The sequence below is a fragment of the Pelecanus crispus genome, chromosome 7, assembly GCF_030463565.1.
Source record: "Pelecanus crispus isolate bPelCri1 chromosome 7, bPelCri1.pri, whole genome shotgun sequence".
Classification (NCBI taxonomy): Eukaryota; Metazoa; Chordata; class Aves; order Pelecaniformes; family Pelecanidae; genus Pelecanus; species Pelecanus crispus.
In genome coordinates, this window is record NC_134649.1 from 33417668 (window position 1) to 33471343 (window position 53676).

General features: G+C 39.4%; 2 protein-coding genes across 3 annotated transcripts; one reads left to right on the plus strand and one right to left on the minus strand.

Annotated features, from left to right (window-relative positions):
* Positions 1-4044: 4044 nt before the first annotated feature.
* Positions 4045-33321, minus strand: LOC104026482 (inter-alpha-trypsin inhibitor heavy chain H3). 2 transcript variants are annotated; one of them, XM_075713598.1, is made up of 21 exons: positions 33232-33321; positions 29342-29365; positions 28017-28183; positions 26873-26977; positions 26290-26452; positions 25241-25351; positions 24460-24585; positions 23783-23899; positions 22834-23002; positions 22392-22517; positions 21898-22079; positions 20752-20937; positions 19641-19780; positions 19085-19239; positions 16457-16483; positions 15492-15545; positions 14777-14890; positions 13991-14195; positions 12693-12865; positions 4275-4386; positions 4045-4174 (listed from the first exon to the last, which is right to left on the minus strand). In XM_075713598.1, the coding sequence occupies exons 1-21, from the start codon at positions 33319-33321 to the stop codon at positions 4045-4047; spliced, it is 2676 nt and encodes an 891-aa protein (XP_075569713.1). The 2 variants fall into 2 exon arrangements, with proteins under 2 accessions (XP_075569713.1, XP_075569714.1); XM_075713599.1 differs by lacking the exon at positions 16457-16483 and adding an exon at positions 16863-16903 and having other exon boundaries at positions 15492-15534.
* Positions 33322-34732: 1411 nt separating this feature from the next.
* Positions 34733-53244, plus strand: NEK4 (NIMA related kinase 4). Its single transcript, XM_075713653.1, has 16 exons — positions 34733-34825; positions 39321-39587; positions 40624-40821; positions 41720-41827; positions 42440-42594; positions 43276-43417; positions 44283-44708; positions 45135-45188; positions 45414-45557; positions 46470-46610; positions 46997-47063; positions 47453-47559; positions 48887-48975; positions 49632-49837; positions 51402-51535; positions 52262-53244. Exons 1-16 carry the CDS (start codon positions 34733-34735, stop codon positions 52352-52354), a joined length of 2424 nt encoding a protein of 807 aa, XP_075569768.1. The 3' UTR covers positions 52355-53244.
* Positions 53245-53676: the final 432 nt, after the last annotated feature.

Consider the following 53676-nt stretch of genomic DNA (forward strand, 5'->3'; position numbering starts at 1 on the left):
CCAACCCAGCAAATGTGTCATGCAAACAGTAATTGATTTCTAAAATCTATACCCTCTATCCAGTTACGAATTACAGTGTTCTTGAACTATGTATTTTGTAAAAAGGGTATGAAGTTTAAAGCAGTATTAGTTTACTGTTTCTCTCATGTTTTATTTTATGGAGGGGAAAAAAAAACCAAACCATTCTTACTGTATTAGGGCTCTTTTGGTGATCGTTCTGTAACGATGTTCAAAGCTGATGAAATTAGCAATCAGAGCACGAGTGAGGGTGGCAGCCCACACTGGCTGCAGTCCCGTTCATTGTTGCAAAGTTTCTGAGGCTTTGTTTTAAAAAAACTCTGCAAAACAGACATTGACTTGTTCCGAAACAGACCTCTGACTTGTTGCAAAAGACAGTGCTTCAACCCTAATTTAGCAGCTGTTTTGGCACCTTTTCATACAGCATTTTGCAAACATTGGAAGAAGTTTTACAAATAATGAACAACTCAAAACAACATGTGGTGCATGGAGGTAACATTTTGGAGGAAATGTACACACAGAAGCCTCTGCCCGTGGTATGAAAGTTCTAGTTTTAGTCTTCAGGTTTTTTTTCATAAATTTGAATTCCAAAATTATTTTGTGTTAGAATTTCAGTTCCTATGTATCTTTGAACCCATAAACATGCCAGCATTGTAGAAGGTTTAACAAAAGTTGCTTTCTATCCTGCCAATAATACATAACTAGAAAAAGCTTATTATTTTACAGCAATGTACTGAAAGAGAAGCAATTTCTTGCCAAAGTCAGTAAGGTAAAGCAAACTCAGTAATCAGAAGTCTGTTTTTAAAAAGAACTGCGTAGACATGATGCCAAGATATGTTTGTGTGAATTGCTTGTACTTCCAAGATGCAGATTTGGCTGGACAAATTACATGACAGACAATGTGGAATTTGGAAACTGGAAACACCAGATTGCTTGCTTTACCACATCATAAACAGGCTTACCAATTTGAAAAGCAGATTATTTCCTTTATAAATGAACTTGGTCTTTGAATTACATGCTGTTGATGCTGGGTTTTGTCAGTGGACTTACCGCAAATTAAAAATTCCCTGCTTTCAGTTATAGGGTGTCTACGCATTGCCTCCTCCACCTGCCTGCTAACTGCAGGGATAGCAAATAGCGCTGAGATAGGGAGCAGCGAGGCGTGGCTGGAGGGCGTCTTTTACCCGGTCCCCTCTGCTTTAAGCTTGCTTTTGGGTTTGGGTTTTTTTTTTTTTTTTTAATGCTTTGGGTTGGAAGGGACCTTTAGAGGTCATCTAGCCCAACCCCCCTGCAGTGAGCAGGGACATCTCTAACCAGATCAGGTTGCTCAGAGCCCCATCCAACCTGACCTTGAATGTTTCCAGGGATAGGGCATCTACAGCCTCTCTGGGCAACCTGTTCCAGTGCTTGACCCCCCTTATTGTAAAAAATTTCTTTCTTATGTCTAGTCTATATCTATTCTTCTTTAGTTTAAATCCATTATTCCTTGTCCTGTCACAACAGGCCTTGCTAAAAAGATTGCCCCCATCCTTCCTGTAGGCCCCCTTTAAGTACTGGAAGGCCACAATAAGGTCTCCCCACAGCCTTCTCTTCTCCAGGCTGAACAACCCCAACTCTCTCAGCCTGGCCTCACAGGAGAGGTGCTCCAGCCCTCGGATGATTTTTGCGGCCCTCCTCTGGACCCGCTCCAGCAGGTCCATGTCCTTCTTGTGCCGAGGGCCCCAGAGCTGGACGCAGCACTCCAGGTGGGGTCTCACCAGAGCAGAGCAGAGGGGGCAGAATCACCTCCCTCGAGCTGCTGGCCACGCTCCCTTCCCTTGCTCAAGAAGCTGAAGGCAGACACAGTAATGAGTATTTTGCATTCTATAATTTCTAATTCCAATGCAGAACACACAGTCTCTCTCACAGTCTTATCTTTTAACCAGCATTGTACCAGTCGGCAGTGGGAGTAAGATTTTTATCTAACTGTAGGCATCTGTCTGCTACTTCTCTCTCTCTCCTTATTGCCACCTTTAGCTACATTTGCAGTTATCTCCTACGTTGCAGGAAATCTTGGAAGAGCTACGTATTAAAAAGGGGATTTTTTTCTATCTCCACCAGCGTAAGTGGGAGTTTCTCAGGCTGCCACTGAAGCCATGCAAAAGCAGAGCCCCTGAGGTCAGCTTCTGGCTGCCAATTCCATCACAGCCGACAAGACTCTTGCCACCTCCGGAGATCTGCCTCATCCCCATAAATTAAACAGGAAAGTTCTGGCTCAGGCTGTGGCCAGTGTTGCCTTTTGCCTAAACTTTGCCAGCCAGATAGGTCAAGATCTGCTGTCCACTGCTATGTTTTTTTTTTTTATTTTAGTGGAGCAAGTGAGTATGGGACCAGCCCTGATGGGCAGTCCCACAGCTCCTATCTCAGGATCCAAAATGGATCGTTGCTATTTTATATTATTTTATGTTATATCATTTTATTTTATATCATTTTATTTTATATCATTTTATTTTATATCATTTTATTTTATATCTTTTTATTTTATATCTTTTTATTTTATTCCATCTAATTCATTATCTTCGATAAAAATTCAGAACTATGTAAACTTAACCTTACTATTTCTGGGTCTTCTCGCACTCCTTCCTGTTTCTCTCCCTGCCTTCCTCATTTTTCAGAGCAACTTATTACCTTCTGCAGAAACTACTGTTTTCTTTCATCATTTTTGTCTGAATTTAGCAGGCAGAGATACCTAGCCACTGTGACACACCCTCCCCCCCATGCAAGAGTTGATCCGCCCGCCCCCCCCCCCCCTTTTACAAAACTTCTGCTTTTAGTAAAGGATTTTGTTCCTGGAGAAGGCCTGTCTCTCCCATAAATTTAACAGTAAGTACATTTTTCCTCTATTTTTTTTCATCCTCGATTTTTCTGTTGCATTTTTGTTCACCTCTACCTTTGCTCTTTCAATTTAACTCATCACATCTCACGTCATCTCTGTTTTCCCCGCTACATTTCTCTTTCCTCGTGTGTGTGTGCATTCTAGTTTCCCACAGACTGACTTTCTCTCTTTGTTGTATAACAGTAGGGAAATTTTCTGCTTTGCCATGTGAGACCATAATTACCTTGCTATGGCCAATTTGATTAAAAGAAAACTCAAAGAAAGAAAGAAATCTGCTTATTTTTTGCTTTAGAACTAATAGCTTACAATTCCTTCCAGTACAAAATGAATATATAAATAAATAGGACATTTCTTGCCCTGAAATATGTACATAAATTCTGTTATGGGAACAGAGGGAGAATTTTTACTGGAAGACGGTAAGGCTCTTGCACAAAAATGATACTGTCCAAAAGACAGCTGCTATTATTTAAATCTGAGTGCTGTTTAGAACTGTGATATTTCATTAATTTGTAAAGATACGGGCATTCAAAAGTTAAGTTCAAATTAAAATACTAAAATACAGAAGTCCTGGATGCTACCAGTTATCTTGAGTGACGGCACTGCACCAGCCCTCAGCACTCCACAGTCAAGTGGTCAGATGGTTTTAAGTACTACTGCATTATCCTGAAATACGCGCTGGTCTGTCAGCTGTCCTCCTGTGTGGAATTTCAAAATGCATCTGGCATCTTGGGCTTTGTGAAACCAGAATGAAAACATTGATAGCTGTTGGAATAACAGAACAAGGCATTAAGTACTGGTGCTTTTATTTAAATCACTGCTGACACGCGGTTATTGATTTAAAAATGGATAGAGTGCTTCTGTTATGTTGTACAAAGTCACACTATGTCAAAATTTTAAAACTAGTAAATTAATTCAGTAAAACAAGGATATTTCAGGGGATGAGTGATATCTGTGCACACAAGCAGAACAGCTGTTTAGCACTTAAGATTTGATCAAATATGCAGTAAAACTCTCTGTGAGAATCCGTCATATCTTGGCATTGCCAAACATGGTAAGCTTATGTATTTTTAATACTTCTTAAACATTGAAAAATACTATTCTTTCAGACAAATACTCTGTATACCCATGAATTTGGAGGAACTTGTAGTTGTTTAAAACAGACTGGAAACAATATAGTCCGTATGAACACCATCTATCAGCCCAGCTCCATTGTTATGAACGAACCAGCAAGGAATATCAACGCCGCGCTTCGGATCGTTTCTGTAATCCTTCTGCCAGCTCCTGAAAGGGAAAATACAGTCATGGGAGTATCAAAGCAGAAACTGCACTTTGACAAGGTAATCTTTCCAAAGTCTTTGCTAAGGACTTAATTATTTCTTACCTTGTTACTGTCAGTTCATTGTTTTTAACAATCATTGTGGCATCTGGTTTCTTGGGATCAGACCCAGGATGAACTTCAAGTATGGTGAAGTCAATGGGGCGGAAAAACTGTCCTAAAAATAGAAGCCAAAATTACCATTTCAGGCATGTTGCACACATTAAACCAGAAACCCCAGAATTTCTACATTCCCATGCTGTTTTCCCTGTCCTTGCAGGGTTTTTAATGGATAAGCAAGCACCAAGTTTCGTGTGCCTATGGTACTATTTTCTTTTATAAACCAGAATTCTATGCATATCACCTGGATGCAAGTTCCAACTTCTGAGTGCACAGTAAAATCAGCCTTTTCTAGATATCCTTCAAGATATCCTCACTTTGTGTCTTGTCTATTCAGTCGTATTTATGACGTACTCTCCAAGTCTTTAGCATTTTTTTAATCAAATAATGCATGTGTTGATCTCTGAAATTTTTGGATGTGATTATGCTCAGAACAAGGCTGACATCTAAGGAATTTTTGCGCTCCTGCCAGGATTAGCTTTCACACACTTCTGCCCTGTCTGGGCTGGTGCAGGATGCTGCTGGTGCTTTGAGTGCTATAATGAGCACAGATTTTAGCTTACTTAGTGGAGCGTGGAGGCAAAGTCAAAGATGATGAAAATAGCAATGAGATGTGTAAGTCAGTGAACCATAGCATGGTGTACCCACATCACGTGGGCTTTTGCAATTTTCTTGCTACTTGCAATTCATACTATAGCAGAATAACTTCTGTGTGGAGAAGTCCTTTAGCCTGAGGAGACTGAAGCAGGAAAGCGTAAGTAACATTCCAACCTTATTCTGCTCTTTTTCTGTTTTGTTACAGCATTTCCCATGACGCATGGACCTAACGTGTACTACTGCTGATACCTTGGCTCACTCTCCTCAGGCCTCAAAGTGCATACCAAGACTTCTTGAGAAGAGTAAGTTCGCAGCAGTTCATTGTTTTCCACAGTGAGTAAACTTGTTGACCCAAAATGAATGTTTGCTGCCCTTATCTGATTTTGTAAGTGAAAATTGGAAAGCAAGGGAAAATGGCTGCTATCTGTGTATTTTCCAACAGAGAAGGCACACCACCAAACCCACTACACTGGCAGAAAACAGGATGTAATGGGGTCAAAATTTTGATCCCTGAATTACCAACTTCAACTTCTACTAGAATAAAGAATGTTAGCTAACGTGAGGAAAATCTTAAGACAACACACGGCATTCTGTGATTTTAATATATGCTAGTAAATCAAGATATACCTTTGTCCTGGTTTCGGCTGGGATAGAGTTAATTTTCTTCCTAGTAGCTGACATAGTGCTGTCTTTTGGATTTAGTAGGAGAAGGATGTTGATAACACGCTGATGGTTTAGTTGTTGCTAAGTACTGCTTATGCTAGTCAAGGACTTTTCAGCTTCCCATGCTCTGCCAGGTGCACAAGAAACTGTGAGGGGGCACAGCCAAGATAGTTGATCCAAACTGACCAAAAGGCTATTCCATACCATATGACAGCATGCTCAGCGTATAAAGTGGGGGGAGTTGGCTGGGGGGCAGCAATTGCTGCTCAGGGACTGGCTGGGTGCTGGTCAGTGGGTGGTAAGCAGTTGCATCACTTGTTTTCCTGGGTTTTGTTTCTCTTTCTCATTGTTCTCCTTTTCATTGCTACTATTATGATTATTTTATTTCAGTTATTAAACTGTTCTTATCTCAACGCACGAGTTTTCTTATTTTTGCCCTTCTGATCCTGTCCTCCATTCCACCGGGGGGGGAGGGTGAGCGAGTGGCAGCATGGTGCTTGGTTGCCAACAGGGGCTAAACCACAACAGTCCTTTTTGGCACCAAACATGGGGCACGAAGGGTTTGAGATAATAACAGCTTAACCAGAGCTTATTGAGGAATTTGTATCTGTTAACAGTTGCAGGTCACGATACTGATTCATCTGTTCTCAATCTTAGTTTACCTGGTCTGCACCATGCACCTTTTTTTGCTGTACATGTTAAAGATGGTGGTTTTTGCAGTTTGCTGGGCTCTGCAGTGATTAGTGATGTCTTGCCTGGGAGATTTGTTATTAAAACACTGACCATGAGTTTTATCTGATATTTAAGCTTTGTACTGAAACCATTGATGTACTTCAGGTACCATCTCGTGGAGACAACTAGCAATTATACTTCTTTTTTGGAGGGCTTTTTTTATGGAGGAAATACAGAATGGCATCTTTGCTACCTTCTTCTATGATGTTTCCTCCTTCATTACAATAGCTTTTCAGTATTTTGAACATCCCTGGGCAGTCAAGATACTTCTATTGGTAGGAATATTGTTTTGGTTTTGTCTAAGGTTAACAGCCAACTTAAGAATATCATCCAGAGATCTACCCCAAGGCTGGATAGTTATGAGTGGCAGGGTGTGTGGGATAGCATGGGCAAATGCCTAGGACAGTGGGCACCTCCAGTGTTTTGGAACTTCATCCCTGAACAAGTGCAGAATCCTGAAAAATTAGTAGAATAAGTGGAAAAAGCATGCTGTCACCCTGGCAACTCCAGAGAGACACAAATCATTGCAACGTGCTGGGGGCTTGCCCGTGCCTACCGGGCCCTGTTCAGCACTATTCAGTACCCTCAAGGGGAAGAGAAGGTCTCTGGATCTGGCGACAAAGCAACAGGCACTGCGGGCACTCCAACCCCGGCCACAGGCACTGCACCTACTCCAGGGAACCAACCCATGCCAGTATCAGTCGCCCCTATGCACAAGAAAAAATCTTGGAAGCGAAAGTCAGCTTGCTTAGAAAGGGATCATGAAAAAGCAGGGCCATCACAAGGAGAGGAGGAGGAAGAGGAAGAACTTATAAACGAGACAGAAACCACCCAATCCCTATCCTTAAGTGAGCTGCAAGATATGCAAAAAGATTTCAGCCGTCATCCAGGTGAGCACATCATCACCTGGCAGCTCTGATGCTGGGATAATGGGGCCAGTAGCCTGGAATTAGAGGGTAAGGAAGCCAAACAGCTGGGATCCCTTTCTAGGGAAGGGAGCATTGATGAAGCGATTGGAAAAGGAGCACAAGCCCTTAGCTTCTGGAGGCAACAACTGTCAGGTATGAAGGAAAGATATCCCTTCAAGGAAGATGTTATATATCACACAGGCAAATGGACATCCATGGAGAGAGGTATCCAGTACCTGAGGGAATGAGCCATGCTGGAGGTGATTTATAGTGACCCGAACAACAAGCAGTTATCCAAAGATCCAGATGAAGTCCAGAGCACATGACCCATGTGGTGGAATTTGGTACGGAGTGCACCAGCGTCATATGCCAACTCATTGGCAATACTGACCTGGAAAGATGACGAGGCACCAACAGTGGATGAAGTGGCTAGCCGACTCCCGGAATATGAAGAAAGTATCTCTTCCTTCCTCATCTTGGCTGTGGAGAAACTGTCCCGGGAGGTCCAGCAACTCAAAGAGGATATGTCCTACTCTCCACCTGTACAGACCAGTATCTCAGCTATGAGGAGTCAGCGTTCTGCTGCTCAAGAGAGAGGATATAGAGGATACACACCACGGGGCACCCTGTGGTTTTACCTGCGTGACCATGGAGAGGACATGAGGAAGTGGGATGGAAAATCTACCCCAACCCTGGAGGCACGGCTATGTGAGTTGCAAGGAAAAACAATCACACAAGGGAGTTCTTCCAGGGAAACTGCTACTCCAGTTTCCAGTGGGCAGTTCCCCAGACAGAGTAGAAGGGCTGATCTTACTTCTGATCTTAATGAAGTAACTCCTGACTCGTATTTACAAGAAGTGAGTAATGAATACAACGACCAGGATTAGAAAGGCTCTGCCTCCAGCCAGGTGGAAGAAAGGGACAACCGGGTTTACTGGACCGCGTGGATTCGATGGCCTGGAACATCAGACCCACAGGAGTATAAGTCTCTAGTGGACACCGGTGCACAGTGTACCCTAATGCCATCAAGCTATAGAGGGGCAGAACCCATCTGTATTTTGGAGTGACAGGGGGATCCCAACAGCTGACTGTATTGGAGGCTGAAGTGAGTCTAACTGGGAATAAGAGGCAAAAGCACCCTATTGTGACTGGCCCAGAGGCTCCGTGCATCCTTGGCATAGACTACCTCAGGAGAGGGTATTTCAAGGACCCAAAAGGGTACCAGTGGGCTTTTGGTATAGTTGCCTTGGAGATGGAGGAAATTAAACAGTTGTCCACCCTGCCCAGTCTCTCAGAGGACCCTTCTATTATGGGGTTGCTGAGGGTTGATGAACAGCAGGTGCTGATTGCTACCACGACAGTGCACCGGTGGCAATATCGCACCAACCGAGACTCCCCGATTCCCATCCAATCCAGAAGCCAGTTCATCGACTGGAGAGCCAAGGATGATCAGCAAGACTCGCTCACCCTTTAACAGTCCCATATGGCCAGAGTGAAAGTTGAACAGAGAGTGGACACTAACAGTAGACTATCAGCCTGAATGAAGTCACGCTGCTGCTGAGTGCTGCTGTGCCAGAACTTCAATACAACTGGAGTCAAAGGCAGCCATGTGGTATGCCACAACTGATATCACTGAGGCATTCTTCTCAATCGCTTTGGCAGCAGAGTGTAGGCCACAGTTTGTTTTCATTTGGAGGGGCATCCAGTACACTTGGAATCGACTGCCCCAGGGGTGGAAACACAGCACCACCATTTGCCATGGACTGATCCAGACTGCGCTGGAACAGGGTGAAGCTCCAGAACACCTGCAATATATTGATGACATCATTGTGTGGGGCAATACAGCAGAAGAAGTTTTTGAGAAAGGGAAGAAAATAGTCCAAATCCTTCTGAAGGCTGGTTTTGCCATCAAAATCAAGTCAAGGGACCTGCACAGGAGATCCAGTTTTTAGGAATAAAATGACAAGATGGATGCCATCAGATCCCAATGGATGTGATCAACAAAATAACAGACATGTCTCCACCAACCAGCAAAAAGGAAACACAAGCTTTCTTAGGTGTTGTGGGTTTTTGGAGAATGCATATTCCAAATCACAGCCTGATCGTAAACCTTCTCTATCAAGTGACACAGAAGAAGAATGATTTCAAATGGGGCCCTGAGCAACAACAAGCATTTGAACAAATTAAACAGGAGACAATTCATGCAGTAGCCCTTGGGGCTAGTCCAGGCAGGGCAAAATATAAAAAATATGCTCTACGCCACAGCCAGGGAGAATGGCCCTACCTGGAGCCTCTGGCAGAAAGCACCAGGGGAGACTCAAGGTCGACCCCTAGGGTTTTGGAGTCAGGGATACAGAGGATCTGAGGCCCGCTATACTCCAACTGAGGAAGAGATATTGGCAGCATATGAAGGGGTTCGAGCTGCTTTGGAAGTGGTGGGTACTGAAGCACAGCTCCTGCTGGCACCCCGATTGCCAGTGCTGGGCTGGATGTTCAAAGGGAGGGTCCCCGCTACACATCGTGCAACTGATGCTACGTGAAGTGGGTTGCACTAATCACACAATGAGCTCGAATAGGAAACCCCAGTCGCCCAGGAATCTTGGAAGTGATCATGGACTGGCCAGAAGGCAAAGATTTTGGAATACCGCCAGAAGAGGAGGTGATGCATGCTGAAGAGGCCCCACTGTATAATAAACTACCAGAAAAATGAGAAGCAGTATGCCCTGTTCACTGATGGGTCCTGTTGTCTTGTGGGAAAGCATCGGAGGTGGAAGGCTGCTGTATAGAGTCCTATACAACAACTTGCAGAAACTGCTGAAGGAGAAGGGGAGTCGAGTCAGTTTGCAGAGGTGAAAGCCATCCAGCTGGCTTTAGATATTGCTAAACAAGAAAAGTGGCCAGTCCTTTATCTCTATACTGACTCATGGATGGTGGCAAATGCCCTGTGGGGGTGGTTGCAGCAATGGAAGCAGAGCAACTGGCAGCGCAGAGGCAAACCCATCTGGGCTGCTGCATTGTGGCAAGATATTGCTGCCCGGGTAGAGAACCTGGTTGCAAAAGTACGTCACGAAGATGCTTATGTACCCGAGGGTCAGGCCACTGAAGAACACCAAAACAACCATCAGGTGGATCAGGCTTCTAAGATTGAAGTGGCTCAGGTGGATCTGGACTGGCAACATAAGGGTGAACTATTTATAGCTCGGTGGGCCCATGACACCTGAGGCCATCAAGGAAGAGATGCAACATATAGATGGGCTCACGATCAAGGGGTGGACTTGACCATGGACAGTATTGCACAGGTTATCCGTAAATGTGAAACGTGCTGCAATCAAGCAAGCCAAGTGGTTAAAGCCTCTCTGGTATGGAGGGCAATGGCTGAAATATAAATATGGGGAGGCCTGGCAGATTGATTATATCACAATCCCACAAACCTGCCAAGGCAAGTGCTATGTGCTCACCATGGAGTAAGCAACCACTGGATGGCTGGAAACATATCCTGTGCCCCACGCCACCACCTGGAACACTATCGTGCGCCCTGAAAGCAAGTGCTATGGCAACATGGCACCCCAGAAAAAACTGAGTCAGACAACGGGACTCATTTCTGAAATAACCTCATAGACACCTGGGCCAAAGAGCATGGCATTGAGTGGGTGTATCACATCCTCTATCATGCACCAGCCTGCGGGAAAATCGAATGATACACTGTTAAAGACTACCCTGAGAGCAATGGGTGGTGGGACATTCAAACATTGGGATACACATTTAGTGAAGGCCACCTGGTTAGTCAACACTAGGGGATCTGCCAATAGGGCTGGCCCTGCCCATCAAAACTCTTATGTACTGTAGAGGGGGATAAAGTCCCTGTAGTGCACGTAAAAAATATACTGGGGAAGACAATCTGGGTTATTCCTGCCTTGGGCAAAGGCAAACCCATTCATGGGATTGCTTTTGCTCAAGGACCTGGGTGTACTTGGTGGGTGATGTGAAAAGATGGGGAAGTTGGATGTGTACCTCAAGGGGATTTGATTTTGGGTGAAAATAGCCAATGAACTGAATGGTATGATGTTAACTGCTATATAATACTGTATGTCATCTCTTTTATGGTTGCTATATGCCACATCAATGGTATTACAGTAAGAATCGCCCAGCTTAATGAAGAATGAACTTTGATGAAACCAAGCAAAGTGCAGCGGTGATGGAACTAGAACTGGCTTCGGCATGCAACAATCCAACACCATACCATCTCTCCTGCCCTGAAAGACTGTGATGGAGCCCAAAGTCATGGACTAAATGTAACTCAATGGACATTTCAGAGGGATGGCCCACAGACTAAGGGAATGGTATCTCTGTGTATATATCAAGACATGGAAAGCGGTGGTGATTAATTGGAATGTATTGGAAAGGGTAGGACCTGAGCATGACGCAGATGGTATAGAATAAGGGGTGGTTACTGTCCTGGTTTTGGCTGGGATAGAGTTAATTTTCTTCCTAGTAGCTGGCATAGTGCTGTGTTTCGGATTTAGTAGGAGAAAAACATTAGTGTGTTATCAATATTATAGTTGTTGCTAAGTAGTGCTTACACTAGTCAAGGACTTTTCAGCTTCTCACGCCCTGCCAGCGAAGCTGGGAGAGGGCATAGCCAGGATAGTTGACCCAAACTGGCCAAAGGGCTATTCCATACCATATGACGTCACGCTCAGTATATAAACTGGGGGGAGCTGGCTGGGGGGCAGCGATCGCTGCTCAGGGACTGGCTGGGCATCCATCGGCAGGTGGTGAGCAATTGCATCACTTGTTTTTTCCCTGGGTTTTGTTTCTCTCGTTGTTCTCCTTTTCATTACAATTTTTATTACTATTATTATTATAATTATTATTTTATTTCAATTATTAAACTGTTCTTATCTCAACCCACAAGTTTTCTTACTTTTGCTCTTCCGATCCTCTCCCCCATCTCACTGGGGGAGGGGAGCGCAAGCGAGCGGCTGTGTGGTGCCTGGTTGCCAACAGTGGCTAAACCACAACAACCTTAACGCCTTCTTTTCTTACAAGGATGCACTAATTGAGGTTTGGCAAATTTTGATCGAGCGAACACATGTATTTTCTCAGAGTCCTTGTACTTAGGAGAAAGGTGATAAGAAGAAAGGAGAGATCCAAGAGACTGGATGAATAGTGTAGTAAGAAAAAACAATATCTGTAGGTGGGATTTAGCAAGATAAAGACGTTTAAAGATGCCAGTGAGGACAATGCATGCTAGTGATTTCAGCAGCAACAGAGGAATTTATGAAAAAATAATGCATAAAGTCTGAGCCAAGAATATTTTGTCAGAAATCTTAATATGGCCAATCAATGTCATCTCAGTTTCCTCCACTACCTCAGTTAAGAAAGCCTAAGTACAAGATTGTGTCTACAAATTATGTAACCTCATAAGGAAAGACAAGCATGAAAACACTAAATTAAGTCATACCTAATAATCCATGGGTCTGTTCAGACAGTTTATCACTTTCCAATGTATACAGTCCTAGGAAGTCTTGGTGGAGAGGATGTTTCTTCCATACTTGGTGCAAAACAATAACAAATGAGGCACTGCTGGCCATTGAGAGCACCAGATTTTTCTTCCTGTTAATTATCAAAGTTAAACTGAGGAAAAAAGAAAAACTTGACTTTAGGGCATTGCATTTTCCAGAGTTAACAGCAATAAGAAGAAACCTGAGAAGAAACATGTCCAACAAACAAACAAACATGGCTTTGTAAATTGCTCAGTGTTTTTTAAAATAGAGGTTTTGCTGCCTAATTTGGTCCATGTGAATCTCTGTGCATTCACAGACAGTCCAAGACTCATACTAAATTACACTGTAAAAGGCTACCTAGCCTTTAAACTTGTCAGCAAGATGTTTCTACCAAAACTCGTCCTGTAACAGCACAATTCATCACAGATAGGTCAGTGATATGTAGGTACAGCACCTCATGCTCAGTAATAGAAATGTTACTGATAAAACCATCACTTCCTTGGCTGGATGCTACCTGACACCTTTTCCTTTTGTTTTTCAGAAATGACAACTCCTGAACTGTCTAGGGTAGTGCTAGGATAAAGAAGATTTCCTTCTGATTGTGTTAGTGATATGATCAATGCAGCTATCATAATAAAAAAATAAGCATGCTGTACGAATAACAGTTTTGCTCCGGTGCGCTCTCTGTTGCAGTGCCATGCTTTGAGAAGGCAGTAATTTTGTTCCAGGTACACAATGAAAATGTAAATGAGGAGGAGCTGCTGCCCATTGCTTTTCTAAAACTTCATTTTGCACAGGTATAAATGATTCCATAATAGATAAATCTCATGAAAAATATACCCACTGACAGGGCAAAATGTACCTATTCTATAAATATCACAATTTCCATTTCTTAAAGTGGAGATTGTTTTCAGCACATTATTACATCTTTGTTTGAAAGATTACACACTGTGTCTAAAGCTACTCTTTAAGTATTTGCAAGACACTGTTGCATTAAGCACAATACCAAATCTAGTTTTACCTTAGTTATAGTAATAGAAAATCAGGGAAAATTCTTCACTTACTTATTCCAAGCAGAGGAATTTATGAATAATCATTCAGCAGTTACCCAACAAAGTAGAGAGCAGAATCCAGCAGGACTTGAATCAGTTTCTTTCATATATTCAGACAACAAATCTTAAGTGTATTATTGATCAACACTAAAAGAAGTGTAGATATTAATACAGGAGCCCGATACTCTTTCTGTAAGCCTTACCCTTCTTGTTTCAAGGTGACAGAGTCAAGCCAGGTGAAACCTGTTTTTTCATTGCCATTCTGAATTGTGATCTTCTCAGGAGTTACTGTCAATTTTAAATCCAGGTCCTTATTTGTAATGGCAAGTTTTCCAAAATATGTGTTTTGGATCTTTGCATCACTATTTGCTCTCTTATCACCAATGAGTTCTCCATTGACTGTGATGCCTAATATCAAAAGGAAACATCAAGTATTGTTTTATAGATAGGACCCGATCAACTAATGTCAAGGACTGTCATGGAAATTTAATAACTCAAGGAAACAAATACAAGTTGAAAATGAGATCAGAATTACTTGTGCCTGTTTGTGCCAAAGTAGAATAAAGCTCTGGGGGCTGTTCAGTGGATTTTCACAAAGACAACAATCACTTCATTGAGAAAAGTTTAGTATTTCCTAGAGCACAAAGAGTCTGTGATGGGCACAAGTAGCCTGTGTGACACTGGTCTCTCTTTCCCAGGTATTCCATGAAATGACAACCTAAGGATTATTTTATGGCTTGTACTACCACTCACTAAGACAAATTATGTGTCTCAGCTCTCACAGTAGTTTTCAAGCGAAGTTTAAAAGTTAATTTTGCTCCAGGTGAAAACACAGTCATGGTAATGGTACCCTATCACAGCTACAGGAACTCCTACTAACTTCGCTGGGGAAAAAGCTTATGCGGTATGAGAGAGAGCTAGTCTTTAAACATAAGACATTTTGTTCTAAGTATCCTGGTTCACTGCATTTAAAAAAATTAAAAACTCACCTGTAACTGGGTCATTTATTAAATTTAACACAGCACCCGGGGTTTCATTGATATTGAAACAAATGGCATCTTCTTTTTGTGGCACCGATATAATGAAGTGTGGATCTCCATCAACTGTAAAGGCAAATCACTGGTATTTGTATAGTGATACACAGGTTCAAAGTTCCGCATGAACATTTAATGTTGTGGCAGGAACTGGTCCCTGTACAAGCTGCACGCCCAGCTTAGTCCAAGCCATCCTCCAAAGGAGTGGTGGGGTCCCAAGGAAGATGCTACCATCTCCCCAAAGTGAACTACATCCTTTTCCCCTCATCTTTCCCAGGTACATGACATATATCCTGTGCCTCTTGACCACTGCAAAATTTGGCACGTGGATTGTAGGTTTAGGATGGCTGCCTCTAAGTGCTTATCTCTGAGGGCCATGAAAGTATTACTGAGAGCAGGAAGTTCATCTGAATAGAGAGTAGGCAGTTAACTAACTCAAAGCCTAGCAATGGGAAGGAGGACTAAGAAAACGACAATATATAATCTCAGCGACTTGATTTTTAAAAAACATTTAGAGATGTTTAAAGTAAATTAAAATACTAGCCCCTTGGAACTAAAAAATGGCTGGTTTTGTGGAAGGGAGTTATCTAAAAGACACATAAGAATTGTGCAATTTAGTCTTAAATGCCCTCTTCTGTTCTTCTAAGCAGACACTACTCAAGCTACTCACCGCTAGTATACCATGTGGGGTGTGACGTATATTGGTAATACGGCTGTGGAGCTGCTGCAGAGAGTAAAGAAAAAAAAATGTTAGAAAAGTGCACATCAAAATGGAATATTTACACACTACCGGCACAATACATGTAAGATATCAGGAAGTTAATATGCTAGGTAAATTGTTAATTCCATCCTAGTTTTTAAAGCATATGGTCCATGGAATGACAGTTTGTGCCCCTTTTGAATCAAGCAAAGCTTCAGGATAGAGACAGATTTCACTTGTAGTCTAAATCGCTTTGAGGGTTTCCACGAGGCCCAAGGACACAAATGCCTCAGACATAAGGATTAAGCTGTCTATCAGCAAAGAAATGCAACACCATCCATTGAAAATTTTTGAGGTTTTGACATTTGTTTTTTTCCAGAATGAACTGAAGTCTTTTCAATGCAGACTTGAGAAAACAGGCAGAGAAAAAGACTGAGACTAATCTCCAGAGCAAAAACTTAGCAAAAGCTAACTCTCCCATTTCCAGGATGGCCCAACCAGCAATGTGAAGGGTCAGTTGCTGTCTTTCTTGAATAAAACAGTTTCTTTTTGTATAAGTAACTGAACATATTAATTTAGCCAGAGATGCTGACATCATAGTCCCTTGCTTTATATAATTCCAAAGGAGATGCAAATTCAAGTCCATCCTCTGTTCTTGGGAAACAGCTTTCAGGAAAAAATGGTGGTTTGATGAGCTGGCATTTATTCCTTAAAAGCTAGTTAGCTGGAACTTTTTCATGTGGTATTGTTCAACCTTTAAGTGTGCTTTTAGCAGTGAGCCACATTTTAGCAGTGAGCAGAATTTGGTAGTATTTGTTAAAATACAGTTGTAAACCCAGAAAAGGCAGTTTCTATCTCTCTGGTAATTTCAGTTGCCTGAATCAATTTCCTTTGACAGATGCTGCTTCGTTTAGAAACTTAAACTAATGACTTACCCAGCGTGACAGCTGTGACAGCCTGTGCTGTGAATGAAACAAAATGTTATTTTAGAGGCTAGAAAGAATAAAAAGCAATCTCTCCCACTTCCTTCCTTCCACCAAAACCAACTCCAAAATCTTGTAATTATGTATAAATTTCTAAATATTTAAAAAAGAAACACTTAGTCAAACCAGTTTATTTAGTACTGCAACAAAGCAAATGTCATGAACAGGCAGAAAGCATGCCCTACTTTTCAGCAAAAATGTTACTTCTCCAAAGGCATGGGGTTTGCTCTGTGAGGGGCTGGGACAACCTGCTCTTCTCTGATTCCTCTGCGCCATCTTGTTCTAAACTGTACTCCTTGGAAGTCAGTAAGATTTATTCACCTGCTCCCACATTTTCCTAATCTTCTATTCTTTTTACATCTGAAGCTATGGAGGGGTGTCTGAAGACAGGGCTTTGGGCTGAAGAAGTAGCAATCACAGCATCAATGAAGACATCTCTGTATGAGAGACTGCTACAGACAAGCATCCGGGATTCAAGTGTTAGCCCTGGAAAGCAACTTAGTTGTACTGGCCTGAATTTTGTGATGGTGGGATGCTGCAATTATCAGATAGGGGGAACCGCACTGAAAATGATATTTACCAACTTTTCCAGCTGAAAAGTTTTTAACCTATTTACAGCACAGTCTTGATTTATTCACCAAGAATTTTATGAAAATATTGCATCCTAGATCAAGTAAGTGATGCAGGAAATCCATCTCTAACAGTTAAAAATATTAAGTAAATTTAATAAGAAATGTACATACCTTCAGCTGTTACCATGGGCAGGTAAGAAGTAAAAGGAAGAAAAAGAGAAATTTACAGTTTCAGTTGTATGATTAAGCAGGAAGGATTCTGACCCTGTTAAAACATATTCTAAGAAAAAAAATGTAAAACTGACAATTCAACAAGGTATCTTCTGTATTTTACAACTCCATTTCTTCCCAATGATAGAACTCAATATTTGTAGATCAAACAGAAACATACTGAAAGCAAAAAGCTCTTATGTGGGGCAGCAAAACTGTAATTAATCATGCATATGACAAGAGCACTATTAGTAATTGTTTTATTGTTATGCCATTTCCATGTTACAAAACGTTCCTTACTGGTTTTACTCTTTTGTGGTTTTTCAAGGCATTTGCATCATTCTATTAATACTGACTGGATGATTCAGCAATCCTATTTGTGAATCCAGACTCTAGGGTGTGTAAAAATTATTTTCTTTTCTTATACAGCAGCAGTGTTTTAAGTATTTTCTCCTATTACTTCTCTACGCTTTCTATACACAAAGAGGATTTACTTGGAAAGAGGTTCAGAAAAGGGCCTTTGTACTACAAGCACCTGGAAAGGGAAAGCAAAGAGCTGAAGATCACTGAGTGGATGCCACTTCTGTCAGATGTTTGGGTAAGTTTTTCCATCTTATGGAGTCCAGCTGTAAACTTTAAAGTTGTTACACTGCATAGTGACTTGAATGTTAAATTAAACATGAACTGTTTTTATGTCAGTATCCCATTATGATAGTTATGAAAAATAATGCAAAAATTTTATCAGCACAATGCCTGAAGAATTATTCAAAATTGAAGGGCAATTAGCAATTAATTGGTTTCAGGACTTAATCCAGTTGAAAGAAAAACCCACTAACCTCCAGTAAGCATCTCTGTTATGCTAAAATGCCTTAAGTTACCATGCCAAATTCAGGACATGAGAAAGTTTTTCATCCAGAAGCCAGCAGAGAGCCCACACAGAGCCTGGGAAGAACTTTTAGGAGCAATAAGCAAACGTTTGGGGAAAAAATAATGGATGCTAATAGAAGAGACTGAAAAGCCTCAGGAGAAGTTTGTCAGACCTGTTGAATGAAGGAGAGATGAGGATGGCCCAAACAACAGATATAGATGAGGGTAGGGTGGCTTTGGGGTGCACTGAGCAGATAGCATTTGCCTTACTTCGCTAAAGAGGAACAGAGTCATTTTGTTTCACACAGGTTAAACAAAGAAGCTGAACTGTATGAAAGCACAGTGTTTTACTGAGCAAGGAGTTAATAATTAGCCAAAGTATGAGAGGAGTTGAGAACAAATTGTGCATTTTCAATATAATTGCTTCTCTTTCTGCAATATATATGAATATTATGTTTTACAGGTATAACCTCCGTCTCTTTACAACCTGATATATCTTGCACAAGGAAAATCTCATGCAAATTTTCCCCTTTCATGTAGAAAATGTTACTACATCTATCCCTAAGCTGAAGTATGTAGAAAAATAAAGGAGAAAGTGATGTGAACTAAACTGAATATAGCTGGATTATTAGATTAGAAATGCTTCTTGGTTTTAATTTTTTTTATGTAATGTTTTATATATTTAGCTTAAAATACACTTGTTTTGAATTTATAGTATTTTGCCTGTATGATTTAGTAGTGAAGGATGGTTTGATGGAAATGAGCTTTACAATGAAAAGTAATTTTGCATAAAACATACGCGTGCGAGGCTTGGAAAGTAGATTTTTCAGATACATGTTTAAAACTGTGCCCACACAAAAGCCTTTCTTTAGGGGAACATCAAAGAACACTTGGCTTCTCAAATAAAGTAAAACTGTGAAAATGTCTATACCTTCAATGGGTTTATCGGCAATCCCATCTTGATTGTCAAGGTCTTCTGGCTTTGTTACCACCATGGATGTCAGTGGTGTTACAAACTTGTATTTTAGTGAGAGATCCAGGGCTTCTGCTGTAAGATTCTCCTTTTCTTCTCCTGTAGCTGCAATACTGAATACAGGTAGAGACTCCTAGCATCAATGGTTGTTAAATTACTCACTGAACTCTGGATTAAATATTTTTCTTTAAAGTGAAGTTGTTTCACTGCAGCTAATTTATCAATAAGGAATATTTTTTACAGTCTAAGAGCACTTCTGATTCCACTGGCTATCCAAGAAAAAGGCAAAACTGTGCTTTATATTTGCAATAGTTTAAAATTGTTTAATTTGCAACCTGAAACACGAATACTGAGGTTGAGGAGGAGAACAGGTTGGGGGATTTTCCTTACTTTTTTTTATGCTTTTCCACTGGCACCTTAGTGTGATGTGAATTTCAGCTTCACATCCTAGAAGTTGAACCAGCCAGATGGCTTAATGGGTTCATAGCTAAGATGTTGTTCTAGATATAATTACCGTTTTTCCAGGAGTTGTTCAATGGTGAGATAAGCCCAGAGCCTTTCAATGTAATCTCCAAATATGTATTCTTGTTCTTGGAAAGCTTTAGCTGTTTGCTCAGCATCTTGTTGTGTAGTATATGACAGGGCATCATTAGCCTGTTAGGAATAAGGGAACTTCTCTGTATCATAAGTAGCCAGGGACTTCCAGACTCAAAAAATCCCCAAATCAAGACCTTTACATCTGAGAATATTATTAAATTGACAAACAGTCTGGTCTTACACAGCACTTGCCCAGGAAATGGTCCATGTTGTATCAGAATCTTTGTTCCCTTGCTTCTGTGAAGGTTAGTAGTGTACACTACAGGACATAATGCAGTTTCCAAATTCACATGGCATTTTTGTTCATTAGAATTTGGCTACTCAGGATTTAAAGAACTTTGATTATGATGCCGATTTCATATAGGAACATGTTCAAGCAGATATGCTTACTAATAATACATTATTTGTATTTGAAATACATCTAATTTCATATAATATATTTAATACAACACAGTGCATGGGGCATACATACAGTTCACAGTATTTATGATAACATGATCTATAATATGTTTGTATTGTGTTTCTTGAATATCAGGGGCAAATATTTTTACAGAATCCAGATGTGGAGAGGTATTTAGACCACTTGGTTTGTATTAGAAGTAGACTTCTCTTTTAAGAGGAAGGCATTTCAAATATTCAGCTGTCTTATCCCTCAGTTTTCTTCACCCAGTGAAGACTAGTGTCTGTGAACACTGAACATTTGGCTCCTGAAAGAACCAGGTAGGGTATTTAGAGATTAAATTTAAAAAAAAAAAAAAAAAAAATCTGTTAGCAAAGCTAATCCAGTCACCCTGAACAAAGTTGTTCCAGACTGACCCTAATATACCTGACTGAGTTAGGGAAGTAAATTGCAGTTTTAAAAGCAATGACTTTGGCGCATTTAGTTTCTCACATATGCAGTAACAACACATCCTGTCACTGAGGTAAAGAAATACCAGTAAATATTTGAAGTATTGCCAGCTTTGAACATTCAGACATTTTGTGTAGCAAGGAAATACCTTACTTAAGTCAAAGAAATCCATACTTACGCCTTCACCTCTCACATCTACAGTCAAACTGTTTTGGTTGCTATCTATAAAGCGCCCAGCCACCACAATCTCAGACCCATCATAGAAATGCTTAAAACTGTTTTTAGTTAGGTCTGATATTTCATTTTCTGGGTAGTTTAACTCCACATCAGTGAGCATGGGATTCGACACCTCATCATAAAACCCCTATAGGATAAAAAAAAAGGAAAACATGTAACTATTATTGTTTCTCTAATTTGTAGCTAGATCTGTACCCAGAAATATCCTGCTATTTCAGCAAAGAAAACTAAAAGTGTATTTTAGAAGAAATATTTAAATATTCAGTTAAATCTCAAGAGTACAAGGCCTAAAAATCTACAAATAAGGGAAATGAGGAAGGACATACAAACACTTCAGTCTCACTAAGAGAGAGGGAAAATATCTGGGAACAACATGCTGTGGATGATGTGTTCCTTCAATGTTAATCAAGAGGGATCCCAAGCTCCCCCCCATTTGATAGAAATAAGTTTCTAGATCCCTGCAGAGACTGAAATGACAACATGAGCCAAAGGAGACTAGGAATTTGATTTTGGCAGAGCTTGCAATGAAATCCAGTATCTAAATTCTTTGGTGAATTTTTCAAATGGCTGCTATTGGAATGTGAGAAGTAAAAAAGGTCAACTCTGTACTGCCTATACCTGTTCCCATGCCTTACACAACTACAGAATGCTTCAGAACTATGGTAAGATACACCTGCTTGCAGTAAATTCCTAAAGACAGACTATCTAGAACCTTTATGCTCTGTCATCCTTCTCTTCGCTTGACATGACGTTAACTACACCATCTGTGAGGTATCGGAGATATAGTGACTGCAGCAATTTTGCTGCACACCGAAGTGTCCTTCAGAACCATGACTTGTGTCACCTTATGCCAAGTTTTGAACCCTCTTCCATAGCCCACAGTATCTCCCTTTTACTGTCCTTCAACTTTCTTCTTATATAAGGGAAGGGTAAAATTAAATGCAACCAATATTCTGATCACAGCAGACTCTTGAGTATCTCAGTACCAGATTACACTTTGGGATTTTGATTACTTCAAAATAAGAATGTCTGTATGGTTATCTGAATTAATGTATCTCTCACCTGAGTTAAGTGGTGATTACTGTACCTGAAGCTGTAAAGCTGCATCAGAGTCAGGATAAATCCGACGGGCCAATCCTTTATTCTCCAGTGCCATCTTCTCCAAGAAGCTGTAGTCAACACCATAGCCAAAACCAAGATTGTATAAGGGATATTTTCCTTCAATGGCTTTTTTTACATGTGCCTGAATGTCCTGAGTATTTGATACGCCTGCATCAAACCAGAAAAAGTTTGAGTTTTCTTCATAAATAGATAAAATTATCACAAAATGAAATGTGGCTAGTCATGTTTGGATTTCTTAGGAGGCATTATCAAAAACTTGTTTTAGTATATGCTGGTATAGCAGCATTTTTTATATATATATATATATAATTTATATATATAGTAGCGTATATACATGCTGGTATAGTAGCATTCGAATCATGAAAATGTCCAGAAGTCAAAGATGGAGGCCAATTTTAACTGAAAGGTTTTTTGTTAGTTAATTCACTCTCTTTATTATTCCATCCAACACAAACTTACCTACATTTGGTTGGCCATCTGTTAACATGATAATTATAGAAGCACTTCTCTTGGGCACAAGGCTTCCTTCATGAGCAGCATTCAGCATATCAATTCCCCTCATTATACCACCATGTAAATTTGTCACTGCGAGGTAGACACAGAAATTTGGTTTCAGCACAGACAGTCAAAATAAAGGCCCATTTTTCATTGGAATCTGATGAGATCTCATTACAGTATGAAAATGAAAGATTTGGGTTTGCAAGCAGGGGGATGTTTAGATAGAAAAGTACCTGGACTTTGGAAACATAAGGAAAAAGATGTAATTTTCTGAGTAATTTTCAACTTTAGGCATGTCTCATCAGTAAGTAAAAAAAAAAAAAAGCTGTAGCATTGTGTTCACAGACTGAATTGACAAATTAACTTCACAATGAGCTATTGGCAAGTCCAGTAAAGTACTTACTGCCTTCAGTGTCAATGCTCCGAACAAACTTCCTTGCTTCATCCAAATTCTCAGGAGTGGCCTTGATTAACGTTTCTTTCCAGGTGTGTACTTCACTACCAAACAGTATGAAATTGAAGAAGTCATCTTCTTTAATGTCATCCAAGATTTTCAGAAGTGCTTCTCTTGTCTATAAGACAAAGAGATATAAATGTATGGTTCAACATTTAATGAAATAGGTGCTTACTGATTTTACATGATTAATCTCTCAGCATTTGGGTATTTTTAACTTTTACACAGTATGTCGTGCAAAAATTCTGAGCTCGTTCTGTCCTTGCCAGTCCCTGTGTCTACTTCAATGTCACTCTAGTGAAGTCAGCCACTTGCAGTTACATCTGGTAAATCTTTGTAGCTGAGAGGAAAAATCAGGTCTCACATCATGGATCGTTGCTTACACTGAGGTAAGCGGGCATGGCAAACTGAAAGTGATGGGAAACGGGTAGCTATAGATTGGTGGAGAAGCTCATATGCAAGCAAGCATGGATATTTTGATGCAGCACCAAAACCTGAAAATTCTGAGCATTAGCTTAGAATGAGGAGTCCTAACTATGAAAAGAGCTGCTGCTTCCCAGAGGAGACAAAATGAACAACATAAATAACGCACATAACACTGTATGAACATTTTAATTTTGGAACTGTCCAGTACACATGACAGAGCTCTCTGGAAATGTTGATATTGAGAGTTTTGAACTAATAACATGTATAAGTAAGTAAATATAGCCTAAATGTACAGAATTTTGTTCTACAGTAACGCTTCAAACTAGTACTTATGGTACTGAGAATTAGAGAGGTCACAGCATAAAACCACTTGGTATAGCTTAAGCAGCGCATATGCACTATAAGCCACCATTTCCCTTCCATCACAACAGAGGCTCTTCCATTCGGACTTTATAGTAATGTAATAACTTACCTGTACTATTTCTCTTCCAGACATTGAGCCACTAATATCTATTACAAAAATAACATTCTTGGGCAAGTTTGGAAGATTTGTTGGTGCAAAGAAGTGCACAAAGTAGCCATTGACAATCTGAAAAATAAAATGTAAAAAAAAAAAAAGGAAAAAAAAAGACTTTTGTATATTATAAAGATAAAATGGATAAAGAAGAAATTACTTTCATTTAGTGTCTAGCCCCTGAGTGGACTAATAGGCTTTAATAGCACTGACTAGTCTCACCTCTGTCCATGGGCCCAGGAGCTTCATTTAAGCGCAAGCCTGGGCCTTTAGTCTCTGCCTGAGCTACACTGTAAGAATACCCATCTCCAGCTGTGTCACAGGCATACCTGTTCCTGTCCATGGACTTCACTGATCTGGATCCCACCCTGCAGACTGATTTCCCACCTTGACCTTAGGCTGCCTTGTCACCACAAACTTGCCTGATGACCTGGACTCTCAGTTGAATTTGACTACCATCTCTGGGTCTGCCTTGCTCAGGTACTGTGGGGAGTGGGCTCTTGGCTGGCGAAGTCCCTGTGCTGTGTTGTCACACTCAGCTCCTTGTCCTTTAGGGAACAGCTGGCCCTCACTGCTCTCTGACCTATGCAAGCTAAGCCGTTCAACAGTTCAAAATTTCCAGCTGTCAGATTTACCTGCAAATTATCTGGACTTGTTCTCTTCACATCATATTTTACAGTAAAATCCCCATCCAAGACAGACTGTGAGCAATTTGCACAGGTTCGCTGCTGATCAAGAGTTGGCTTGAAAAAGATATGCCCCTGAAAAGAAAAGCCTTCATTAGATCTGAACCTTAATAGCTGAAAATTTTCTACAGAACACAAAGAAGTCTGCATTTTCATAAAACTAGTATATTTATATTCAGAGACATGAGAACAACCTGTTCTATCAGGTTAGGTATCAGTTTGTATCCATACCTATTTATATATTTATTGATGGCTAACTGATATGTGAAGGCTGCTATCTAGAGCTTTCTTCATATGTTTATTTTCCCTTCTTCCTTGGTTCAGCCCTCCACTCTGAATGATACCTTTGATAAGGCTGTTGGGCAGTCTATGTCTTAGGAATTCTACCACCTCCACACATGAGAAAACTACTTGTTACTGACTCAGTTCTTCGGTAAGAAATAGTCCTATCAGTATCCAGGTTTCCAACTACAGTGGTGGGATAAGGCCTACTAGTTTGGGTACAATACCATGCTAACAGCTACATGGCTTCTGAACTGCGTGGAGATAGCCTTCAACTTGCTAGCTTGGAATTCAGAGCTCATTTGCACAGACAAGCCTTTACTGTATTTTCTCTATTGTTTTTTCCTCTCACTTCTATTGCTAGCCACTACAGCACTTTTGCACTGACATGATTATTTCAGAATTATAACCTTAATAAATAAATTATGGAAGACAGTAGTCACTGTACCTTTTTCTCTGAAAAAGTTTTTTTAATGATATTTTGTAGATCATTGGTGATGAATGTTCCTTCCGCTTCCAGCTCAGTGATACCCTGGGGCTCAAAGATATTTACTTCAATCTAAAATATTAATTGAAAATTCATTGTCATTGATTACCCCACAATATATCAACTTAGCCATTTACAGGAGGATCAGCAGGCAACTACAGATGTGAAAGAGGGATTTTCATAAAAGCAAAAGAAATTTTGTAATTCATAATGGCAGTCCAAATCCACACTTTTGCGGACACACCATTAGCCAAACAGGCATTTTTATACATAGAAGTTAAAAACAAAGCTAGAAACAAATAAACCTTAATAGAAACATAACTTGTTTGAAAGCTAGATACCAGAATTTTGTAAAATGTCAATAAATACTCAAGTCCTTCAAAAATATAACCCAGCCATTACCTATGCGTTGTGCCCAACTTCGACCTATATTTCATTATGCCTTCCTATCATAGTGTGTTTAAAATAAAGCTGCATAAACTCTTACAGATGATGAGTTTTGTGATGATTATTAGACAGCATTTTCTGGCTATACAAAGCAGAAAAATTTTGCCTTAGAGCTGGGTTTTAGCAAGGCAGACAGGAATGATCAAAGACAAGTTTTGGCACACAAAAGCTGCAGTATGCTAGAATGCGATGTATGTATCATTGTAATTTAAGATGATGTAGTTTCTTGGTGGTGTGAAAAAGGTGTAGTTTATGCTATAAAGGCATTTATAAAAGCTATTAGTCTTCTGTTTTACCCCAATGCATCATAATGGCTTTTTTGGGTTTCCGTATATCATTTCTTTTGGAGGCTTAGTAGCTGAGCCAATTTGTCAGGCTTACAAATAAAAACCTGCACTAAAGCATACTGGACTACCCTGGTGATTCATTAGAAATATTATCATGGGCCGTTAGCTCACCTGTGAACCAATGGGAACAACCACGGTACTCCACTTTCAACAGATGTACAGAATTTCATCATCTCTTAAGTTACAATATCCAATTTGATACAGTTTACCATTTACCTCAAAATCTTTGACAAGCTGCTTCGGTTTTACTTTGATGAACATCTCATATTTTCCAAACTGTCGCTTCAGCAGTTCCTCATATGTGAGTTCAAAAGTTACTTTACTTGCTGCTTCAACGTTGACTGAGACAGTAAATTTTTCTGTTTTTCTTCCTGAAGCTCTGTGTTTAAGTAGGCAAGAAAAATAATCTCTTTATCCTCTTTCACAATACTTATTGTTTGGGTTGGTAGAGTATGATTTTCAAAAAAGGAGTAAAACAAAGATGGGAATTTTGATCTGTTGCTAAAATCATACTCAGTGTAGAATTTATTCAAGTTTCCCAGTGAGCTTAATCCCAGGAACAGGTCATACAAAGTCAGTAACAGTTGCAGAAACAGTCTTTCCATAATTGCAGATACTGCTTCTGTAGTCAGAAGTTGTATTTCCTTTTTATAATTTACACTACACTAACTCTAACTTAATGATTATTCTTCGGTTCTGTAAAAAACAAACTTCAGAAATATGCCAGAACAAGGTATTTCCAATCTCACAATTTGCTATAGGATGATGGTGTGGAAGCCACATAAGACAACATTCTTACTTGACAAGACCAGCAGTCTGTCCCTTTGAAACAGCTTTCTCATACTGCTTTTTTGCAACTTCTTTTTCCTTTATAGTTCCAGGATAAGTGACACCATCAATTGTCCTGCAGATGAAAAAGTCCTAGTTTAGCTGAATGGTTTGCACCGATACATGAAAAGTTACTATAAGCAATTCTCTGTTTATTGATTGGTTTGCTAAACAGCACTTTCAGGAATTTGATATTGCCAAGATTTCAGCACTTTCACTGAAGCTGGTCTTCTCAGTGAATTTAGCTGGAATGAAGAGCTCTGTGCTCAGTATCTTAAGAGACTCTAAACCAAATTTTACTTTGAAAATGAATTCGATCAAAACTGGGCTGACAGCAACGCTACTTACATCTGCCATATTCCTACACTTCAGCAGCTTGACAAGCTCATCTCATCTAATGGCAAGATGACTCTCTGGATGAGACTCATCTGTCCAAACGTAGCTGTCTACAGCTGAACATTTCATCCTCAGACTCCTTACATGATTAAACAGGCATTTTTCATGGAAGATTCATCTCATCCTATAACAGAAGTTCTAGCATGCATTAAGAGTAGTTGTGCCCTAAAAGCTACTGTTTCTTTTCACTGAAAATAAAACAGGCATAGTGTGATTAGCAGAGAAGGATGTGTTTAAACTGAATTAAACATCATAATGGTGTGAGAATTGCATATTACTGCAACTAAAGGTACAAATGTAAAGGAATAATTCTCTCTATTTCCTGCCTTTCATTCAAATATGATTTTTTAAATGAAGAGATAAATTAAGCTATAATGCCATCAGGGAAATTAAGTAATGGAACTTTGTTGGGTTGATAACACCAGAGTAAGTAAGTGGTATTTCTGAAAAGGTGAATGGATCTCCAGAGAAGATCCCCCATTCCCTAAGGTCCATGATGATGAATAGAAATAATTGAAAATTAGTCATCTTTTCTACAGAAGTACCAATGTTTGCCTTTCTCCAAGTATCTTGCAGTTAACAGTACCAGAAAACTACACAGGAGGCATTTAAAAAATCTATCAATGGCAACATAAAAACGAACATTTGGGTTCAGTTTCTCCCAGTTGCATTTGCACAGATTTTTAGTCTTCTCTAACAATAGTGTAAAGATTACACACATGCTGAAGTTGGTAATGAAGGCTGTCTTAGGTAGTTCAACATCAAAGAAGACTTCTTTGTGCACATTTCCACGATTGACAGCTCGACTGGTGATGACATTGTGGGCAAATCGGGAAGTTACTTTACTATCAATTTTCATGTTATAGATTTCTATCCCATTGACAATCTGTAAATTGAAAAAAATTAAAAAAAAAAAAAAAAGAGCTAGTTGTTACACTGATATCTCTGTTTATTAGCAATAATCATATTTTTACAAAGAAATCATGGCAGGACATTGTATCACTCCAAAGCAAAACCCTAAAGACCTAATCATAAGAACTGGAGCATAGCTGTGTTTCCTCAGATATCTATCACACTGCCATCATGGTGCTATTCCACGAGTTATAACTATAGGCTCTTTAACAAAATACCACCAGAGCAAAGATACTGCCATTATAAGAATAGGGTTTTTTCCTCTACTGAGACTCTGATTTTTGTTTATGGTTAGTCAAAGAGCACAACAACTTACTGCTGCCTCACTGTATTAGTGACTGTAATTATCAGTTGAGTGGATGACTCCTCGAGCAGGGATATAAGTAGTCATCTTGTTTAAAAATAGACCTAAACAATTCCAGATGGCTCCAAATTCCATTTATGTTATTCTCAATTTCCTCACAATGGGGGCTCATTCTTCTTTAAACAAGGAAATGAGTAGGGCAATATTTATTTTCTTTGAATGCTCAGGTATAAGGCTGTTGGAGACTATACAGAAGCACAGGAGATATGACTCCTTAGGCAACTCCACAACAAGGAGGTCTGCTTCTTGCAGCAAAACCAGCACTGGAAAGAACCTTAGCGTTTTTATGGTGGGCCTGATCTCTGGCTGGTTGATTAAGAAGGTCCCCAAACAATCAAAGCATTTAAGCATTGCTGAAGTAGAGTCCAGGTGCCAAGTGGAATCAGCCTCAGAGATGAGTTCTCCTGCCTTCCTTAGAAATAACTACAACATAAAAGTAAAAATAAAACCAACATAGAATGGATGTCTGCTAGAGATACAGAGGTGATGTCAAACAACTTTGCTATTTATTCAAATACAGTGAGGTTAAAAATAATTTGTTCATTCTCTTTCCTTGTCCAGGAGTTTCCATCAGAGCTTGGAAAGAAACTGTCTAGTCAGTCCTACTGCCTAAAACAAGCAACTCTTGGCTACTCCCCATGTCACACACACTCTGAAATATCCACTTGCCCAGACTGGACTTACAGAAACATGTTGTGAACACAGTAAGAATATTCTTGCCACTATAAATCTCTCTCAGTAGCCCGGACAAAATCAAGCCTTACTCACCAAGTCATTATCAGCATTTCGCTTCTGTAAAGAGAAAAATGGAAAAAAATCGTAACTAAGGTAGGAAAGCTGCATTTAGAAATCAATCTCTTAGCACCTATTTAGCTGTCTTCTGCTTCCAAGTCAAAAGAAGCTGTCCAGGAGAAGGAAGGCTTGAGAAGGGTCCTCATTAGTAAACTGAAGTAAATTTGAGGGAAGAGCAAGTAAGGCTTCTGAGGCAGGTATAATTATTTTGCTTATAGCATACCCAGTTTTGGTGAATCTTTGGGTTTTCATTTGATGTTAAAAAATCCTTAAATACCGCGGGTTTGAAAGGTAAGTTAACTTTGAATGTTGCTGATTTTGTATTTCGCTCAAGTGACACAAGATGACGTTATCTTCTTTCAGCGGAAAACCAGTAATGGACCGCCTGAGAGATGGGGGGAGAGTGAGAGGAAAAGAGGCTTGAATGCTCAGTGCCATTTATATTTAAATGTCGTTGAGACTAAAGAACACACTAAAATCTGCTTAATACAGCCTCCTTGAGTATAGTTTGACTGTGTGATGACATCAAAGTAAAATCAGAGTATCTTGTCCTGAGGGTTACATCTTTTTCTTGGGAATTCCTGGTTTGGGGTCCTGTGGTATATATTTTGTCTTTTCAAACTAATTCTCCTTTGGAAGAAAAAAGGGGGTTGTATCAAAGCATAAAAAACAAGTTTGCACATTTTTTTCCAGTCACACACACATCCAAACTATCAGGCACACTCATCCTTCCACTCTTTTAGACTTACTCCTAAATTTTTCCTATTTCAGCCCAACAGCCTCTCATTCTAACATGAATAGGTAAGATGGTAATTCAGCAGGCTTACAGAGAGGAGAGGAGGTCACTATGAAAGGCTGCATGGAGGGGAAAAAAAAAAAACGGTTAGAACTTTTTTTTTTGCATATTTGCTCCCAGAATAGGTGCAAATATCAGAAGCTCTACAAAAATACCATGTACTCTCTTCTGAAGAGAGAACAGGCTTCAAACATACTTACTGAATCAAGTTAAAATAACAGCTTGTGTAACTCAATTCCCGTAACCTTGGCTGCAAATACCTTATCTCTTTTGGCTCTAAGAGCCTTGTGGATCACATTTTGTGCAAGCATGTTTACCTGCTCCACCAAATAAAGGGGTAAAGAAACAATAAAGTATCAAGTCAGATACACATCTCAGCTCCATTTAAGGCTTTTGTTAGCTTTCACAGTTAGGAGTTTTACAGGTTGGAAACTGAGACACAGAATGTTATTTTTTGTTTATCTTGGAGTTTTTTTCAAGACCCTATATTGTTTGGTACGAACTTTTCCATAAAGTGGAATTACCAAGCAGTTTAAAAATACAAAAAACTACAAAAATATGTTCTTTAGTTACAAATTCTGCAATTCTGGCTACTACCTCCTAAATAAAAAGATATTTTACCTGCATTTCATTTTTACAGAATTGCTGTTGTGCACATTCTTTATCAGAATTATGGGTTCTACAGTAGTTTTGAGAGAGTTCTGTTCTGATTCTGTAAATATTTTGGGGGGTACTCTGCCATTCTCATTGAGAAAGAAAATACAGAAAAATCTCTCGGTGAAAGGTATTAGTCACTTTGTACTTGGGCTAATCTTCAACAGAGATACTCAAACCCAGCTGGACATCGTCCTGGGCTACCTGCTCTAGCTGACCCTGATTTGCACAGGGGAGTGGATTAGGTGACTCTGTGATTCTGTGATTTTTTTTTTTTTTTTCATTCTTAATGATTTGCTTGGATGTAGCTAGAGACCTCACTAACATCAAGGTAATTTCAAGCTACATGGGCAGAAAGTGATAGTGTCCCATTAAAAAATATGTTATGCAATTCTAGACCAAACTGAGATTTTAATATCCTCTACCTTGTGTAATTACAGTTATTTGATAAAATCTTTCTATAGTATTTCCACATATTTGCCAGTTGCACCAATTATTAGAAATTATTTTTCAGTTGTGTAACAGTAACAAATTCTGCTTTTGTTTAATACTGTTTTGCTGTGGCAACAGCAAAGAATATAAGTGCAAAAAATCTTTAGAAATTGGAGAGGAAGAGCAGAGGAAAAAAGAAATTTGAATCCCAAGAAAATAGGGGGGGCAAAGAGGGCTCCCATTACAGTACCTGCTGAGAGAAGCCCTGATTTACAGCTTGGGAAACTAAAACACAGCATGACTGAAAAATTCAGCAAAGACTGTACAGTTAACTTGAAGTGACCTCCGGAAATTCACAACACTAAATGAGGTATTTGCATGTATCCCCAAGTACTACACAGGAAAAATAAGGCATGAAAATTATTTCCAAATCTACAGCAACATTAAAGATTTCATCATCCCAAGTGATGCTAATTGCAAATCTCCGAGAAGAGACCGTAACGCAGCTAAGCTATGAAAACTAAACTTCCTCATGAGCTATGTAGGAGTCTTGCTGCTGCCGAAATGAGAGGGCTATAAAGGGAAGGCCGTATCATTGCTACCTGTGCTTTGAATGTTTTGAATATGTAGTTCTAGGGGTAGGTTTTAATCTAGAAAAAACTTTCCCACCCTTAGTAGCTGCATGCACAGGAACAAGGTGTACAAGTGCACTTAGGGATCTTTGATTCAGATTTTTGCTCAATTTTCAGCAGAATTGGGTCTGCCAATCGTGTTTACCTGACTATGGCTTTAAAAGCAGCTTTGACAGCTTGAAGGTCATCAGCCAGACACACTTCAGCCATGCTTCATCACACCTCACTGGCATATTACTTGCTCAAAGGAGCTAAGACAGGGACGGGGACTGAGACCTTCACACTACATAGCAATCTCTTCCATTTCAATCAAATTACATTTGCCTGAAGTATATAACAAAACTGGGAGAATCAACTAACTTTTCTGTAGTGTTCTGCATGTACGGATGGAGCATTGCACAGAGCTTTAGCCATTTTCTATTTAGAAAGGCTTTAGCACTGCAAGAACAACGGGTAGTATGGTAATTAGGAGGAAAAAGCTACATTATATCAGAGCTACATAATGGTTAAATAATAAGAATCCATGGCATGTCCAATTTGCAGCAATAAATCCCAAGCTGATTTTTAAAAGTTAGATATGTTATTATCCTGATTTTCAAAGAAAAAGTCTTGGCAGAGACCATGACCTAATCAACAGAAATTGACTGTAAATTGCTTTGTCCTGTTCTACCCACTAACCTACAATGCTCCCTAAAGAGATCTGCCCTCTGTAACTTTTCATAGTATGTAACTACTGAGAGTGAGGAAAATAATTTATTGAGGTGAGTAGCAGTGGCCAGCAACTTAACTGAGAAAATTAGGCAGAACATCAGGAAGCACTGTCTTACTCAGAGATCTAGTCAAAAACACAATAGCCCCTTTGAGGACAGAGATATATTTCATGTTATGCTAACATGCAAATCTTTTGAGAAAAATGTCAATTGAATAGTGGACACATTTATCTGGATACCATGTTACAACTCTGTTTTCTGCTTCTGGGAGGCATCTTTTCACTGACACTTCGCACTGTTTTACAGGGGCTAAAGTCAGTTCCTCGGCAGCACCGACTGTTTTACACATTTAAATGTAAGATCACTAAAACATTTTACTGTTATGTGGTGATGACAGGGAAAATAGAGGAAAAGTGATGCTTTTAAAAAAGAGAGAGAGGGGAGCTTCTTCATAGATCATTAGAAATGGAGGCTGATTAGAGGTAAACTAATCTGAGTCCCAAGTCTGATCTTGTGTTCACTGGTAACAGAGAACACAAAGCTTCTGGTGGCAGCACTGTATGAACTCTCTGATAAATGCTGATAAACGGCAGGAGGTTAACCTATGAAGAATGGGGGCCCGATACATGGGTGATTACTTACCTTGATGTTTCTGACATGTGTTACCAAAAAGTCTGATGATGCAAAGGCAGGAATCAATAATAAAATACAAAGCAATAGATGGTTTTCCATTTTGGAGAAAAGTAAGGTTCCAATCCGAACGATATGCATAAATATATAATGCTTTGTTTACCGAGTGTTAATAAATAACCCAGTGTGAAAAGTGGGATTAAACATTAGGCATTCAGGAAAAATCAAATACTGAATTTTGAATTCACATAATCTGCAGAACACTGTTACGAAATACTGTTACAGAACTTACAGAATATTTCAGCAATGTCTCATCTGTGTAATACCTCCAAAAAGAAATTCAACAGCCACTTCTGTACAGGCAGCTGAAATTGATCTCTGCTCCACACTCACCTCTTTTCCAAATGAAAACCTTCACCTTTCTGGTACCTTCTTAAGGATGCCCCTGGCTCAAATTCACTGCAGCCATAACAGAGCTGGCAGTCTCTTAAACCCATTTATGCTCCTCTTACCACCTCCCATAACCCTGCATATCACTCACGTACCTGATTTAGGTATCATTATTTGACATGTGTCCTGACTAGTCCAGAGACTTCATGTTACATGCTCTCCTATCCATCTTCATGGCTGAAACCCAAGTCCAAGTTTGCAGGGTCTTGCATCTTGCACAATCAACACCCACTCAGCCTGCTGCTGCATTTTCTTTCTTTGTTATCTTGGCAGCATTAATTCTCTCTTCATCTTTTTAAATGGTTTAATCTCCTCTGTTGCGTGAAACACAAATTTTGAGGACTGGGAGTTAAATGCTCAGTGATAATAACCTATTCGAGTTTACAGAATTTGAGTTGTTTTCTGGTTTTCCTGCAGTCAGGTTTCTGAGGTGCGCAGCCATGGGAAGGCCAGAGGAGGATAGATCCAGGAACTCCTTTTAAACCAGTCTGGAGATTTTTAAACCAATTCTTTGCCTCATCCACAGGTGACAGCAGCTGTGCTCTGCCAAGCCTCCCCGGCCACCTCATGCCCCAGGGCCCACGGCAGGGTGGTGGGGCCCGTTGTGGTGCTGCGGGATGTTGAGGCACAGCTGCCCACGGGGCTGTCACCGTATCCCTGTCCCCAGCCTTCCCTGGGACTCAGCACACGGGTCTCACGGAGCAGCACGCCAAGTGCCCTCGTGAGACACTGTTTTTGAGGGGACGGCTTTGTTTCTCGGGCTGTAACAAGAGGGAAAGCCTACCTCACCACGACTGCTTGCCGCCCGCCTCACACCTCCCTCAGGCTCCCTGCCCACTCTTAACATGGCCGCCTCACCCGCATCCAAAATGGCCGCCGCAGCGCGGCGGGGCGCTCGCACCATAGAGACGTGCGGCGGGCCGCTCTGCACGCCGCCGCGGCGTTCTCTCTGTGGCAGTGAGGAGCCGTGGGCATCTCTATGGCAGTGGCGGCCGCGCTGCCGGGCGGGCGGGCCCCGGGGGCGCCGGCCGCCAGGCACTGACCGGGCCCGGGCGGCGGGAGGATGCCCCTGGCTGCTTACTGCTTCCTCCGAGCCGTGGGGAAGGGCAGCTACGGGGAGGTGAGCCTGGTGCGGCACCAGCAGGACAGCAAGCAGGTAGCGAGGGGCTGGTCGCCGGGGGGCACGGCTGCGGCCGTGGCTCGGTGCGAGGGGAATGGCCGTGGCCTGGCCTGGGGGCGCCGCTGGGGCCGGGGTCTGGCTGGGGGGTGCGGCCTGTGGCCCAGCCTTGGCATGTGGCCCTGACGACAGCCCCGGGCACGACCAGGGCTGCGGCCTGGTGTCAGGCTGCGGCTGTGAGCAGGACCTGGTGTTGAGGTGCAACTGCAGCCGCATGAGCTGGGCTTGCCCGTCAAGGTATGCCTGTTTTCCTCCATTGTCTATGAAAACCTATTAAAGATGTGGAGAAGAGTCTTTTTTTTCCCCTTTTAATCTCAAAAAAGAAAAAAAAACAACCCCAAAACCCAAACCAAAACAACCAAATCCTGCAAATCCTCACTTTTTTTTTTTTTTTTCATTTAACTGAAACTGCTTATTGTTTTTAAAAAATGTATAATGCCTTGTTTTGGGGAGGAAAACCTACCTTTGGTAGTCCTTTGGGTGACAGAAAAATACAGCCCACTCTTAGCATGACACAGAAAAGGTCGGTCTTGGCTTGTTACTGCTTATGTAGTCTTTTTAAGACATGCACATGCGGTGGAGATAAAAATGATAGCAAGGATGGAAAAAACAGCTGCTGGTGTTGGCTTTTGCTGGCTTCAGCTCTGCTGGAGGAAGATGGGCTTTGTGTTTTCTGTATCGACTGTGGCAGAACCTGGGAAACTTTTGGTCATGTCAGAGTTGAAGTGCAAGGTTTTTTTTTCTTTGCCTTTTTGTTGGAAAGTTGAAATAATCTGTCTTGCTTCGCCAAAGCAGATGTGTTTGGTAGAAACTGCAAGAGGAGAAAGAAATGGGGATGGAGAACATCCACAGAGCAGTACCGCAGAAACCTTGAGTGTGAGCCTTATGCCCAGGATTTGACTAGATGTGATGGGAGAAGCATTTGTGCCCAGCAGTGATCAGAATGTGTGTCCTTTCTGGAAGACGGCAGGGAAGAGACTGGAATCCAAAGGCGAATCCCTATGACCTGTCTGGCTGGCCGGGCCCAAAGAGTTGTGGTGAACGGAGTTAAATCCAGCTGGCGGCCAGTCACAAGCGGTGTTCCCCAGGGCTCAGTATTGGGGCCAGTTCTGTTTAATATCTTCATCAATGATCTGGATGAGGGGATTGAGTGCACCCTCAGTGAGTTTGCAGATGACACCAAGTTGGGCGGGAGTGTTGATCTGTTCAAGGGTAGGAAGGCTCTACAGAAGGATCTGTACAGGCTGGATCGACAGGCCGAGGCCAACTGTATGAGGTTTAACAAGGCTCAGTGGCGGGTCCTGCACTTGGGTCACATTGATCCCATGCAACACTACAGGCTTGGGGAAGAGTGGCTGGAAAGCTGCCCGGCGGAAAGGGACCTGGGGGTGTTGGTCAACAGCCAGCTGGATATGAGCCGGCAGCGTGCCCAGGTGGCCAAGGCGGCCAACAGCATCCTGGCTTGTATCAGAAATAGCTTGGCCAGCAGGACTAGGGCAGTGACTGTCCCCCTGTACTTGGCACTGGTGAGGCCACACCTCGAATACCGTGTTCAGTCTTGGGCCCCTCACTAAAAGAAAGAAATTGCGGTGCTGGAGAGTGCTCAAAGAAGGGCAATGAAGCTGGTGAAGGGTCTAGAACACAAGTCTTATGAGGAGCGGCTGAGGGAACTGGGGTTGTTTAGTCTGGAGAAGAGGAGGCTGAGGGGAGACCTTATTACTCTTTACAACTACCTGAAAGGAGGTTGTAGGGTTGTAGTGAGGTGGGTGTCAGTCTCTTCTTCCAAGTAACAAGCGACAGGACAAGACGAAATGGCCTGAAATTGCACCAGGGGAGGTTTAGATTAGATATTAGGAAAAATTTCTTCATGGAAGGGGTTGTCAAGCACTGAAACAGGCTGCCCAAGGAAGTGGTTGAGTCACCATCCCTGGGGGTATTTAAAAGATGTGTAGACGTGGCACTTTGGGACATGGTTTAGTGGGCATAGTGGTGTTGGGTTGAGGGTTGGACTGATGATCTAAGAGGTCCTTTCCAACCTTAATGATTCCTAGTTTTTACTTTCATTAAGAAATAATCCAGCCACCAAGCCAGGAAACATGAAATTACTACTCTACCCTTAACTGGTTTAGTGATGGACTTGGTAGTATTAGGTTAACAGTTGGACTTGATGATCTTACAGGTCTTTTCCAACGTAAACGATTCTATGATTCTGTGACCTGTGGGTTGGGTAGCAGTGATGGCAGCACTTCTTTCCTCCAGGCCAGTCACCACAGTGCATAGTCCAATGTCCACAAAGTGTTGCTAACCGTTGTCCTAAAAGTAAACAGTGCATTGAGGTGACTTTCAACCGTATACAGGTCCTTGGATTTTACCTCTTTGTCATGCTGCTGATCATTAACATTGGCAAGGGCCTTGCTTCCTTATCGTTGTTACTTTATCTCAAATATTTGATGTGTTTTACTGTGTCTTATCTTTTGCCAACTTCTGTAAACTTTCTTCTGTAGCAGGATGATCGGGATTTTTTGTTGTGACTTTGGCATAGTGCTACATGTTCCGTGAAAGAAATTATATTTTATTTAAGTGTATTTGCTGTTAACTGAATGCTGTTTTTTTTGGTGGAGAAGGTCAAGTGGCTCCAAATGTTTAAAAAAAAAAAAAAATCCAATTTTACACAATTTGGTATCAAATAAGGCAGAAGAGCATTGCTTCATGGGAATCTTGCCAGGATAACATGCTCATTAAACCAAATATAATCAATGCCAGGTTTAACGTTAGCCTATATGCATGTTTTTTTGCATTTTGGTAGTATATCATCTAAAGACAGATGCTGATATAAAGCTAAAAGCTTTTGGTTTCCATGCCCGAAGATACGGTTGTAGTTGGCTTGTCACGTAGAACACAGTAGTTACAGCATTTCTATTTTATTTTAAACTTCGATGATGTTGTACACAATTAGTTTTGTTATATTCCTCTTGGGAGCTGTGCATTGTCACATGTTATAACAGTTGAGGAGCTTGTCTAATACCCAGCAGACTACTGAATGATTGTTCCGTGGAAAGCTGATGCCCTAAAAGTGCTTACCACAAAAGTTACATCAGGAAGTGGGCCAGGTCAGACCTAAATATTGGTGCTGTGTATGATGAATGTGTGCTATGGATTTCATTGTCTCATCTTCAGCTTCAGTTATATTTTTGCTGACACCTGAAATTCCTTAGAAATACATTTGATGTAGCACATATTAGGGAAGTAAATAACAGCTTTCATATGTAGTTTTAAAAAATTTTAAACCCATCTTAATACAGAATAAAATAAATTTAGGAATGAGCATAAGACCTTGTGGCTCTTTCAGTATGACCAAGAGTCTCTACTTCCCTGTAGTAGTTAATTTCTTGAGTAAGTTTAAGCCTGCATATGCAGAAACTCATAAATGCAATGAATGGTTTTAAGGCAAATTTTTAAGAAAAAGTAAATTACATCTGCTTTCAGGTTTTTGAGATAGTATTTTTTTAATGTGCCCCTAACTGTATGAGCCCTCCAACTGCATCTCTACTTTGTACATTTCTTTTCCTGATAGAAGCTTTTTTCCTATTCTCCTGTGCTTAGCTGTTTTGTAGATTTTTTTTTTGTACAAAGCAATTCTTCACAAGTCAGTTCTGCTTTGGGGATCTTCTGCCAGGTACAAGTTCTATAAGAAAAGAATGAACAGACCTGAAAAGCTCAGCAGTGTTATTTTGTGCGTTCAGAAATTCAGCTCTATTGGGTATTTCTTGTGAATATGACAATGGGAAATTTGTAATCTAAGCTTTGAAACTGACATTTTAACAACTTTTTCGGTCTTCAAATGTATGATCTATGTTCTCCGAGGTTGTGAGCTGTTATTTCTTGAGATTCTCTTTTTTTTACAAAGAACGTACTTCTAATTTCTGAAGAAGTGAAAGGAAGAGTCCACTTTTCCTTAAAATAAAATAAAAGGCGTTGGGTTTGGTTTTATAGCAGAGAAGAGCAAAATAAGTCTAGCCAGATGACTGTTATCCTAGATGTCCATTGTCATTTTTTGCATATGACTGCATACTTTCCTTAATGTTATTATAAAGTTACTATTGAAATGACCCATTTTGAGAGTAACTGTGGTGCACAAACAGCCATTTCAGGCTTAAGAGATGAATGATAGACACACATTTAAAATGAGAGTGATGGAAAAAAGATAAATGTGAACATTAGTCAAAAGAAAGCAAAACACCATGAATTTCCTGTGCAGAGTTTTATTCAGGTAGATGAATAGAATAGCCACACCTGTTCCATTTTTACGGTGTAATGGTAGAAATGATGTATAACTGCTAGACAAACTGCAGTTTCCATATAGAATAATAGGTGGAGATTTCAAATACAGTATTTCCTTTAGATTTGGGGAATTCCCTAGGGCTTCTGCATAGTTACTTTCATCTCATGACGTACCTTGCAATTTCTTTTACAGTATGTCATCAAAACACTAAACCTTAAAAATGCTTCCAACCGAGAGAGGAAAGCAGCAGAACAAGAGGCACAGTTGTTATCCCAGTTGAAACACCCGAATATAGTCACCTACAGAGAGTCCTGGCAGGGAGAAGATGGCCTATTATATATTGTTATGGGCTTCTGCGAGGGAGGAGATCTGTATCACAAACTTAAAGAGCAGAAGGGCAAACTTTTGCCTGAGAATCAGGTGGTGGAGTGGTTTGTCCAGATTGCCATGGCACTGCAGGTAAAATAAAGTATAACTGTCACCTTCAGATATAAATTTAATTTGGCTCTTTCTGCATTTAAAAATTCCACAGTTGGGCTGCAGACTTTGAATTCCAGTTTGACTGGGTTAGCATCTAAATACAATGGTTATTAGTACATTAAAAATGTTCACAGGTCATTGCAGTCAAATTAACTATTTGAGGTAATAAATTGCTATCATATTTTATGTTTACGCCTCTGTATCACAGTAGGCAGTGGTAGCCTCCAGGGTGTTTGCAGTTCTAGTCTGAAATGCTTCTCTGGTTTGAAAGTTTAGATTAAATTTACAAAATGTATTTTTTTTTTTTTTTTCAAAAAAAAGCAGTTTATTTCAGAAACATTTTGTGTTCTGTGGTTTTGCTGGTGTTTTTTAATGGTAAATTTAAACTAATTAATCATTTCTATTAAATCTTATCTCACTTTGTTGAAATTTAGTAATTGGAGGTTATCAAACTTTACAGACAATTGTAATAGTAATAAATACCAGGTATGAATGTTAATGCTAAGAAATAAGAAATTGGACAGAAGATTCTATCTTGCCTGTTGTGATCAGACATGTGCAAGTCTACAGTACTGCCTGTTCTTGTTTATTCTAAGACTAGTTTTCTTCCCTGTTTACACAAAGCTGACGTTGCATTTTTCCACTGAAAATTTTATACTTAAGACTAAGAAATAATTGTCAAGAAATGGAGGCAGCAGAAAGTGAGTTAAAGTCTGAATCTTAACTTTACATTTTTATTTCTTCTTTTCTGCTGGCTTGTTAGAGCCACACAGGGAGATTTCACTGAAGTAGTGCCAAGTTTTGGGTCCGTGCCTGTATCAGTCGTTCTTAATGTTAATTCACTAATACTGTCTTTAGCAGGGGCACTCTGACTTTGATAGTGATGTATGTGTCTTTTCTGCATTTGTATTTTCCCTCTTTGACTTGTGAATGTGATTTTACTTTTCATTGTAGAAGAACCAATTAGGAGTTACTTAACTCTCTTTATATGTCAGGTTTTTTTTTTCCCCCCCAGTATTTACATGAAAAGCACATTCTGCACAGAGATCTTAAAACTCAAAATGTTTTTCTGACACGAACAAATATAATCAAAGTGGGTGACCTGGGAATTGCCAGAGTGTTGGAAAACCAATATGACATGGCCAGCACTCTCATAGGCACACCATACTACATGAGCCCTGAACTCTTCTCTAACAAACCCTACAACTACAAGGTAGAGTATGTTAATGCAAATGTCATTTCTGCTTTGTTAGGCAACATATTTCATCTGTCTGAGAAATTTACAATCTTATCTATTGTTTTTAATTTCTTACTGCTTCCACCTCTTTTTTAATGTCCCCAAAGACCAAACAAAAAAACAGGGGAAAGATTTGCGGGGAGCTTTGTTTCTGGAACTCTGTTTGCTACAGTAGGTGGGAATTCATAGCGTGTGATAAGTTATCACAGCCAAGATGTTCAGCAGGCTGCCTGTACCTATCACAGCATGCCAACGTAAACAATAATATCAGTCTATGTTTGAGAGCAGCATTTTCTAAATTTGTTATATAACAGACAGGAAGCTTTATACTCAAAAGTCTGTATTAGACATAACAGCAGCATTAAAAAAGAGAGATTTTAAGTAGAGAAATAAGCAGTGTTGCTAAGAATTTAAAATACAACAAAATAAAGCAAACACACTCTTGTATACCTGTTCAGCTCTTTCTGCAAATCACACGCACCATAAATATGAGTATCTACAATGAGCAAGAGCTGAGGGGAAACTGTTCTTCCAATGAAAAATCAAAAGATTTTCATTTGCCAGTTAGAATGAATGTTGTACTTAAAAAGAAAACAAACAAAAAACCCTACAAACATCAACTTTCTCTACTTCTTTTCAGAAAAATCTGGTGATACTTGGAAAAAATAATTCAGTTGATCAAAATTAAAAATATTCAGTTGATCAAAATTAAAAATAAAAGAGTGAGACTGAAGCCAAAAGTTGACAACAGAGTTTGGTCTTAATTAGCTTACTGTCATTAAAGGCTTCTTTGAAAGTAGGTGACTAAGTCTGGAGATAAAACTTCTACAATTAATAAAAAGTTCCCAAAACTTCTTTTTTTCCCCTTTTTCAGTCTGACGTTTGGGCATTAGGCTGCTGCGTTTATGAAATGGCTACACTGAAACATGCGTTTAATGCTAAAGACATGAACTCTTTGGTTTATCGAATTATTGAAGGAAAGGTAAAAACTTCTAAACTTTTTTTATTTGTGCTTGGATTTTCTGTATAGAACTTGAGATTATCTTTTCCAATCAGAAATATTGCATGGAGTTAAAAATATTTTGCATCTTACATGCATAATCATATATGTTGTAAGACTGATACTTCATGGTGTTATATGATGTAATATCAGACCCTTGTTAGCCTTTTAATTTTCAAAGTTCTGAGATTACATACTTTCTTAACTTGCTTCTGGTTTAAACGTTGTGCAAAGAATTAAATCACTATCCATGTGATGCCATTTTCCTGTTAGGTAAGACTAGCTTATTTAAGTATCTGTCTTGCTTTGGCGTATAATGAAGTTAACATGGATTTATTTTATATAAATTTGAAGCCTATTCACAGAACTTTAGCTGCTGATATTAATAAAAAATTACGAACAGTTCTTAGACAAAACACTTAGAATTTCTATATTCTGTTTAATGTTAAGCACTTGGGTAACTTTCGGCCTGTGAATGGGACTATTTTTATGCAAAGTATGTAGCTGAATATGACTATCATGCATAAATAATCTAGCAGTAGTCCCTATTGACAAATATGTTAAATAATATCAGACTGCCCTTCCTTTTTACAGTTGCCACCCATGCCAAAGGATTACAGCCCACAGTTGGTAGAAATAATACGAACTATGCTCAGTAAAAAACCTGAGGAAAGACCTAGTGTGAAAAGCATACTACGACAGCCATATATCAAGCACCAAATTTCTTTGTTTTTGGAAGCCACGAAGGCGTAAGATATTTTCATATGAGTGATTCTGTGGAAAATATTCGTGTTACTGTGGTCTTTGTTTTACAACTTTTCCTATTTTTTGTAGCAGGATAAAATTAGTTCTGTTATGTGCAGTTACAAAGCATATGAACATATGAGTTTCTTTAGATTCTTTGAGAAATAGAGAATTAGGATGGAAACTAGTTTTTTCTGCAAATGCAGAATAAAACTGCAATGGTTAAGATTGCACCACTTACTCAGAGAGTTTTTAAAAAAAAAAAAGTAGTGCAAGTATTTTCAACGAAGTGTTAGGAAGTATACATCTTTCTATAGGGCTCTTGGAGGCCGTTTATCAGCTGAGAGTTGTAACACCAAGTTCCTCTTGATATTCACTGATATAATTATTTTTCTTTGTCAGGTTTAGTCAGTTATTTTACTTTTTGCTGCTTCCAAATAGGATTGATCTTGGTGCTACGCAGAACAAGTGTACATTGCTGGCAGAGTCTGAATGATGTCTTCAAGCTCTTTCATAAAGATGAAAATGAGCATGTTGTGCACAGTCTGTTGAAAAAGCCCAATATCTTATATTCTCTGTATGTAAGCTGTTTAGTGGAGTGGATATTTTTAATTTGTATAATCTAAAGAAATATCTTAAGGTCTTGTTGATGGTGATTGAATGAGCAACTTTTATTTTGTTTACAGGAAAGCAGCCAGAAGTCATAAGAAAACAGTGAATTCTAAACCTAAAGATCCTTGTTCTGTGGTCTCAGTAAAGAATGAATCTCATAGCAGGAATGTTACACACCAAAACCAGTCCTTTGAGCAAGCCAGGAAATACAAAGTTGTGAGATATATCTTTTCTTTTTAAAACAAAACAAAACCCACTTGCTTTTTCTAGAGAAAAAACTTAGTTTTATACGAAGTGCCTTGAGCATTCGTGAGAACATTGATCTGATTCCTAGCAATGTGTAAAATTCGTGTTAAGGAAGAAATTCTGTTTAGGCAAGAGTGGAGGTAAATAAACAGCTGTGGATCGGTAAAACTAATAGCAATGTCTTAACTATAAGATGTAAAATAAACAATATCTGGTTTTTCATTTGTGGGTCACTGTGAATTACTCATGGAGTATTTGAGGTCAAGTGTTTTTTCAAATATTTGATGACAAGTAGTAATTGTTTTTAAATACATGTTTTTTGACTGGAAAAAACTAATTGTAGTTACAACCAAAAATTGTTTATTGTTGGAATTCTTTCCAGTGGTTAGAACAAATCTTTTGTAATGGTTAATCTTGTGCATGTTTTTTATTTTCTGTAATGAGTCTTCTATTGTGGGTTTAAGCTTTCAGTGCTGAAGTATTGAATGTATATGGTCTAGTACATCTCAAAAACTGTTGGTACTTGTTGGCTTCTCTCTTATGGAAGAGCCAAAGGAGTACAACTTTTCTTTCATGGTCCTGGTGAAAAAGTAGGTGTACTACATGTGTATAAACCAATGCCTGAAATGTGTCATTTGCAAATGCAGCCTGTGTATCTTTAAAAAATGAGGGTTGTGGCTTTTTTGAGGCTCTCAATCTGTAATTGATCATAATTTCATTGCAGTTTATGTACTCTGATACATTAATGATTTTTCCTTCAGTGCTTAGAGTATTCTTTCATATGTGCGTAATACACAAAAGGTAATTCATTTGTTTGTTTTCCTTTTAATTCTAGAATGAAGAGGACTGCGTTATCAAATATAAAGCCACCAAATTTTGTCCCTCTGAGAAACCAACTGTTGAGCTGGAGAGAAAACCAAGCAATAATGATCTGAACAATCTGGCAGACTCCTTAGCTACAGTTAGTGAAGTGAATATTGATATCTTACAGTCTGAAAGGATGAAGTATGGAAGTGAGAAGTGTGGCAGTGAGCATATTCCAGAGAATAATAAAGCAAACAATTTAAGTGTTCCAGGGAATTCTAAAATAACATCCAGTAGCCCACCAGTTAAGGAAGATGGACTACAGCAAAGAGCACAGCAAGCTTCTAAAGCTGAAAATGTTCAGTCTAACCAGTCTTCTGCTGATGCTATAGAAGAAAATAGTGACGCTTTGAAACTCCTGCAGCCTGTATCAAAAGACCAAAAGCAAACTGACCTGGTAATGCATTTATGCTTACTTGAAATAGACTTTGAAATAGATTTAACTAATGGCCAGCTCTTAAAATTTAGAGAGTTGCTGCACGTGTTTTTCTGTCAAGGTAGGATGCTACTGATGCAGTTATTGAGATGCTTAAGTAGTTAGGAGCCTTGGCTTCAGATTTGGAAAGGCAACAAGGTGAAGTAATTTTAGGCTTGCATCCAGATGATGGAAATTTGGTTTTTACAGGGAACAACAATTTTCTTTTCCAGCTGAGAAGAGAGATGGTAAGAATAGTTTTGTAACTTCTTTGTTCTATGTTCTAAACAGTCCTGGTCCTGATTTGGATGGGGAGGTAATAGGTGATAATTGTCTTTTCATTGCATTTTCATCTACAATGAGATTTTCGTACAGACTTTTCTAATGAGAAATCATTATCTATTGTAGAGCTTGGATTCTACTGAAAAGCTACTTGGACCATTTGTTCCTTTTGTAATTCAAGTAAGTGTCCGTCTTTGAAGGTTTAGTAGCTTAAAAACGCTGGTACAGCAGGTATTTTTTCTAACTGTCTATCAAGCTTATTGTAGTTGTAACTGTGATATGTTAAGGTGGAGGCAGTCCAAATAGTAAAGTGTCCTGTGTTGATTTTTTTGTTTTTTTAAAGTGTGTATGTGTAAATCTGGAAATGGCATGTCTACATTTTTTCAAAATAATTTTACTTATTAGGATGACATCTGTCATGGAACTTCAGGAGATGCTCAGGAAAAAATTACCTCCCGCTTGCAGCCTCATAGTTCTGTCAGTGAACCCTCTCTCTCACGGCAGCAACGGCAGAAGAAAAGAGAGCTAGCTGAAGTCAGTTCAGAGAAGGTGCAGATACTCAAAAAATAGTTCTATTTCCTTTAAGACTCCTGCATTTTTTAGTCTTTAAAAATGGGACCTATTTTTTTTAAAGAGGGTGGGGGTTTTTATGCTCTTGTTGTTTCATGTGTGTCTGTATAACTTCATTGGTAACAAAATGCAGAACACTCAAGATGCCCTTTAAAAGTAGTCTGTGGAAATCTTTGAAAATCTCAATAACCCTCACAGGTGTGAGGTGGGTGTGCCAGATGGGTGCAAGGAAACACAGTGAACTGTGGGCTTTGCCTTTGCTGTGCTACAGTCTTTCCTAGCAGTTTCCATCAGGACTTCTCACTGTTTGTGACTACAAAATATATAGCAGTGCTTTACCTGACTGTTTTGGATGAGGCCACTTGTAGCGGGTAGTAGATTACTAGTATTTTAGAACAGACATGTGTAATGGCTGCCCTGAGCTTATGAGTGCAAACTCTAGGAAGAAAATCTGAAAATCTTGGCCCTTACACAGGCACATAAGACAGGGCTCCTGTCAATGCTTACACACTGAGCAGAGAGATTTCTTTGGGTTCCCCCAAAGCCAGGCACTGGCTATACAAGGATAGAGAAGACTGTGATTGGTTTTCAGTATGATATTCTATTTTTCTCTTGGATTGTGCTATTTGAGGATGGGGACAGTTGTTGCAAAAGCATTGGCTGCAAAATAGTCTGGGAGGAGGGAGACAAGATGTAGAGATGGGGAGAGGGGAAGTGGAAGCAAGCAGAGGTGTGGAGAGGGAGGGATGAAGTTGGGGGATGTGAGGAGGTTACAGCAGGATCCAAAACCTCTGGCATCCAGCCTTACCATGCAGGAATGTCTTCTAGCTTGCAAAGTACTTTAACTTTTAATAAAAAAAGGTATAAATTCTTGCTCTCTTCTCTTTCCAGATCAGAGCAGCTGGTCCTCGGCCTTTGCCTTTTCCTTTGGATGTGAACACAAAGATAGCACAGAGGTGTGCAGAGCAGCATGCTGCTGAAGTCTCTGAATCTGTAAATAGCACCAAAACCAGCCAAGTTGCCATTTCAAAGGTTAGTGCTGAATACTGTGTCAGCTTATTTTTGTGTCTCATTCCTTCTGAGCAGTTTGTTCTCTGACTGTATGCACAGTGAGTAAAGACATGTATAGCAGCTTCCTACGTATTGGAGGTCCTGTCAAGCACCTGGTCAGTGTGAGATGAGAAGTTGCCTTGCTGAACCAGGTAGGTCAGAAGCTCCTTTTCTGGAGTGTATATTAGTCTCATTGACCAAAAGCTTTTTGTAGTAAATAATTAAGCATTTGTTAGATGATCAGAAGGTCTACTCTAATAGTTCTCTCTTCCATGTCAGTTGAAAAAGCTTTTTTGCTTCATAGGTGATTAGAAAACAAAAGCCACTGTGACAATTGCTAATTAATATCAAATTAACTTCTTTTGAAGGAGCGGCCCTTGTCAGCAAGAGAACGAAGGAGGCTGAAACAGTCTCGGGAGGCAATGTTTCCCTCTGGTAATTTTTATGTTTGCATGTTCACATTCTGTGTATAAGTAGGCTGATAACTTCTTTGTGAAGAAATTATAACTTGCTGTCTTTTCTTCACTAACATCTTCAGAAGGATGCGCTAAGGGTCTAGTTCTGTGTTAAAAACAAATTTCTGTTAACATGTCTATTTTTCTGCTTCTTATTCAGTTATGTTCAGTTGTGTTTAGTGGTGACAACTTGTCTTTGAAATGTACATGAAGCGCAGAATATGCACCTTTCAGATAGAAGCTTCAGTGTTTTAGCAGAATACCTGCTTGTCTTCTGCCAGGTGATAGACTTTTTCTTGCATGAGCATGAAACTAATTCAAAATACATGCAGCTAAGTTGTAAATATTGTAAAAATGTCATCCTTCCAGTGATTCCAGCAAGACGAACATCAAATAGTGCAGTAGTTGAAGCAAAATCACATACGGAAAATCATGTTAAAGTTGCTCAGTCCTCATCAGATCCCAGTATTTCTCAGGTAAACTGGGGTCATCTGCTTTTGAAATATTTAAATGCAGGCACAATTTGGGAAGAAAATGATATTTAAAAAAAACTCTGTGTGGAAGGAACTCTCAGTCAATAAGAGTACACAGTTCTCTATATATTGCTTTTTAAGTCCTGGGGTAGAGTACAGATGTCTAATCCACCTTTTTGTTTGACTAGATCAGTTTAAAATTCCAGGCTCACTGTGCATTTTCACTCCACTTGTCAGAGATGAAGACTATGGATCTTTTACTGATTGTCATGGGCTCTCTAAATTGCAGTGTTTATTTTATTTTGGAAGGCAAAAAGTTTATCCTGAACAACGTTTTAGTTATAGATGGATAGTCTGCTTTAAATTTCTATTAACAACACACTACCTTTAGCCTGGTACATCTCATTTTACTTTGGTAGTGGTGTTTGAAATTTTTTTCTTTTATTAATCTGCAGTCATGTTAAGTGCATACATTTATGTCCTGGCAATAAGGAATAGTTGCTAGATAAAAAGTAAATAGTTTCTGTTAACATTATCTTCCTTGTCTAATTAGAAGGTCTTTTTTAAGATCTTGAACATGCATTGGACAGAATCTTCTGCAAGCGTCAGGGGAACATTAATACCGATAAATGCAGAAGAGTAACTGAATAAATTTTAGTCTGAAATTTCAAAGTGTAGGCTCTATTTTCTTCAGCCCAGCACTTGCATGGAAGGTGTTTTGCATGTTTTACCTACATGTGTATGCTTATAACTGGTATCTAAATGCAAAAACCTCATCTGCATTCACAAACTGAGATTACATAAGGTTAGTACATACTAGTGGTAGGTGCATATGCTAGTGATGTTTTTGCATATTATGCCATGCACCGAACACAAGACTGCAGAGACACAAGTGATTAAAGTCTCTATGTATTTTAGGGAATGCTGGGAACTTACTGAACTGATAAAAAAGTATTTAAATATTATTTTAAAATGTGTATTAAAGACCAGTAGATGGGCTAAGGGTAATGACTTTGTCAGTTCTTAGCCAACTGTATTATAAACATACATGATTTAATTGTTTCTAATAGAGGCACTTGGTGAAGCATTTGTAGTGGTTAAAACTGCACGACAGATGTAATACTAGTCAAATAAGCATTTCATGAAGTATGTCCTGTGTATTAGCTTGTATTTAAAACCAAACATTACACATTTTAAATATTATCAAGCTGAGTCTGTAAAAATACGTTTGTTGAAAGAGGTTTTTCTGTGTAAGAAAAGTAATTCATGCCATATTGATAAATTACTTTTGACTATTAGAATTTTTGTCATTTATTCCCTCTTCACTTAGAGAAAGAGAATAAACCATTGCCTATCTGATGATGAGTTAAGCTCTTCCACAAGCTCTACAGATAAGTCTGATGGTGATTCCAAGGAGAAGTAAGTATTTTGTTTAATACTGTGCAAGAGTTTTCACTGCTATATTGGACCTTGACTTGGAGCGGAAAAAAATGGCAGAAATTGCTTTCATACTTTATCTCTACATAGTGAGTGTTTGAAGAAGTATGTGATGCATAAAGAAAACAAACTCCGTTTAATTGTTACCCCTCTGTGACTATAAACTTTCCGTGCTGAACTTTCTGGGATGTGTGATTGTGTACTTCTGGTTTTTTGTCAGCTATAGCTTCCCAGCAAACCAGTCTTCTAGCATCAAAGGACCTATACTGACAGAATGCATTAAAAGCATGAGTTCAGAGGTGCCAGTATGCTTCCTTTCCACTGTAAATGAGCCTGAATTTATTTCTGATTTTGTCAGTATAAGCAACTTCTAAAAAAAAATAATATTTCTTGCATTATCACAGGTGCAGCTACACAGGTAGCAGTTGGATTGTGACTTGATGCTAGGTGAATAGGCTCTGAGCCTTTGTTAGATTAAATACTCCTAATGTTGCTATTGACAAAACTGCACCACAAGAAGTAATTTAACATGGAATACTTAGCAGGACCTCACTAAACTTACTGAAAGTCCTCTGAATGCAAGGTGGAAGTTGCATCATGAATGGTGACTGAATTACATCTTATTTCTCCTCTACTAGAAAAAGCAATATGAATGAAATGAATGACTTGGTGCAGCTAATGACATGGACGCTGAAAATGGACTCTAAGGAGAACTCTGAATACTATGTAACCTCGACTCCAGCCCCAGAGTTTAAACTTCATAGAAAATATCGAGACACTTTGATTTTGCATGGGAAATCACCTGATGAATCAGAGGAATTAAAATTTGAAGAGATTTCTTCAGGTCTGTTGCTCTGTTATTGTTGTCAACTGCTAGTAGCAAAAGAAAACCTGCTAGTGGGCAACAGAAGACAATCCACTCATTTCTTGTCAAGTCTCAACAATGCTTACAGAAGTAAACATATTTCTAAATAATTTTGTGTGCAAAACTGCTCTAGTTGTGGTTTACTTGCCAATGAAAGGAATGTTTGATCAATCTGTGTAATTATTAATGAAGAGAGGAAGCTGGTCTGCAATATGATTTTTCCCCGTGTGACTTACACTTAGAAGCTTCCAAAATGAATAGCTGGTGTGGAGTATTTTGAAATAAGATATTTAAGGCATTCAAATTATTTGATAGTTGTAAAGCTGTGTGAATTATGGATAAAGCTGAAATTGTACACAAAGCATTGAACACAGTGGAAATTTGTACAAGTATAGTAGTTCATCCTCATTGCAGAATTTGGGCAAGCTTATTTTTCCTACAGATACAGGTGCAAGATTTGAATCATTTTTCATGTTTAAGGTATGGTTTAGACCTTCTGTATAGGTATTCCAAAAAGCAAGAAAAAATTGTATTTGCTATGACTGCACTTGCTATGCAACAAGAATAAGTGAAAAAGCGGAGGGTAGGTTTTTTAAGTCTCTGACCTTCTTGTGTTTATTGTTTTAAATGATAAGGATTCTACTTGTAACTAGTCTGGTGATAGGCAAAGCAATGGGAGAACACTGGATTTTACTCTGGTAAGTTGATTCTGCATAGCTAAAGTAAAATACATTGAAAGAGTTCGTCTCTGAACAGGTATGACAGAATGTTGAAGGTACAAATTTCAGTGGTATTCTTTTTTCTGTCTGTTTTTCTCACCCTTAAGTATTGTATAGTGAGATCCTCCAGCTATTTACTTAACTACCATTTGGGATGACAGGGCTACTGCATTTCTAAGCTGAAACTTACTTTAGTTAGGTCAGATATTTTATTTTCAGAAGGTGATCCATCCTGTGGAAGGAGTGTTGGTGATTTCAGTGATTAAAAGAGCAAGCTAGTGTTCTCGGGTCAGTTCCTAATGGAGGCTTCTGCTTATAGAATTACTACCTCTTGTTGGCAGCTTCAGCTGAGGAGCAAAAGATTCAAAGAGACAAACAGGCAGATGGCAGAAATGATGCCATTAGTGTTTTACAGTGATTACTTTTTGCATTTGCTGTAAGTAGAAGTGATTGAATTATTCAAATATTTGGGTGGTGATGTAGTATTAGAGAATAGTACTTTTTGTTCAAACAATATTTGTAATACAGTATACAGGAACCACCTGAAATGAAATTACAGGGACCTAACTGTAGAAACTGTCTGCATTGACTTTGTACTGTCCAGCGTCTTAAGAGTTAGCATGTGAGTGCTTCTGATTCACCAAGTTTCTTGACCATTCTAGCTAGCGAGTTCAGATAAACAGTTATTTCATGCAAATGGTCAGCTGGAATTTTGTGGTAATACTTACAATGTTGTCCCGTATTCTTCTTCTGCATAGAGTATGAAAATTGGCTATACTGAAAGTAATTATTACTGCATTGATTTTTTTTTTCCCTTCCACTAGATATGTTACCATTTCCTGATAAGATTAGGAGAATGGTTGAAATCCTGAGATCTGATGTGGTGCAAGGTTTGGGAGTGAAACTTCTTGAGAAGGTGTACAGCATCATGGAAGAAGATGATGAAGTGAAAAGAGAGGTGAATGTCTTTCATATTGAAATTATTTAATTTCCGTATAAACCAAGATAAATGAGCAGTGTCTTTACTTCACTCCCACCTCCTTTTTAGATGTTGATATAGCAGTGCAAAGCTTGATTCCAGAAGGTCTTTATGTAGTCATTGGCAGGCAAAGGCCTAAGTGTATTGTTATTTTCAATCTTAAAAAGTCTGATTCTGAACGTGGACTGTGTTCAACCACAAATTCTTCAGAAGGCATAGGAGCTTTAGAATTGTACCATGGTCCCTGAGTTTGTGGAAGATGCAAAGGATGCAAATAATTTTACTCTGTGGTATTTCTCCTATAATAATTTCTTTTGAACCGTATTTTTTATTTTCACGTTACTTTGCCTAATGCCCTTTATGTCCAAAGTGAGAAACAGTTTAATGTTTATTCCTAGTAGAGGTGAGTGAGCAACACCTCCAGCATTTTTTATTCAAAACTTGGTTACAAATAAAATACTGCATAGGTAAGTATAACCTGTGAAGATCTGATTTATATTTTAAATTGTTGGGTGGGATTTGGAACTCTCTTGCCTTCAGACAACACAGACTCTTCCATTTTTCTTCCCTCCCATCTGTGTTGTCAAACTTCACATGCTGCTTTCAGTTGAGTGCTTTGTTATTTTTTTTTGTTAACATTTTGGTAGTTCCTGCTTTTTTCAATGTGAATAAATTTTGTGGGTGTGTTTTGTCTGTTCTAAATAGCTGCAGTTGCGGGAGCATATGGGAGACAAGTATGCAAGTTACAGTGCGAAGGCACGCCATCTGAAATTTCTTGAAGAAAATGTGAAGCTCTGACCAGAACTTTTTCCTTAGAGAAGAGGACTGTTTTATATCTCATTTGATAGATTGGACCAGCTTACAAAGCACGTTTATCTGTTGACCTCCTTTGCTGGAATAAGGAGGTGAACTTGCAAAAAACATTATAGTTTGTAGTAGTATTTTTTTTCATGTTAAAAAGTGAACCAGGCTATCACTTTCTCAGAAGAGAAACTGTTTAGTTTTTATTCTTTTGATGAAACTTTAAAAAGTTGCTTTTTATAGATGCAAAGAAGGATGGGTACCAAGTTTTGTATACAAAGGAGTGTCAAAAAAAAAAAAAAAAGTTTTCATTTGAATTTGTCATAGCAAAGGTTTTGGGTATGGTTATATACTAAATACAGTAACAAAATCTATGCCAAGGCTATGGTGTGATAGGTTATAAGCTATTACATCAAATAGTTGTGAAAATATAGCAGGCAGAAACAATTACTGATTTTTGTAGCACCAAAAACCCTCCAGGTTCTGTAAATTGCCAAGTTAAAGTGCTAAAGGGGGTGGTTGTACTACTTTTAAGCAGAGCCTTTGCTTTTGTGTCTTATTGCTAAAGCAGTCACCAAGGTGGTGGAAAGTATTTGGTAACTGGATAAAGTAAGTCTGAAAATGTCTGAAAGGAACAGAGCCATGGTTACCATGGTCCCAGCTGGAGAAATCCCTTTCCTTTACAAATACTAATTCCTTTTAGGAATGAAAGTGCCCAAGATCAGGGTCACTTAGAGAAACAGGCGCCTTAGCTTTTTCCTTTCTTTGCATCTAGATTGTGTTGCTACACATGCCCAGGCATTGTCATGTACCATCACTACAGAAAAAGCACGTGTCCTTTTTAAAGGATAAAGAAGTTGAAAGGGAATTGAATTTGTAAAATAAAATTTTAAATGCACAACCTGTCTCTTTCCCTACCTCTAGCTTAAATATTGTAACCTGTAGCACCTATGAGGGAGACTAACATAACAGTCAGTAGTAAAAAAGTGCAATACCTGTGGATGCTGCTGCCTTTCACATACTAGATGCTCAAGTTAAAAGGTTTCATGAACTATTGTGTTATGCAGTCAAGATATTACTTTCTCTACCCAGGCAAATTTATTTTAAACAAAAAACGCTACTCTAATCTCCTTTCCTAGAACACTTTTCAATTCTTAGCATTTTTCAGAACTGTATTCAGTTTTGGGCCCCTCAGCATAAGAAAGACATTGAGGTGATGGAGGGTGTCAAGGGCAATGAAGTTGGTGAAGGGTCTGGAGAACAAGTCTTATGGGGAGCGGTGAGGGAACTGGGGTTGTTTAGTCTGGAGAAGAGGAGGC

Coding starts and splice junctions, on each gene's coding strand:
- LOC104026482 (XM_075713599.1), bottom strand. CDS start 33,321: ATGGAAAACCATCTATTGCTTTGTATTTTATTATTGATTCCTGCCTTT. Junction 20,938..21,897: donor ATGCAGCTTTACAGCTTCAG/GTACAGTAATCA, acceptor TTTATCCTATAG/GGGTTTTATGATGAGGTGTC. Junction 19,781..20,751: donor TAGATGTGAGAGGTGAAGGC/GTAAGTATGGAT, acceptor TATTCCTAACAG/GCTAATGATGCCCTGTCATA.
- NEK4 (XM_075713653.1), top strand. CDS start 34,733: ATGCCCCTGGCTGCTTACTGCTTCCTCCGAGCCGTGGGGAAGGGCAGC. Junction 48,976..49,631: donor GATGGTGATTCCAAGGAGAA/GTAAGTATTTTG, acceptor CTCCTCTACTAG/AAAAAGCAATATGAATGAAA. Junction 51,536..52,261: donor ATGATGAAGTGAAAAGAGAG/GTGAATGTCTTT, acceptor TGTTCTAAATAG/CTGCAGTTGCGGGAGCATAT.